The sequence below is a fragment of the Musa acuminata genome, chromosome BXJ1-3 (genome assembly GCF_036884655.1).
Source record: "Musa acuminata AAA Group cultivar baxijiao chromosome BXJ1-3, Cavendish_Baxijiao_AAA, whole genome shotgun sequence".
NCBI lineage: Eukaryota > Viridiplantae > Streptophyta > Magnoliopsida > Zingiberales > Musaceae > Musa > Musa acuminata.
In genome coordinates, this window is record NC_088329.1 from 26,655,306 (window position 1) to 26,727,394 (window position 72,089).

General features: G+C 39.2%; 1 protein-coding gene across 1 annotated transcript; it reads left to right on the forward strand.

Annotated features, from left to right (window-relative positions):
- Positions 1–31,978: 31,978 nt before the first annotated feature.
- On the forward strand, positions 31,979–49,029 carry LOC135624231 (uncharacterized). The gene is made up of 10 exons (XM_065127650.1): positions 31,979–32,263; positions 32,412–32,485; positions 34,468–34,641; positions 35,702–36,110; positions 36,244–36,527; positions 45,218–45,286; positions 45,379–45,435; positions 46,602–46,654; positions 46,737–46,812; positions 47,779–49,029. Exons 2-10 carry the CDS (start codon positions 32,442–32,444, stop codon positions 48,770–48,772), a joined length of 2,160 nt encoding a protein of 719 aa, XP_064983722.1. The 5' UTR covers positions 31,979–32,263; positions 32,412–32,441; the 3' UTR covers positions 48,773–49,029.
- The last annotated feature ends 23,060 nt before the right edge of the window (positions 49,030–72,089 follow it).

The following is a 72,089-nucleotide window of genomic DNA, read 5'->3' on the forward strand; positions in this document are numbered from 1 at the left end:
CGCTGCAACGTAACTAAAAAAAATAAAAAGGAACGGAAGAGAGAAAGCAGAGAGAGAAGAAGAAGAAGTCGCAGCCACGCATCCATGCTTCCTCTGCTTGCGGCCAGCCCACCGCCGCCCCTATTCTCCGGCAGGCCACGCCCTCCCTTGCTGCCTCCTTTCCACCGCCGGCGCTGCGTCCCAGCCGATCGACCAACGCCGCCATTGACCCCCAGCCGGCGACCTCTCCTCCTCGCTTTCCCGTCTCGCTCGAACAAGAAGGATCACTGGCGCCGTCTCCCTGCCAACGGACCACCCCTTCGTCGTTGAGACTCTCGGCAACGCTGCCCTAACTTCTCTGCCACCGTGCCCCCCCCGGGTCGCAGCCACAGCCGTCGGTTGCCCCCCCCCCCTCCCCCCTCTTCACGGTGACCGAAATATGGCAACTCACCGCTGCTGCCCTTGTTTCTGCTAGTCATAGGTGCCCAGCAAGCCGATCACGTGAGTGATGGCACGTGTGACTTGATACAGAATCTTTTTGCTTATTATATTTTGGCGTATATCACTTTATAACTATTGCATATGTGCATATATATATTGTGATGTCCTTGAATTTGTGCAATGGGAATTGGATCGTGATGAGATCATGATAATGAGATCGATTCACCTTTAAACACATATCCTAAATAATCCCAGTCATAGGTTACTCGAGAGGGACATCGTGATAACCAGATAGACTGGTGTGCTTTATACCCGTCCATATGATGGATGCAGCTGGTCTCATAGCTGCTCGTGTAGGGACACTAGGGATACAGTACAGGTGCTCATTGGAGAATGAGTTCACTGAATGATCCGCTTACGGAATGCTGGATGGTTGATGATGCCTTATTATCAGACAGCGATTCCGTAGTCCTAGTGGTGTATCTGGTCCTTAGAATTGAGACACCAAGGATGTCCTGTATGAGTGCTCCACTCTTTGATACCAGACTTATAGGTTTAGCTGTCCCAAATCTAGTACAACTGATCATTGGGAGTGGTAGTCGACCTTACGACGGGTATTGAGTATCGATAGAGGATCATCCACTCTCGGCGTTATGAGAGGAATATCCCATCTGTTCTTGCTTAGACAAATCCCTGGCCAAGGTCATTCGGGTTGAGAGAGAAAGAGTTCTCCGGGAGAATCCGATTAGAGCGAGACTCGAGTAGAAACCGTATGGGTCTGACAACACCATGCTCGATATACGGTCTCTGGGATATTAGATGGATGAGGACAATAGGTACACGGTAACTGAGGACAGACAGGTCCAATGGATTGGATTCCCTTGTATCGTCTAGGGACTACGGCGTAGTGGCCTAGTACTTCCGTAGTCAATGAGTCAAGTGAATTATTACAAAGATAATAATTCACTGAGTTAGAAGGTGTTCTCACAGGTATGACTCACGGCCAGCTCGATATTGGGCCTAGAGGGTCACACACATATGGTAGGCATTGCGATGAGTAGAGGTTTAGATATGAGATATCCGACGGAGCCCTTGTCTTATTGGATGCAGATCCAATACCCACTAGGGGAGGACCCATTAGGGTTTGACAGGGGACCTCTATAAATAGGAGGGATTCAAAGCCTCATAGGCTAGAGTTTTTGCTTGCCTTTCCTATTCTCCTCTCCCTCTACACCTCAGAGCAGGCCTGGAGTTTTGCGGAGCGTCTTCGCAACCCTACTGTGTGGATCACCGCTAGAGAGGAGGATGCTTGACCTTCTTAACCCTCTCCTAAGGATCTGCAAGGAAACAGGGATATACGATCTCCCTAGGTAACACAATCTACTCTATACGTAGTTTTAAGTTTCATGGATTTTACGAACCAATCTTCGCACGACGACGAACATCTCTTTGGGAATCGGGGATTTTGTTTTCTTGTTCTTTCGATGCGCATGTGATGTCGCCCCCATGGTTTCCCAACAGTGGTATCAGAGCCAGGTTGTTCGTGCGAATGATTGGTTTTGAACTGCGTGCGTTGTGTTTAGGAAGAATTTTGGTGTCAAAATCGTTGACGCAAAAACAAGGGCAACAACATTTGCTGCCCTCGATCTGCGTGCGTGTAGCGCAGTCGCTCGGCGGCCTGCTTGCAGCAAGCTTGCGTCCGGCGGGGCTAGCAGCCCGCGGGCAAAGGTGCCTGCGGCCGCTTCTCCCGCGGGGTGAGACACCGCAGGGCAGCGACGCTTGCCGCCGCTGCTCCCACGGACAAAAACCCCCCACAGGGGCGGCCGCCCAGCGGGACAGCACCGCCTGCGGGCGATGCCCCGCCGGCAGAACCGCCCGCGGGGGCGCCCACCTGCAGTGGTAGCGCCGCCAGCGGGCGTGCCGCCCGCAGGCGAGGGCAGCGCCCCGCCCCCCGCCGCACAAGCCGCCGCCAGCAGTGTGGTGGCGGCGGCAGCAAAGGGGAGTAGGGCATTAGGGTTTTCTAGGCAAAAGATAGTTTTGCCCCTCGAAATTTGAGAAATTCTATTTTTTGTCTTTTGTCCAAATTATGAAAATACCCCTATAAATTCATAAATTCCCTATATGTCCCTGATTTCCGAAAATATTAATTAATTAAAAGGTTTAGTTGATTATTATTTTTATTTTTATCTAGTAGTCCTACATGATGATGATTATTTATACATGTGATGTATGATGTGTGGACGGATGATCATGGACCCTGTGATGTGTATACTTGTGATTATTATTATTGAGGTCTGCGAGCCTCCATTATATTTCTCGTTTATTGTCGGGCCTACGTGCCTATAATTAAGTTGTAATCACATGAGGAGGCACAGCGGGAGCATGGATGCGATAGCGGGACCCACGAGACGGACGATCGTGATGCATGAAGATGCATCAAGATGTCGACGGAACCGACAAAGACGAGATAGACGATCACAGGGCATGGAGATGCACCGTTGCACACATAGATCTTGATGTGAGTTATTAGGCTTACTAGCTCGGGCCTAATCATATTAGGTTGTGGTCCATGAATATCTGGTGTGATTGCTTATACACATACTAGATATGTATATATATTTGCATGCGATGTAGATATATATTAAATATGTATATGTGTGACGTGTCATATTAGGAGACCAAATCATAGAAACATTTCTCGATAATATTAAGTCGGTAAACGTGAGGCAATTATATTAACCCACGTGGCCTTCCATCGTTATAAGTAGGAACCGATTCCCGGTGTAGGTTGAGTTGGTCGAGTCCCTCAAGACTCACCTATATCGCGATTCGCTATCTTGCTTACGACATAGAGATGTCACCGGTGACCTGAGGTCATGGTATACTTGGTCGAGTCCCTCGAGGGTATATCATCAAATCAGACTCATCTTGTAACGAAGGTGTTGACTTAACCGAGCATCATGGTTGGTCGAGTCCCTCGAGGCCATGGTGATTCGGAGGCCGAACAGGACGGGAATCACAAGGAGTTGTGATTGGTAAGAGTTGCCTACCTTTTAGCTTAGTGTGATTGGTCGAGTCCCTCGAGGTTACACTAAGACGCTGATTGGATCCTGATCCCCACTAGAAGTCTGTCGGAGACTTCCGTTTCACATGCTGAGGGTGTCGCGTGACTCGTTAGTAAAATAGTGTGAGCATATTAAGATAGAAGTCCATATCTTGATAGTTTATTTCTTGCAAAATCTGTATGTTATTTATTTCTACTGCATCTTTATTTTCAGAAAATGTCGCTTTCAAATCCCTAACGTGGCATACTTGATGTCAACCGCCTCACTGGTCCAAATTATACGGATTGGCTCTGTAACTTGAGAATTGTTCTCACAGCGGAGAAAATCGTGTACGTCCTTGATACAGTGATGCCTACGCCTGAAGAAGGGGCAAACGAGGATGAGATCGCTCGTTACGTGAAGTACATTTATGACTCCACTCTTGCTCAGTGCTATATGTTGGGCTCTATGACTCCTGTGTTATAGAGACAACATGAAAAGATGGATGCCAGATCCATTCTCCTACATGTCCGCAAATTGTTTGAGGAACAGGGAATGACTCAGCGATATGAGATATCCAAGAGCCTCTTCCGCGCTAGGATGACTGAGGGTTCACCAGTTCAGAACCATGTCCTAAAGATGATTAGGGGATAGAGAAACTCACAAGTCTCGGAATGGTCTTAGAGGATAACTTGTGTGTGGACATTGTGCTTCAGTCCCTACTAGATTACTTTTCACAGTTCATAATAAATTTTAATATGAACAAGCTTGAGGTGACTCTCCTAGAGCTCCTCAATATGTTGAGGGAGGCAGAGAGTACTATTAAGAAAGAGAAGCCAGTTCTCTACACTGGTGAGACCAAAAAGAAAAGGAAAGCAGAAAGGTCCCTTAAGAAGGGAAAGGGTAAGGGCAAACCAGGTAAAGCAAAGGTTGCTAAGAAAGACCCAGCAAAGGACAAAGGCCAGTGCTTCCACTGTGGTAAAGATGGGCACTGGAAGAGAAACTACAAAGAGTACCTTGCAAAAAGGGCGAAATAGAAGCTTAGAGAAGCTTCAGGTACATTCATGATCAATCTCCAATTGTCAGATTTTTATGATATAGCATTGGTATTATATACCAATATTGCTTATCATATCTACGATTTATTGTAAATTCTAGCAAAGCCGAGGGGAGATTGACGAGAGGAATATTGCATAAAGGTTTGTTTATGCAAGACACTACTCCACATATCATGAATGTAAGTGTCTAAGAGGAAACGAGATGAGATGAACAATGCATACCTGTGGCATTGTAAGCTAGGTCACATCTATGAAAGAAGGATTCAAAAGTTGCAAAATGATGGATATCTAGATCCATTCGACTATGTGTCATATGCAACTTGTGAGCCTTGCATTCGTGGAAAACTGACCAACCCTCCATTTAGTGGAACTGGAGAGAGAGCCACTGAGCTGTTGGAACTCATACATAGTGATGTATGTGGACCCATGTCAACTCATGCCATTAGTGGTTACTCCTACTTCATTACCTTTACTGATGATTTCTCAAGGTATGGATATGTGTACTTAATGAAGTACAAGTCCGAGGCATTTGAGAAATTCAGAGAGTATAAGAATGAGGTGGAGAATCAGACTAGAAAGAGTATCAAAACTCTTCGATCAGATCGAGGAGGTGAGTACTTAAGTACAAAATTTACTCAGTTCCTCAAGGACCATGGGATATTATCCCAATGGACACATCCTTATACACCTTAGCTCAATGGTGTCTCTGAAAGGAGAAATCGTACATTATTAGATACGGTACGGTCCATGATGAGTTTCGCTGACCTACCCATCTCATTCTGGGGATATGCCCTAGAAACCACAGCTTACCTTCTAAACAGAGTTCCAACTAAATCGGTAGTGTCTACACCATATGAGATATGGAAAGGGAAAAAGCCTGATCTTAAGGTTGTTAAGATTTGGGGCTGCCCTACCCATGTTAAAAGACACAACCCCGATAAGTTAGAATCAAGGACAAAGCGATGCAAATTTGTGGGATACCCCAAGGAAACTTGTGGGTATTATTTCTATCATCTCGAGGACCAAAAAGTCTTTGTAGCTAAAAGAGCAGTGTTCCTTGAGAAGGAACACATTCTTGGCGGAGATAGTGGGAGAATGATAGAGTTGAGCGAGGTTGGAGAACCAAGCTCAAGCACCACTCTACAGCCCGAGTCTGTTCAGGTACCTAATACACAAGTTTCAACTTTACGCAGGTCTGATAGAGTATCTCATCCTCCTAAGAGATATGCGGGACATATTAGAGGAGAGGATGTTGAGGATATTGATCATCAGACCTACGAGGAGGCTATTATGAGTATAGACTCCGGGAAGTGGCAAGAAGCTATGAATTCTGAGATTGATTCTATGTACTCCAATAAGGTTTGGAACCTAGTTGATGCGCCCGAAGGTATTGTACCCATCGATTGCAAGTGGATCTTTCAGAAAAAGATCGGAGTAAATGGAAAGGTAGAGACCTATAAAGCAAGGCTAGTGGCTAAGGGGTATCGTCAAAGGCAAGGTGTTAACTACGATGAAACCTTCTCACCCGTAGCAATGCTAAAATCTATCAGAATTCTATTGGTTATTGCAGCACACTATGATTATGAGATCTGGTAGATGGATGTGAAAACTGCATTCCTCAATGGGAACCTCGAGGAGGAGGTGTATATGATGCAACTTGAGGGATTCGTGTCCAAGAACTGCCCAGATAATGTGTGTAGGTTGCTTAGATCCATTTATGGACGAAAGCAAGCTTCCCGAAGTAGGAACATAAGATTTGATGAGGCAATCAGATCTTATGACTTCGTTAAGAACGAAGATGAGCCTTGTGTGTACAGGAAGGCAAGTGGAAGCGCTATCACCTTTTTGGTGTTATATGTGGATGACATCCTGATCATTGGGAATTACGTAGGAATGCTATTCACAGTAAAGGCTTGGTTATCTAGACACTTCTCCATGAAGGACTTAGGGGAAGCATCCTATACCTTGGGGATTAGAATCTATAGAGATAGATCCAAGAGGATGCTTGGCTTGTCCCAGTCTAGGTACATAGAAACTATTGTCAAATGGTTTGGCAAGGAAAATTCCAAGAGAGGTCTCATACTGATGAGACATGGGATATCGTTTTCTATGAGTATATCCCCAAAGACTCAAGAAGAAAGGGCGAACATGGATATGATACCTTATACCTCAGCAATAGGGTCTATCATGTATGCCATGCTATGTACTAGGCCTGATATAGCGCATGCTCTGAGTGTCACGAGCAGGTATTAGGCGGATCCAGGCTTGGAGCACTGGAAAGCAGTAAAGTGTATCCTTAAGTACTTGAGAAGGACTAAGGATCTTTTACTTGTATATGGAGGTAATAGCCTTAAGGTTGAAGGCTACACTGACTCAAGTTTTCAGTCTGATGTCGATGATAGCAAGTCGAATTCAGGGTATGTGTACACCTTAAATGGACGAGCAGTGTGCTGGAAGAGTTTCAAGTAAGATACTACTACTGACTCGACCATAGAGGCAGAGTACATTGCTGCATTAGATGTAGCAAAGGAGGGAGTCTGGTTGAAGATGTTCATCACAGATTTGGGAGTTTTTCCGGATAGCGAGAAGTCGACTTCCTTATATTGCGACAACTATGGGGCGATTACTCAAATAAGGGAACACGGGTCTCATCAGAAGTGTTCTGAGGAGGTTCTAGCTTATTAGAGAGATCGTAACCCGAGGAGATGTAGAAGTGGAAAGAGTTCCAATCGAAGATAACATTGCAGATCCATTGACAAAGCCGTTGTCTCAGATTGTCTTTTAGCGTCACAGGGGTCTGATGGGGATCAGACACATAGGTGATTGGTTTTAGGTCAAGTGGGAGTTTGCTAGTCATAGGTGCCCAACAAGCCAATAACATGAGTGATGGCACGTGTGACTTGATACAGAATCTTTTTGCTTATTATATTTTGGCGTATATCACTTTCTAACTATTGCATATGTGCATATATATATTGTGATATCCTTGGATTTGTGCAATGGGAATCGGATCGTGATGAGATCACGATAATGAGATCGATTCACCTTTAAACACATATCCTAAATAATCCCGGTCATAGGTTACTCGAGAGGGACATCGTGATAACCGGATAGACTGGTGTGCTGTATACCCGTCCATATGATGGATCAGCTGGTCTCATAGCTGCTCGTGTAGGGACACTAGGGATACAGTACAGGTGCTCATTGGAGAATGAGTTCACTGATTGATCCGCTTACGGAATGCTGGATGGTTGATGATGCCTTATTGTCAGACAACGATTCCGTAGTCCTAGTGGTGTATCTGGTTCTTAGACTTGAGACACCAAGGATGTCCTGTATGAGTGCTCCACTCTTTGATACCAGACTTATAGGTTTGGCTGTCCCAGATATAGTACAGCTGGTCAATGGGAATGGTAGTCGACCTTACGAGGGCTATTGAGTGTCGATAGAGGATCATCCACTCTCGGCGTCATGAGAGGAATATCCCATCTGTTCTTATTCAGACAAATCCTTGGCCAGGGTCATTCGGGTTGAGAGAGAAAGAGTTCTCCGGGAGAATCCGATTAGAGCGAGACTCGAGTAGAAACCATTTGGGTCTGACAACACCATGCTCGATATACGGTCTCTGGGATATTACATGGATGAGGGACTATAGGTAAACGGTAACTGAGGACAAACAGGTCCAATGGATTGGATTCCCCTGTATCGTCTGGGAACTACGGCGTAGTGGCCTAGTACTTCCGTAGTCAATGAGTTAAGTGAATTATTACAGAGATAATAATTCACGGAGTTAGAAGGAGTTCTGACAGGTATGACTCACGGCCAGCTCGATATTGGGCCTAGAGGGTCACACACATATGGTAGGCATTGCGATGAGTAGAGGTTCAGATATGAGATATCCGATGGAGCCCTTGTCTTATTGGATGCAGATCCAATACCCACTAGGGGGGGACCCATTAGGGTTTGACAGGGGACCTCTATAAATAGGAGGGATTCAGAGCCTCATAGGCTAGAGTCTTTGCTTGCCTTTCCTATTCTCCTCTCCCTCTCCACCTCAGAGCAGGCCTGGAGTTTTGAGGAGAGTCGTCGCATCCCTGCTGTGTGGATCACCGCTAGAGAGGAGGACGCTTGACCTTCTTCACCCTCTCCTAAGGATTTGCTAGGAAACAGGGATATACGATCTCCCTAGGTAACACAATCTACTCTATACGCAGTTTTAAGTTTCGCGGATTTTGCGCACCAATCTTCGCACGACGACGACATCTCTTTGGGAATCGGGGATTTTGTTTTCTTGTTCTTCCGCTGTGCATATGATGTCGCCCCCATGATTTCCCAACAGTTTCCAGCCGCGCCTCCACCAGTCGCGCCTCCTCCAGCACTTCTCTTTCCCTCGAGTGTCGTTGCCGCCCAGCCGACCCATCACCGCTGTGGGCCACCGTGTGACGACCGCCGCTCGTCTCCCAGCTGCCGTCGCTTCCCCTTGCTGCGCATCTAACCGAAACAGAGCACACTTGCTCTACCCTTGTTTCAGTCGCGCCACACCTTGCTCTGCATCTAACCGAAACAGAGCACACTTGCTCTGCCCTTATTTCAGCCGCGCCACAATCGCATGGGTTCCCTTGCTGCTGCCGGCTGTCGCCACTCTCGCTGCTACTTCCCAGCTACTGTGCAGATGCCCTTGACTAGACATCAGAAACAAGAACTGGGGATTACTGACTTGCAATCGTACGCAATGGCTATCGATAACTCAGTGAAAGCACAAATGGAAGCATTGGAAATTAGAATTGAGAACTGGTTATAAGAAGTACTTAATGATTTCAAAAAGGACTTATTGGGGAGCCTTAGTAAATTTCAACAAGGTGGGAGCTCAAGTTCTACATTGCACAAATATGGAAATACTAGAAAAGGGCTCCAAGATTGTGACACAATCTACTCGTACATGAAGGTGGATGAATAGCTCGCCAAAATTTGTCAGACTTCTACAGTGTTGGAATATCAGAGTAGGTTTGAAAGATTGTCAAATCAAGTTAGAGATTGGTCGGAACGATAACTTCTGAATACTTTTATTGAAGGACTTATTCCAGAGGTTCGATGTGAAGTTAAGGCTCTTCAACCCCGCACTATGATAGCTGCGATCTCATTCGTACATCTACATGAGAAAAAAATCAACAGGGAAAATCATGAAAACAGAAGTGACAACAACCAGATGATTAGTAAGCCACTGGCCCCATCTATTCCCAACCAAAGCCTTGACACCCGAAGACTAACCCAAGAAGAACTCAATGAAAGATTAGCAAAAAGTTTGCACTATGATGAAAAGTGGAGTATGGAGCACCAATGTAAACAAGGGCAATATATGATGATTGAGCCAATTGGAGAGGAACCGAAAGCAGAAGAGTTGGACTTCGATTATGAAGGTGTAAAAACCGATGAAGATATTGAAGCCATCACACATACAGTGCATGCATTGGCAAGCTATGCTAACCCACAAACTATGAAAATCAAAGGAACTTTGAAGCATCAGCCTGTCACTATGTTGATTGATACGTGCAGCACTAATAATTTTATGGACAGGAAAGTTGTAGCCTGATTAGCTTACCGCATTGAAGGCTGTGACAGATTCGAAGTAAAGATTAATGATGAACATATTTTAACTTGTGATAGCAAAGGCCAGGAGTTTCTTGCAATGATTACTACACTAAAAGATCGACCTGTTGCTTACACTGCCAAAACATGGAGACCATACTTACTTGATCAACGGGTTATGATGCGTTGCAGATAGCCTATGATTAAAGTGCTGAAAGAGAAGCTCCCCGAGATTGATGCTGCTCAGCCTTGAGGACAAGGCTGATTTGAAGAGGGAGGAACTGTTAGGACCCTTTTTCTAAGCTTTTGAATAATGTTTATTTAGTTTGTTTAGTCCAGTTGTTTATTGAGTCGGTTTGGTTCAGTTAGAGTCAAGTAGAGGTTTATTTAATATTTATTTATTATTAGAGTTCAAGTCCTGATGGACTTTGGGTGGAACTCTATAAATAGGGATGTAACTACTTCTTTTCAGTAATCTATGAAAAATACTATTCTGTCTTTTGACAAACCCTAGGAGGTCAATCCCCTCGAAGTGATCAAGGAGGACCGATCCCCTCGAAGCGATCAAGGAGGCCGATCCCCTTGAAGTGATCATTATCATCCTCATTTCTCCCCTTTCTTCCACGATAAGATTTTAGGGTCTTATCATTTGGTATCAGAGCTACGATAAGACTTTAGGGTCTTATCATTTGATATCAGAGCGACGATAAGACCTTTAGGGTCTTATCACTAGGCCAAATGACCATTTAGTTATTGGTACTAAATGAGTTTTTAGAAACAAGCAAGATGAATATGGTATCGTGGTTAGAAACAAGGTTAGATTAGTGGCCAAAGGTTTCAACCAAGAAGAAGGTATCGATTATGAAGAAACCTTCGCTCCAGTGGCTCGATTAGAAGCCATAAGGATACTCCTTGCCTACGCTAGTAGTAATAATTTTAAGTTGTTTCAAATGGATGTTAAAAGCGCTTTTCTTAATGGCTTTATTTCCGAAGAAGTCTATGCTGAACAACCTCCTGGATTTGAAAATAATAGCCTCCCTAATCATGTGTTTAGATTAACTAAAGCTCTCTATGGTTTAAAACAAGCTCCGAGGGCTTAGTATGAGAGACTTAGTTCTTTTCTTATCGAAAATAATTTCACAAAAGGCAAGGTTGATACTACATTGTTCATCAAGAATTTTGAAAATGATTTTCTCATTGTTCAGATTTATGTTGATGATATTATCTTTGGTTTTACGAATGAATCTCTTTGAGAATCTTTTGCTAAACCTATGAGTCTTGAATTCGAAATGAGTTTAATGGGAGAATTAACATTCTTCTTAGGCTTACAAATCAAACAACTAAGCAATGGCATCTTTATTAGTCAAACTAAATATACTATGAATTTGCTAAAAAAGTTTAATATGAATAACTCAAAAGCTATTAACACTCCCATGAGCACCTCCACTAAGTTAGAAATCAATGAAAGTGGAGAAAGCTTCGATCAAAAAACTTATAGGGGCATGATAGGAAGTTTACTTTACCTCACTATAACTAGACCAGATATCATGTTCAGTGTAGGACTTTGTGCTAGATTTCAATCAAACCCTAAGATATCTCATCTCAAAGCAGTTAAAAGAATACTTAGATATCTTAATGATACAACAAATCTAGGATTATGGTACCCAAAATCAAAGAATCTTGAGTTAATTGCTTATGCTGATGCGGACTTTGCTGGCTGTAAACTAGATAGAAAAAGCACATCAGGAACATGTCAATTTTTAGGACATGCCCTTGTTTCCTGGTCATCTAAGAAACAAAACTCGGTTGCACTATCAACAACCGAAGCTAAATATATTACAGCAAGTGCATGCTGTGCACAAGTTGTATGGATGAAAAACACCTTAGAAGATTATAAAATTCATCTTAAAAATATTCCCATTAAATGTGATAACACAAGTGCAATATACTTAACGAAGAATCCTATACAACACTCAAGAACAAAACATATTGATATTAGACATCACTTTATACGAGATCATGTTACTTATCATAATGTAATCATAGAATTCTTTGATACTAAACATCAACTAGCTGATATTTTTACAAAACCTCTAAATGAAGAACAATTTGATTTCATAAGAAGAGAATTAGGAATGTTGATGTGTCCGAATACATAAACTAGTTAAAATTATTTTTTGGACTTTATTGAATGATCAAATCACTTGACTGTCATTACATGCCTAAATAACATGTTGGAAATTATGTGTTGAATACAAAAATTTTCATAACAATAAGCATGTTTTGTCTTCATGATTGAATAACATAGTCTTGTCCGAATTCATGAAAGTGTTAATTTCATTTTCGGATTTGCTTAACAATTAGTATCCTAAAAATCATATTTTCTCATACGCTTATTATATGAAAAATATTTTTCTAAAATGGATTTGATGAAATGATTCCTGCTTATAAATTCCATCTTGAAATATGAATGATAGTGTTTTTACTTGCAAAGATTTGTTTCACATACATATCTTGATCCTTGTAAAAATGAAGCATGATTTAATCTCTCATCGATTATAACTTCACTCAAAGTAAAATCACAAATAGCCTTCCTCCTTTATGCAAAAAGATTACAACAAATAAAAAGGAAGAAGTATTCAAAGCAATCTATTTATCATGATTTCCTTTATATGCTTGGAAAACAACATGTAAAGGCATGAACAACTATCACACTTATGCTCAAAATTCGCTTATTGTTCTCCTACTATCACAATTACCATGCTTTTTGTTGATGACAAAGGGGGAGAAATATATGAGTATTAATACCATGCTTGTATCACCAAGAGATATATGAATTGATGCTATGATTGCTATAATTTGCATTATGCCTTGTTTGTATCATGTAATGATATCAAAATCTTACTTCGCAATTTTACATGTTGATATCTTACAATATGATGAATTGCTACAATTACCATCATTCAAACCTGTTATGTAAAATTTGAAAATGAATGTCAAGCCTTGACATCATCTTCAGAGAGAAACATTATGATGGGAATCTTGATAGGAGTAATGATAAGTTTAAATGATTTTAACTTATCAATATGTCTCTTGAATTCAAAGGTTTTGAATTCAAGAATGACTTATCTCAAGTATTGCATATAGACAGAGGGAGTTAAGGTTAACTTCATTATCAATTGATTGTCATCATCAAAAAGGGGGAGATTGTTGAATCTCGGATTTTGATGATGAAGTCAATTGTCATTTGTTATCTAATCTATATGTTGAGATAAGTGTGCAGGATTAACTACGATGAAAATAAGATATGCAACAGGAGTTGCGCCGGAGTCAAGACAATGATCACGTTGGGAGTTCGAGAGTTCGACGGAAGTTCGAACAGTCGTCAGAGGTTCTGCGGGAACAAATCCGAGAAGTCCATGAGCTTGCCAAAGAAGCTCGTCGGAACTCGCCAAGTGGATCGTCGCAAGTCCAGGAGTTTTTCGGAAGTCCGCAGGAGCATCACCGAGGGTTCATCGAATGATCGACGGAAGTTCGCCGGAAGAAGCGATTGACGCACCGGAGAAAATTGCAGTAAATGTCTTGGGAAAAATCGTAGTTAGCACAATGATTAAGTTGGAAATGGGAGGTGATCCCATTAACTTAATCTTAGGGCAATTGGGCCCCTGAAAAACCCAAATTGGGTCGAATGGATCAACCCATTCGGACCCTGATTTCTGCCAAGCGGTTGAACCGCCCAAGCCAGGAGGTGGCACCGCTTGGGCTAAGTCTCCGAGCGAGACTTGGCAGTGCAACCGCCCCAGCCAGGAGGTGGCACCGCCTAGGCTCAATCTCCGAGCGAGACTGGGCGGTGCAACCTCCCCTGACAGGAGGTGGCACCGCCTGGGCTCGGTCTCCGAGCTCTGGCTGAGCGGTGCAACCGCCTCAGTCAGGAGGTGGCACCGCCTGAGCTCAGTCTTCGAGCTCTAGCAGAAGGTGCAACCGCCCCTGACAGGAGGTGGCATCGCCCAGAGGCTCAGTCTTCGAGCTCTGGCAGGCGGTGAAACCGCTCCAGTCAGGAGGTGCAACTGCCAGATCTCGAAATTCCAGGAATTGACAGTTTTGAGCTCCAAATTCAAACTGGGTTGGGGCCTATAAATACCCCACCCATTCAGCACTGAAAGGGCACAAAATATACACCGAAATGCTGATCTTGTTCTGTGATTTTTAGAGTTCAAAATTGTTGTAAAGGCCAAAAGTTCTTCTCCCTCTTTTCTTCCAAGTTCTGAGCTTTAAAGAGAGGAGAGAAAATTTTGTAAGGGTTGTCTCCTAAGCCCATCAAAAGGAGTGAAACTATAAAAGGGTGGTTGGCCTTCACCTATTGAAGGAAGGCCTCTAGTTGACGTCGGTGACCTCGTCGGTGGAGGAAGCCAAAAGTGGAGTAGGTCAAGATTGACCGAACCACTCTAAATCTCGGTTTGCATTTACTTTGAGCATACTATCTTTACTGCAAACCTCCTCTAAAGCTGACTACTTTCTGCACATTTACGATCGGGTTACAAGCTTTGCACTTTCCGAATCGGCATTTAGACGTAAAACAGTTTCATCGTACGATCATCATATTTTTGTTTGCATTTACGTTTTGATTTCTATCATAACTGCAAACTGCCTTTATATCCTTGCTTAAATTGCATCTCGCTTAATCAAGTGATTTATGAATCAGCATTTAGATGTAAATCATTTTTTTGTATGAATATCATATTTCAGTTTGCGCCTACTATCTGATTAGAATCATAACTGCAAACTGCATTTATATCTTTGCTGCATCTCGCTTAAACAAAAGTGAAAGTGATTTACGAATCGGCTTTCTTACCAACATCACTTTTAACAAACGAACGCAGTTTTTATTTTTCGTAGAAGGTTTTCCGCTGCACTAATTCACCCCCCCCCCCTCTTAGTGCTCTTGATCCTAACAATCTATGCAGTTCTTGGACACGAATCCCTTAGGTTGCATCATATACACCTCCTCCTCGAGGTTCCCATTGAGGAATGTGGTTTTCACATCCATCTGCCAGATCTCATAATCATAGTGTGCTGCAATAGCCAATAGAATTCTGATGGATTTTAGCATTGCTACGGGTGAGAAGGTTTCATCGTAGTCAACACCTTGCCTTTGACGATACCCCTTAGCCACTAGCCTTGCTTTATAGGTCTCTACCTTTTCATCTACTCCGATCTTTTTCTTAAAGATCCACTTGCAACCGATGGGTACAATACCTTCGGGCATATCAACTAGGTTCCAAACTTTGTTGGAGTACATAGAATCCATCTCAGAATTCATGGCTTCTTGCCACTTCCCGGAGTCTATTCTCATAATAGCCTCCTCGTAGGTCTGAGGATCAATATCCTCAACATCCTCTCCTCTAATATGTCCCACATATCTCTCAGGAGGATGGGATACTCTATCAGACCTATGTAAAGTTAAAACTTGTGTATTAGGTACTTGAACAGACTCGGGCTATAGAGTGGTGCTTGAGCTTGGTTCTCCAACCTCGCTCAACTCTATCATTCTCCCACTATCTCTGCCAAGAATATGTTCCTTCTGAAGGAACACTACTCTCTTAGCTACAAAGACCTTTTGGCCCTCGAGATGATAGAAATAATACCCACAAGTTTCCTTAGGGTATCCCACGAATTTACATTGCTCTGTCCTTGATTCTAACTTATCGGGGTTATGTCTTTTAACGTGGGCAGAGCAGCCCCAAATCTTAACAATATTAAGATCAAGCTTCTTCCCTTTTCATATCTCATATGGTGTAGACACTACCGATTTAGTTGGAACTCTGTTTAGAAGGTAAGCTACGATTTCTAGGGCATAACCCTAGAATGAGATGGGTAGGTCAGCGAAACTCATCATGGACCATACCATGTCTAATAGCGTACGATTTCTCCTTTTAGAGACACCATTGAGCTGAGGTGTATAAGGGGGTGTCCATTGGGATAATATCCCATGGTCCTTGAGGAACTGAGTAAACTCTATACTTAAGTACTCACCTCCTCGATCTGATCGAAGAGTTTTGATACTCTTTCTAGTCTGGTTCTCCACCTCATTCTTATACTCTCTGAATTTCTCAAAGGCCTCGGACTTGTACTTCATTAAGTACACATATCCATACCTTGAGAAATCATTAGTAAAGGTAATGAAGTAGGAGTAACCACCAATGGCATCAGTTGATATGGGTCCACATACATCACTATGTATGAGTTCCAACAGCTCAGTGGCTCTCTCTCCAGTTCCACTAAATGGAGAGTTGGTCAATTTTCCACGAAGGCAAGGCTCGCAAGTTACATATGACACATAGTTGAATTGATCTAGATATCCATCATTTAGCAACTTTTAAATCATTCTTTCATGGATGTGACCTAGCCTACAATACCACAGGTATGCACTGTTCATCTCATCTCGTTTCCTCTTAGACATATTTACATTCATGATATGTGTAGTGTCTAACATAAATAAACCATTATGCAATGTTCCTTTCATGATGATCTTATCATCTAATTATATCGAACAACCATTGTTCTTAAAAACTAATTTATATCCACTAACTATCAAACATGAAATGGAGATAATGTTTTTGATAATAGAAGGAACAAAATAACATGCATCTAATGCAATAAAAGCTCCACCAGACAGATGTAGGGGGACCTCGCCAACAGCTACTACAGCAACTTTTGCTCCATTACCTATCTTGAGGTCCATTTCGTCTCTCTCTAGTCTCATAGGCCTTGCTAGAACCTGCAACGAATTGCATATATGATAAGCACTATCGGTATCCAATACCCATGTGTTATCATAAGAGTCTGACAAATAGAGATTGATCATGAATGTACCTGAAGCTTCATCAAGCTTTTGTTTCGCCCTTTCTACAAGGTACTCTTTGTAGTTCCTCTTCCAATGCCCATCTTTGCCATAGTGGAAGCACTGGCCTTTGTCCTTTATTGGGTCTTTCTTAGCAACCTTTGCTTTACCTAGTTTGCCCTTGCTCATTCCCTTCTAAAGGGACATTTTTGCTTTCCTTTTCATTTTGGTCTCACCAGTGTAGAGAACTGGCTTCTCTTTCTTAATAGTACTCTCTACCTCCCTCAACATATTGAGGAGCTCTAGGAGAGTCACCTCAAGCTTGTTTATATTAAAATTCATTATGAACTGTGAAAAGGAATCTGGTAGGGACTGAAGAGTCACCTCAAGCTTTTTCTTAAAGATCCACTTGCAACCGATGGGTACAATACCTTCGGGCGCATCAACTAGGTTCCAAACCTTATTGGAGTACATAGAATCCATCTCAGAATTCATGGCTTCTTGCCACTTCCCGGAGTCTATTCTCATAATAGCCTCCTCGTAGGTCTGAGGATCAATATCCTCAACATCCTCTCCTCTAATATGTCCCACATATCTCTCAGGAGGATGGGATACTCTATCAGACCTATGTAAAGTTAAAACTTGTGTATTAGGTACTTGAACAGACTCGGGCTATAGAGTGGTGCTTGAGCTTGGTTCTCCAACCTCGCTCAACTCTATCATTCTCCCACTATCTCTGCCAAGAATATGTTCCTTCTGAAGGAACACTACTCTCTTAGCTACAAAGACCTTTTGGCCCTCGAGATGATAGAAATAATACCCACAAGTTTCCTTAGGGTATCCCACGAATTTACATTGCTCTGTCCTTGATTCTAACTTATCGGGGTTGTGTCTTTTAACATGGGTAGGGCAGCCCCAAATCTTAACAACCTTAAGATCAGGCTTTTTCCCTTTCCATATCTCATATGGTGTAGACACTACCGATTTAGTTGGAACTCTGTTTAGAAGGTAAGCTGTGGTTTCTAGGGCATATCCCCAGAATGAGATGGGTAGGTCAGCGAAACTCATCATGGACCGTACCGTATCTAATAATGTACGATTTCTCCTTTCAGAGACACCATTGAGCTAAGGTGTATAAGGATGTGTCCATTGGGATAATATCCCATGGTCCTTGAGGAACTGAGTAAACTCTATACTTAAGTACTCACCTCCTCGATCTGATCGAAGAGTTTTGATACTCTTTCTAGTCTGGTTCTCCACCTCATTCTTATACTCTCTGAATTTCTCAAAGGCCTCGGACTTGTACTTCATTAAGTACACATATCCATACCTTGAGAAATCATCAGTAAAGGTAATGAAGGAGTATCCACCAATGACAAGAGTTGACATGGGTCCACATACATCACTTTGTATGAGTTCTAATAGCTCAGTGGCTCTCTCTCCAGTTCCACTAAATAGAGAGTTGGTTAGTTTTCCACGAATGCAAGGCTCGCAAGTTGCATATGACACATAGTCGAATGGATCTAGATATCCATTAGCAACTTTTAAATCCTTCTTTTATGGATGTGACCTAGCCTACAATGTCACAGGTATGCACTGTTCATCTCATCTCGTTTCCTCTTGGACACATTTACATTCATAATATGTAGAGTAGTGTCTAACATAAATAAACCATCATGCAATGTTCCTTTCGTGATGATGATCTTATCATCTAATAATATCGAACAACCATTGTTCTCAAAAACTAATTTATATCCACTAACTATCAAACATGAAATGGAGATAATGTTTTTGATAATAGAAGGAACAAAATAACATGCATCTAATGCAATAAAAGCTCCACCAAGCAGATGTAGGGCAACCTCGCCAACAGCTACTACAGCAACTTTTGCTCCATTACCTATCTTGAGGTCCATTTCGTCTCTCTCTAGTCTCATAGGCCTTGCTAGAACCTGCAACGAATTGCATATATGATAAGCACTATCGGTATCCAATACCCATGTGTTATCATAAGAGTCTGACAAATAGAGACTGATCATGAATGTACCTGAAGCTTCATCAAGCTTTTGTTTCGCCCTTTCTACAAGGTACTCTTTGTAGTTCCTCTTCCAATGCCCATCTTTGCCATAGTGGAAGCACTGGCCTTTGTCCTTTATTGGGTCTTTCTTAGCAACCTTTGCTTTACCTAGTTTGCCCTTGCTCATTCCCTTCTAAAGGGACATTTTTGCTTTCCTTTTCATTTTGGTCTCACCAGTGTAGAGAACTGGCTTCTCTTTCTTAATAGTACTCTCTACCTCCCTCAACATATTGAGGAGCTCTAGGAGAGTCACCTCAAGCTTGTTTATATTAAAATTCATTATGAACTGTGAAAAGGAATCTGGTAGGGACTGAAGCACAATGTCCACACACAAGTTATCCTCTAGGACCATTCCTAGACCTATGAGTTTCTCTATCCACTCAATCATCTTTAGGATATGGTTCTGAACCGGTGTCCCCTCGGTCATCCTAGCGCGGAAGAGGCTCTTGGATATCTTATATCACTGAGTCCTTCCCTGTTCCTTAAACAATTTGCAGACATGTAAGAGAATGGATCTGGCATCCATCTTTTCATGTTGTCTCTGTAACTCAAGAGTCATAGAGCCCAACATATAGCACTGAGCAAGAGTGGAGTAATCAATGCACTTCATGTAGCGAGCGATCTCATCCTCGCTTGCCCCTTCTTCGGGCGTAGGCATCATTGTATCAAGGACGTACATGATTTTCTCCGCCATGAGAACAATTCTCAAGTTACGGAGCCAATCCGTATAATTTGGACCAGTGAGGCGGTTGACATCAAGTATGCCACGTAAAGGATTTGAAAGCGATATTTTCTGAAAATAAAGTTGCAGCAGAAATGAATAACATGCAGATTTTACAAGAAATAAACTATCAAGATATGAACTTCTATCTTAATATGCTCCCACTATTTTACTAACGAGTCACGCGACACCCCTCAGCACGTGAAACGGAAGTCTCCGGCAAACTTCTAGTGGGGATTAGGATCCAATCAGCGTCTTAGTGTAACCTCGAGGGACTCGACCAATCACACTAAGCCTAAAAGGTAGGCAACTCTTGCCGATCACAACTCCTTGTGATTCCCGTCTTGTTCGGCCTCCGAATCACCATGGTCTCGAGGGACTCGACCAACCATGATGCTCGATTAAGTCAACACCTTCGTTACAAGATGAGTCTGATTTGATGATATGCCCTCGAGGGACTCGACCAAGCATACCATGTCCTCAGGTCACCGGTGACATCTCTATGTCGCAAGCAAGATAGCGAATCGTGATATAGGTGAGTCTCGAGAGACTCGACCAACTCAACCTACATCGGGAATCGGTTCCTACTTATAACGATAGAAGGCCACGTGGGTCAATCTAATTGCCTCACATTTACCGACTTAATATTATCGAGGGAGATGTTTCTATGATTTGGTCTCCTAATATGACATGTCACACATATACATATTTAATATATATACATATCTAGTATGTGTATAAGCAATCACACCAGATGATCATGGACCACAACCTAATGTGATTAGGCCTGAGCCAATAGGCCTAATCACTCATATCAAGATCTATGTGTGTAATGGTGCATCTCCATGCCCTGTGATTGTCCATCTCATCCTCGTCAGTTCCGTCGACATCTCGATGCATCTTCATGCATTGCGATCGTCCGTCTTGTGGGTCCCGCTATCGCATCCACACTCCCGCTACGCCTCCTCATGTGATTACAACTTAATCATAGGCACGTAGGCCCGATAATAAACGAGAAATATAATGGAGGCTCGCTGACTCTAATAATAATAATCACAAGTACACACATTACATAGTCCATGATCATCCGTCCACACATCATACATCACATGTATAAAAAATCATCATAATGTAGGACTACTAGATAATGATAAAAATAATAAACAACTAAACTTTTTAATTAATTAGTATTTTATGAAATCAGGGACATATAGGGAATTTTTAAATTTATAGGGGTATTTTCATAATTTAGACAAAAGACAAAAACTAGAATTTCTCAAATTCATAAGGGCAAAACTATCTTTTTGCCCAAAAATCTTAAGCCCCTCTCCCTTTTCGCTACTGTTGTTGCCGCCGCCACCTTGCCGGCGGCGATAGGTGCAACGGGGCTGGGGCATCGCCCCTGCAGGTGGGCCCCCCCGTGGGTAGCGCTGCCCCTACGGGCGAGCGCCCCTATGGGCGCCGCCCCTTCCGCGGGCGGTTCTGCCTCGCCGGGGTTTTTGCCCGCGGGAGCAGCGGCCACAGGCGCCGCAGCCCTGCGGTGCGTCACCCCGCGTGAGCATCGGTCGCAAGCGCCGCTACCCTGCGGTACCTCTGCCCGTTGGCTGCTAGCCCCGCCGGTCGCAAGCCTGCTGTAGGCACAACGCTTGCGCATGTGCTGATGCTGTGCTGCTTGGCTACGGTTGCCGCAACAGGTGGCTGCAAGCATGCAAATCGAGGGTAGCAACTGTTGCTGCCCTTCCTTGTTTTTGCGTCAATGATTTTGATGTCAAAATTCTTCCTAAACACAACACACACAGTTCAAAACCAATCATTCGCACGAACAACCTGGATTTGATACCACTGTTGGGAAATCTTAGGGGCGACATCAGATGCGCAGCGGAAGAACAAGAAAACAAAATCTCCGATTCCCAAAGAAATGTCCGTCGTCGTGCAAAGATTGGTGCGCAAAATCCACGAAACTGAAAAACTACGTATAGAGTAGAATGTGTTACCTAGGGAGATCGTATATCCCTGTTTCCGTATAGATCTTTAGGAGAGGGTGAAGGAGGTCAAGTGTCCTCCTCTCTAGCGGTGATTCACATAGTAGGGCTACGACGATGCTCCTCAAAACTCAAAGCTTGTTCTGAGGTGGAGAGGGGAAGGAGAATAGGAGAGGCAAGCAAAGGCTCTAGCCTATGAGGCTCTGAATTCCTCCTATTTATAGAGGTCTCCTGTCAAACCCTAATGGATCCTCCCCTAGTGGGTATTGGATCTGCATCCAATAACCCAAGCCTTTTAGATTAGTGGATCTCTATCTAATAATCTCTCATGGGCTCTTATTGGATCTCATCCATGGGATCCAATAATTCATGGGCTTATTGGATATCCAATAAGACAAGGCCTCCGTTGGATATCTCATATCCAAACCTCTACTCATCGTAATGCCTACCATATGTGTGTGACCCTCTAGGCCCAATATCGAGCTAGCCGTAAGTCATACATGTCAGAACTCCTTCTAACTCAGTGAATTATTATCTATGTAATAATTCACTTGACTCATCGACTATGGACGTACTAGGCCACTACGCCGTAATCCCTAGACGATACAGGGGAATCCAATCCATTGGACCTATCTGTCCTCAGTTACCGTGTACCTATAGTCCCTCATTCATCTAATATCCCAAAGACCGTATATCGAGCATGGTGTTGTCAGACCCATATGGTTTCTACTCGAGTCTCGCTTTAATCGGATTCTCCCGGAGAACTCTTTTTCTCTCAACCCGAATGACCCTGGCCAGGGATTTGTTTGAGCAAGAACACATGGGATATTCCTCTCATGACACCAAGAGTGGATGATCCTCTATTGACACTCAATAGCCCTCGTAAGGTCGACTACCACTCCCAATGACCAACTGTACTAGATTTGGGACAGCCAAACCTATAAGTCTGGTGTCAAAGAGTGGAGCACTTATAAAAGATATCCTTGGTGTCTCAAGTCTAAGGATCAGATATACCACTAGGACTACGGAATCGCTGTCTGACAATAAGGCATTATCAACCATCCAGCATTCCGTAAGCGGATCAATCAATGAACTCATTCTCCAATGAGCACCTATACTGTATCCCTAGTGTCCCTACACGAGCAGCTATGAGACCAGCTGCATCCATCATATGGACAGGTATACAGCACACTAGTCTGTCCGGTTATCACGATGTCCCTCTCGAGTAACCTATGACCGGGATTATTTAGGATATGTGTTTAAAGGTGAATCGATCTCATTTTCGTGATCTCATCACGATCCGATTCCCATTGCATAAATCCAAGGACATCACAATATATATGTGCATATATGCAATAGTTATAAAGTAATATATGCCAAAATATAATAACAAAAAAGATTTTGTATCAAGTCATACGTGCCATCACTCACGTGATTGGCTTGTTGGGCACCTATGATTAGCAAGCATAACCTTTCATAAATGTATTCAAATTTGAAAGGAAATAAAAGCAAGAGCATACAAGGATTCCAAGCAATCATATATAGCTTAATTCAAATAAAAAGGTTAGATGAGTTTAATGTGCAAAGGAAGAAAACTGGAATAGGCACATATCGAAAGCAAATGCGGAACAATGAGATATACATGTGCCTATATAAATCAATATGATATAGCATAAACGTTACACAATAGTTTTCAAGAATGTAAATAATTTTAAGGACAAGAGCATACAAGGATTCAAAGGAGTAATATAAAGCTCAATTGAATAAGAAAGCTAAATTAAATTAATTTCCAAAGGAATGAAACCAGAATATGCGAAATCGACCAAAGCTCGATTTATGGCAGAATTCGAGAGGCACATTGAATAAATGATTCAAACTATCAATTTTACTCCAATATGCTCAAGAAATCTATTGTAAAAATATATTTCAATCTATTTTCAGATAAAATAAGTCTCATATGAATCGAAGTTTTCAACAAAGAGTTACAATTGATTTAGTAACCAAAGGTCAGAAAACAAAATTATTGTTTTACAGAATTCATAAGATCGTTCAATAGATAACTGGGTAGGCATTTGGACTCTAAATATTTCAATCTAGGAATCAAATGAAAGATCTAAGAGTCTAGTTTCAATGAAATAAGCTTTGAATAAATCAAAGCTTCCAACAGGGACTTATAGGCAGTTCAGTATCGAAAGGTCAGAAATTTTGATCCCTATTTTGCAGAATTCGTAAGCTCATTTGAAACAGAAGTTTGGAAAGGCAAACTTACTCCAAATTCTTAAAATACCTATCAAAAGAAAGGTTTATGAGTCTATATTCAGGTCAAACAAGTTTTGTCCAAATCAGGGGTCAGTGCATAAAGTTATAACCATTATAAGGTAGAAAGGTCAGAATCTTGAAAGTTTCATAGATTCGAATCGTTACGTCTAAACAAGAGATATATCAAATGCAAAGCTAGAACAATTCAAAGTTCCTCATATTTAAAGCAAATGTAAAGATAAAATTACAGTAAGGAAAGATCAGGACACTTGCAATAGGAAAGATTAGAAAGCTTGCAATAAGAAGGATCGGAACACTTGCAATAGAAATGATCGAAACACTTGCAATAGGAAAGATCGGAACACTTGTAATAGGAAAAATTGAAACACTTGCAATAGGAAGAATCAGAACAATTGCAATAGAAAGGATTGAAACACTTGAAAAGAAAATGTTCAGGACACTTACAATAAGAAAGATCAGGACACTTGCCTTTCGAAGGTTTTGGTCCAAAGATCTGAAGGTGTATGCCTGAATCCTTCTATTATTCCTTTGTCTACTCTCCTTGTTTCATTTTCTGCACCTATCTTCTTTTTTCCCAGCCATAGCCATAGCCACGATCACAACCGCAGCCCCTTCCACTACACTACTTCCTTTCTTCCTTCTCTCATTCCTTCTTTTTTTTCCCAAACACAACTGTCGCAGCCACCACCACCACCACCACAGCTGCAACCCATTTTTTTCCCTTTCCTTTCTTTCTCTTTTCCAAAAGCAACTGATGCAGCCACTGTCGCTGTTGCTGCTGCAGTCACACCGCTGCCGCAGCCACAATCGTACCACTACCGCTGCCGCTGCTGCAACCGTAGCCACCTTCCCCTCTTCCTCTTCTTCCATCTTTTCTCCCTCTTCTTCTTCCTTTCCTTCTCTTCTTTCTCAGGTGCAACTGCTGCAGTCGCAACCGCAACCACAGCCACGACCGTAGCCAAACCACAACCGCAGCCTCTTCTTACGCTTCTGCTCTTCTTCCTCTCCTTCTCTTCCTGCTGCAGTTGCCACCGCCGCAGCCGCAGCTGCAGCCCCTCCTTTCCCTTCTCTTCTTCTCCTCTTCTTCCTTGCTTCTCTTTTTCTTCCCTTCTCCTCCCCGATGCATAGCGCCTCCTCTCCTTTGTTTCCTCCTGTAGGAAACAGAGGTGCTGCAGCCCTAGCTGCTGCAGCTACCTCTCTCTCATCTCCCTCTTCTCCTTTTTCTTCTTCTTCTTCTTCTTCTTCTTCTTCTTCTTCTTCTTCTTCTTCTTCTTCTTCTTCTCTTTTCTTCTCTTCTCCCTCTTCTTCTTCTTCTCTTCTTATCCTTTTCTTTCCTTCTCCTCCCCGACACCTCACACCTCCTCGCTGCAGCCCTTGTCGCAGCCACCTTCCTCTTTTATTCTTCTTCCCTTTCTTCTCCCTCTTCTTCTTCTTCTTCTTCTTCTTCTTCTTCTTCCCTTCTTCTCTACTTTTCCTCTTTCTCCCCAATGCCCCATAGCTTCTCTCTCTATTTCCTATGCGTGGGAGGTGGTGGGATAAAACCGTCACCCTTTCCGTATTTTTTTTTTAACTTAATAGTTTAGTCCTTAAAATTTCTATATTTACATATAGGTCCTCTGATTAACAAATAAATCCTTATTAATAAATTTCAGAAGTGAGGGATATTACAGATATGCTCCAAAATATTTCGTTTGCCATTGATATGCTCCGAAATGCTCCATATTACATTGATATGTTCATGAACATTTCATACGCTATTGATATGCTCCAATTACTCTATAGTTCATTTGTTATGAATCAAATATATTTTGATTGAAATGACATTTATGATTTTATATCTAATGAGATGGTATTCTTGAATCTCTTGTATTCTGCCTTGCATTATGATACATTGTTTGTTTGAAACTATCCTTTTTCATTCTGGATATGTTTTGTCATTTGCTGAGCTGTTTTTACCTCACTCTATTTTTATATAATTTTTTCAGGATAGCTTGTCACTCTTTGAAATATTTGAATTAGGCTAAGGTAGTGGAGAGTTATTTAGAATTGTGGGCAAATCTTATTGGTTGATATATTATGGTTATTGTTGTATAAACATATTTTATATATAATGAAATGTTATCGATGAACCCGAATGGATATATCGTGTAAAAGTTTTAAATGACCTCTTACATTTGAAATTTTGGAATGTTTAGTTTACGATAATAAGAAATTATGGTAATTGATTGGAGTTCTGATTGTATAAATTGTTTACCTTGTGGATTTGTAAGTGTTGTTAATGTTTTGTTAAGTTGGCTTGGGTTTTCATAAATATGAATTATCGAGTGATGTGATATATGATTATAAACTATACAGGTTTTATGGATATGAATTTAACTGAATATTTCTCAGTGTCCTCAAATATTAGTTTGGATCCTAGATTGATTGTGATTGAAAATTTTAATATTATCGATTTAAGGGGGTGTGATAGTTGGGTACCTCGGTCAATAGGTCAAGTCTTTGCCCGAGTTATGTATGTTGGCCAATTGTCGCTCGAGCCACGTCTCGATGAACTAGTCCAAGCTGTGCCCGAGTTGGGTACCTCGGTCAACAAATCCAGTCTTTGCCCGAGTCATGTAACTCGGCCAATTGTTGCTCGAGCCAAGTTTCGACGGACTAGTCCAACCTATTCCATTGTTAGGTACCTCGGTCAATAGGCCTAATATATACCTGAGTCGTGTGTTGAATCTCGGATTTTGATGATGAAACCAATTGATAGGTGTTTATGATTTAATCTACGTTTTGAGCGACGTAGGATGCTTTGATCGGGATGAGACAATTAAAGCAAGAAGAATCATGTTGGGCCGGTGGAATATGTCAGAAGATTGGACGTCGAGCCGGAGGATCGGTCGATGTATCGACATAAGGCTTCGGGCCATGGATTCGAGCATCGGGCCAAGAAGAGCAGATATTGCGCCAAGGATATCGGAGTTACGGAGTCAACTAGCCGATTGGACAATAGGCCGCAAGAGAGGACGATGCGCCGAAGAATCGGATGAAGCATTGATGGACCAATGACATACCGGATAACATGATTCAAGCTTAGTAATAATTGTCTTGATCAAAGTATGTTTTACATATGTAGGATTAACTATGATAGCAAGGCATAAAGCAAAATGAAGTCTCGATGTCAAGAACGCGATTTCGTTAGGAGTTCGAGAGTTCGTTGGAAGTCCAGACGTTCGTCGGAAGTTCCGTAGGAACTAATCGAGAAATTGTTGAGAGATTGTCAGAAGTTCGTCGAAAGATCACCGGAAGCTCGCCGGAAGAAACTAGACTTACGAACTTGTTTAGCTTAGGAAATGTCTTAGAATTCGTAGTTAGCATATAATTGGGATTGGATTTGGGCCAACCTAATTAGGGGCTAGTTGGGCCCATGTAAGGACTATGTTGGGCCCAATAAAAGGCCCAAATAGTGACCCAAGAAGTGGCACCGTCGTGGCATAGTCTTCAAGACTATGTTAGGCGATGGTACTGCCCAGTGGCCTAGTGCCAAGCAGTGGTACCGTCAGACTGGGCTATGGTACCACCCACTTCAGTGTCAGTGTCAGACTGACATTAGCGGTGGTACTGCCCGGACCGAAGAAACCGGGATAAGATGTTTTTAAGCTCCAAGTTTGAATCAACTTGAAGCCTCTAAATACCCCTCTCATCCCTGATTAAAAGACACAAGCACAGAGAATTTAAAGAAGGAAAAACGCTGTTATAATCTCTTGTGAGAATCCTCCTCTTCTAGTCTAAGTGTAATAATAGTTTAAGAGAGGAGTGAGTGCTTGTAAGGGTTGTCTCCTAAACCCAATAAAAAAAGAAGAGGGGTGTAAGAAGTGTTAGGATCGGAGTAGGACTAAGAGGGGGGGGGGGTGAATTAGTGCAGCGGATTAAAATGTTGGTTTCGACAAATCTTTCGTACGATAAAAAATCGAACTCGGAAGTGCTTATCTTGAAAGCGTGTTCGTAAAGGTGTGCAGCAAAAGTAATGAGGAAGTAAAGCACATATGAAGGTTTGCAATAAGGTAAATAGCAATAAGTAAATGCAAACCAGAGAACACACAAATTTAAAGTGGTTCGGTCAAAATGACCTACATCCACTTGCGAAGCCTTCTTCGAAGAGGCTCCCAACTTCCACTAGCAAATCACTTTAAAGGGGAAGGACAAATACCCCTCTTACAACCTTTTAAAAGTGGTTCACACTCTTACAAATTTTCGAAGAGAAAGAGGGAGGCGAACACTCAAGCTATTGAAAACAAAAACTTGCTAAAGGCTTTGCTAAGACTTTTATCTCAATATCTTGCTTCTCAAAGGTTATTTTCTCAGTTAAGAATTGAGGGGTATTTATAGGCCTCAAGAGGATTCAAATTTGGGCTCCAAAATTTGAATTCTCTTTGGTTCCCAATGCTAGCGGTGCCACCGCCTGTCAGTGTCTGACACTGACAGTGTACTGGCGGTGCCACCGCCCAGCCAAGCGATGCCACCGCCAGGCTCTCGGGTGCTAGGCGGTGCCACCGCCCAGCCAAGCGGTGCCACCGCCTGGCTCTCAGGTTCTAGGCGGTGCCACCGCCTACACTATTTTCAGCTCACAGGTTGGGCTCCAAACTTGGCCCAAACCAGTCCGAACTCGGGCCCAATTGGCCCCTACTTGGATTATAGGATTAACACCTAATCGTAACCCTAATTAACGTGCTAACTATGAATTTAAAGACATTTCCTAAGCTATTACAAAGTCCGCAAGTCAAGACTTTTTCCGGTGAGCTTCCGGCGAACTTCCGGCGGTCTTCCGACGAACTCTCGGAAACCATTCTGCAGACTCCCGGCAAGCTCCTAGACTTAACGATTTGATCTTGGCGAGTTCCAACGAGCTTCTTCGGCAAGCTCCAATCTTTCTCGGCGAGCTCTGCGAACTTCCAACGAACCTTTCGGCGAGCTTCCGAAAAACCCTTCGGCAATCTCCCTACTCATTCTCGGCTAGTTCCGGCAGCATTCCTGATGAACCTTCGGACTTTCGTCGAACTCTCGAACTCGCAACAAATCGTTCGCGCTTGACTCAGACACTTTGTTTCACTTTATGTCTTCATCGTTATCGTAGTTAATCCTGCACACACAAGCAAAAACTCTACTCTGATCTAGACAATTATTACAACGCGAATTGACATTCTGTTGCCCGGCACGTCATTGGTTGGCGCTTCGTCCGATTCTTCAGCGCATCGTCCTCTCTTGTGGCTTGTTGTCCAATCGACGATTGACCTCCGCAACCCCAATATCCTTGGCGCAATTCCGCTCTTGGCCTGATGCTCGACGTCCGAAGCCTTCTGCCATCTAATATCCTAACGTGATCTCCTTCGGCGCAACGTCAATTCCTCCTGTGTTAACTATCTAATCCTGATCGAGTAGACCTGCATCACTCAAAATGCAGTTAAACATCTAAACACAATCAATTAGTTTCATCATCAAAATCCGAGATTCAACAAGAAGGAGGTTGATCTTCGCTTATTAAAGGAAGATCGATAGTGGATACCGATGGCCTCGATGGAAGAGGAATCGGAGGAGTGGATGTAGGTCACGACAACCGAACCACTATCGGTTTTCATTTCTGTTTTGCTATTTATCTTAATTACAAACTACCTTCCTTGCTTTACATCAACTACACTTCCGTATGCTTTCAATTTAAAGATCTTTCCGAAATGGTTTTCATCGAAATCAGATTTTATCGTACAAAAGTTTCAAACCAACATAATTTTTACTGCTGCACTAATTCACCCCCCCTCTTAGTGCCGACCCCTTTCCTAACATCGTGTACCTCGGTCGGTCACCATCAGAGCCGTGCCTCGCAGCCAATCCGATGATTAGATCACATCTTGACTAGCTTTGCTTGGCCAGCCACTCCTCGAGTTATGTTGCTTGACTAATCTAGCCCTGAAATATAAGCTCCCGCTCAACGAATGACTAAACCACCAATCCCAGTACGACGGTCGACCCAACCAGCAAAAGGAACCAAGCCATGCCCCGAGCCCCTCCATGAGGAACCCAAAGCATGCCCTATTTTTTGGGAGGGGGGGGGGGGGGGGGGGGGGGTTGGGGTGGTGGGAGGATTATGATAAGGCATATTCTAGCATCGCCCCCATGACCATAGTCAACAAACACATCAGTGCGGATATGGAACCTCGAGACGGAGATGGTGCGTCGCATCAACATGGCACCTCAGACTCGGGTGGGTGACTGCCCCTTCTCGCATTGTCTGAAGTCGCACGAAACAATGTCGCACAGTACAGAGCCGCCCCGGAAAGCTCAGAACAACGCCGCGCGACGTGGATCCATACAAGTCGATCAGTGCTCACACTGAGGTACAAGCCAGCCGCCCGAGAAGTTGGCCGCCATCATTAGATCGCTACGACGAACCCTCACTCGTAGGTATAAAAGCCAACCCTCTTATCGACATCAGGGGGGAGGAAGATGAAATTCCTTGAACTCCACTCAATACTAACTTGACTTTTGGAGGGGTCGAGTCAGGAAAACCCCCTCCCGACTTTGACCTATGTGTAAGAACTTGGTGACGATGAAGCAGACCGCTCACTGATAGGAAGGACCGCGTTAGGAGACGAGTCTCAAACTCAACCCAACCCGATGGACATTTTTACCAATCGACCATCTGCACCGATGATTCTGTGAATCTGAGACTGGATCGAGCCGTGTTGACCTTAACCATGAAGTAAAGATTTGCTAACATGTAGAGTGAGAGATGGACGATATTATGCTGTGATTAGGATGATCAGTATCAGATAGACCTTCAAACTGAGTTGGAGTAATACTCACCGTTAAAATATACCGCCAAAAGACTATTATTTGTAGTCGTGAAACCAGAGATAATTTCTATCTAACGAAAAGGAAAGAGTGAGGAAGATAAACGTCTTTCTAAGTTGTATTGAATGTGACTCCCAAATAGAATTTATATTGTACCGATTCTATCTCTAGAATAAAATGAGTATACTCTCATCTCATCATATCCTTTAAAGAGACAGAGTAAATATTAAGATGCCTCTCGGGATAGATCGACCCAACCTATAAAAAAAAAAATTATAATCAAGGATGCGATGGTCAAATATTATTCCTTTAACAAAATATATTCTAAACATATAATGCGAAATAATATTAAAAAAATATAAAACTCATCTTATCTTTAGAGAGAGATAACTCAACGTGCTGATTAGCTATTTTTATTAGAAAAAAATAAAAGATTTGAAGGTCGAATTAGGTTGAGAATTGAAATTTGATATATTGGACATTTAGAATAATCTAATTTTTTTGTTTTTTTGACAAAAAAAAAATTTGCTTATTCCCATTATAGAGTTTCTAACTCAAGATGTATAAAATACAATTATGCTATCACTCAATCTGGAAATCGATCCAACATGAAAAGTTCAAAAGGAAATTAGTAACACACATGACCGGCTAAAATGATGCATCCTAAACTAGCAAGCGTCCGATCACATTCCAAACCTATCCCAAGACGCATGAGGCTGTCATATCGCGGCGGGCTTTGTTCGTCACACGGTGGAATACAAAGGAGAGAACCTGTGGTTGACATTTTTTCCGGTGAATGTCACATTAATGTTTCCTTGGTTACGGAAACAGTCTAAAAAAGGAAAAAGTATGGACCACTAGACGCGTCTATATATATATATATATATATATATATTTTTTTTTTTTTTTTTGGCAGCGCAAGCACCCAGAAACTTACCCGTTTAGACATGAACGGTGGGCCCATCATATATTCAGAACCTTGGGAGGGTCTGGATCTGTGTCACTAATCGGCGTCAGGAACTAATCGCAGATTAATCGCACTGCGGCGTGGCAGAGCCGGCGGGCCTTCTTTAACCGGCAAGTTACGCTATTTACCCCCAATAATTAGAGCCACGGGAGCCCCCAGCAATCTCATAAGGTAACCGTATGGGCCGACTCTGCTTGATTGTCTCACCGAGTCACGATGTGCGTTTCTTTAGCGGGTGGATGACAAAGGTGCAGCCCTCGACCGACCTAGCCCTGGCGTGGCTTAGACGGTCACTGGTTGCCCCGGGAGGCAAGGCATCAAAACATCCTACAATTAAACGCATAAGATTACTCGTAGGGTCAGCACGCAATTGCTATCGTCTTCTCCACGCGTCCTTCACGCTAGGCTTTGACAAAATTGTGCAGCGGATGCTCGATACCTCATACAAAATAGGTACGCACGCAGCGTGGCCTTCAATGAAATATAAATTCTGGTGCAGAGTACCAATTGTTCTCCTCACGATATATATGTATATATATTGTTGCCTCACCTTTTACTGTTTCTTTTGCTGGATGGATAAATTGGTTTATTCGGTCGCTAGTTTTTGATTTCTGAACGAATTGGAAGGATTATGTTGCAGCGATTCGTGGACAACCTTCTCGCCGTCACAAAAGAGTTCGTCCCTTTTCCTGCTTTTGCTCCCCTCTTCCTCTTCTTTTGTTTATTTCGTGCCATGCTTGCTCTTGTTTTTGTAAATTTCGTTTAATGGTACCTGGCTAGAAATGAAATAGGTTTCTTCGCAACCATACGTAATTGCTTTGTTCACTGAATGAAATTTTGTGATTCTAATGGGTGAGGTTGCGATGATGATTCCGTTTAACTTTTGGGTTTTGAGGATCAACGATAGTAACCTATTTGACGAAATACCTTTCCTGTGCGAAAGATGCGTAATTTGTCCATTGTTAAAGAGTGGCTCTCTTTGCTGGCCTTATGATTTGACTCCTGCAGGTGATTTGCTTATTGATGATTTATGATTGATAATCAACATTTTTTGTGCTCGTGGGAGATATCTTATTAGTGTATCTCATGGTACCTAGAGGTAGTTTGTTACCTACAGTTGTCATATGGATGGAATAGACGTAGACATTTGATGTAGGAGAAGAAATGGAGACTCTTAAGATAAAGGCTGGAGTGATAAGAAGCAAAAATATATGTTTCGGGAAGTATTGGGATATTCAAGACCCAGGAGCCAGGCTTCAAAGCATTTTCATGTTGTTTCTGTTATTATGTTCATTTGTATTCTTGTTGCATTTCAAAAATCAGAAATCCACTAGCCTTCTTAAGATTTGCATTGCAGCATATTCTACGGTATGGTGTGTGGACTTGTGGGAATAATTCTATTTCAATTCCAGAGTTTAGGTCAGTGGCATATTTTGTGCTCGTTTGAAAACTCTTTATATGGTCCAAGGATTCCTTTATATATTGATCTTGCACTTATCGGAGTGGTTATATAAATGTTGATTTCGTTGAGGTTTTTCCCTCTGTGCTGTTTTAAGGGAATAAGTCTTTATGCTTTGTTTAAAGGGCGTTCAAATAAGAATCAGATTGAGATCGATCAAGGCTTTTGTTGTGCAACTTAACACCACCAACATTGACTATGTTAGTAGATCCAGGATTCATCCTAGTGAACGCAGATTCCCTCTGACAAACTACAAATATGCGTCATGATGATAGCTCCATTCACATGTACATATATGGATTTGGATGGAGGAAAAAGAATTAAAATTATTTTTTGTTACATTTAATTATTGTGTTCTGTTCCATTTGTTTGTTCTTTTATTGCTGAAAATGATATGTTGAAAATAGAAGTTAGATTTTTTGTTGACTACTGTTGTATAATAATTTGTTGTGGACCAATTAGTTCATTTTTTTTTTGGGAATAGTGTCTTCTAGAGGTTCTTCCAGGGCCATCAATTTTACACCTGAGTTAGTATGTTCTCTTATTGTTGGTGTCTTTTCTGAAATGGCTTAAAGAAATAAAATCATCATTCCTTGGACTTGTTGACTTTTGTGTTACTATAAATCTACACTTGTGTGGAAATTTGTACTTACTATTTAAGGTTGTTGTCCATGTCCATTTAATGTCTTGAACTTTTTTCTCGTGACCAGTGCTATAGTTTATAGAATTGAATCCTAGGATTGTTATGCTGGGTGGCATGGTTTTGAAACATATTGCACTATGCCAACTTGTATTTTAGATGCTTATATATGGCTAGGCCAAATTTTGGAATGTGCTAATCAGCACAAGGATGGGGTAATCTATACGACGGGATTACAGTGTCAAGAAACTATCTACAAGTTCCCATGCTACTAGGGGTTGGCATAGACAGGTATATATTTGCCATTTATTGTGGAGAACTGAAGATCTAAATATTTACCCATTGTCTAATAAAATGTGGTCCATATTTTTGAATTTATTTTGTTATACAGAAAAAATATTAACCTTTAACTGCAAGTCTTTGGATCGTATACGTTTGTAGTGCCTAAGCTTTTACAGTTTTGAGTTAGTCTTAGATATATGGATATTTGATTTGTGTAGGGGTCTCTTTATCTCATGTTTTGGTATACTTGAATATTTTATGTGCCATGTCTTGCAGGTCGGTGAAGACATTCACTTATGAATCTTTAATCAATATTGCAAGGCTGATAAATGGGGTATCAGCCCTTGTGTTGACTATACTGCCAGGGAAGACAACCATTTTGGAAGGGATTCATGGCTGGGAACTCAGACCCACCTTACGTGGACCTCGTCTTCCTCGATGGATGGAAAAGTAAGTTTTGTCTCATTTCATTATTGGAGATATGTTCATTAATTCTCTTAATTTGTTTTATGAATATTAGTTAATGATCATTATAAACTTTATCTACACATTTTATGCATCTGAAGTGAATGATACTCTTTCAAGTTAAAATGACTACTATATGGTTGTAGGAAAAAAGAAATGGATGAGCTAAGGCTTTGTTGTTCTTGGGAAAGAAAATGAAGTTTTAGACTCTGGTTCATGGAATGCAATGTATCAAGCAGTGTTTATTGGTTCGATCGTGAACCGACACATACACTGTCCATTTCGAGCGGTCCACATATGGTACTGGGATTGGACCTGTTTTCCTTTTGCTTATTTCTCGATGCTAGAAGGCTACAACCTGCCCCCTCTTCTGTGCCTCTCACGACCTGCAATGCATGCAACCCTCCATGGCTGTCGGCCTCCCATTGCGTGCTGCAAACCTCTTCCTCCTCTGTCGCCACTTCCTCCTCCACCTCTTATAAGTTGCTTCGGAGAATGCTAAAAATCTGAGAAATTAATTGTAACTTGGTTAATTGTCTTCTGTTTACTTTTGTGGATTCTAATGTATTTATAAAGGAAATCTTAGTTTATTAGGGAGAGTGTCACTGGATTTGCTGATGTTTGGTTTCTGATTATTTATATCTCTTTTATTTTTCTTTCTGTGTGACCAAATGACAGTATGTTTGGCAACTTCTGCATAGAGATAAACACCTTGTGCATTGGGCATCTCATATATCTTGCTGTACTTTAGTTGTGATCAATTTAGGTTAAACATAAATATACTAATGGAATGCATACATTCTATCCTCAGAATCAGGGACATCTAAGTCCAACTTTATCTCTTCCCTTAGCATAGGTTGACATTAGTATGCATACTTACTGTTATGGTGATCTTTAAACTTTGTGTGTACAAATAGCATAGAATTATTCTGAGAAATGGATATTTGAGAATTGTTTGTTTGCTTTTTACATTAATGGTGCTGTTATCTCTGCATTTCTAACATATATAGGTCTAATTTTATCATTTTATTACTCATGATGACAGTGGTGTTTCTTCATTCAACAAGCTTGTTCATGAGCTTTCCATGGATACTGAAACTTCCTCAGATGCTGATTCTATAGCAGGCGAAGAGGATAATGAAGAGAACATATATCCTTCCTCTCCCTTGTCGCAGGCTTCACGGCTATCATATAGCAGCACTTTCACTAGATATGATCGACATTTCATACGCTCAATCAAATTCATGCTTTCCTGGATCCTTTGGCCTGCAGTATTTCTTCTAAGGCTGCCACATATTGTCTTCCAGTTGGCATGTTTTAGAAGAGGTGGGACGGTCCCCACAGGCAACTTAAGAGTACGCCATATTTCAAGCCCTCACCAGACAAGAAGGTCAGTTCATACAAAGGATCATGTTGTTCAGCGCACAACTGATAGGAGACGAGGCGTAATTGAGGTATTATCCAGGATCATGTTACCTGAAATTCTTAGTCTAGGTGGCACAAACAATTCAGATATTGAAACTTATGTTGATACACTAATTTCTCGTGTTAACTTTACAAGAATAACTTAGCAAAGCTCTTATCTAGGATCTGCATCTGGCAATCGAGATATTCATCGAGTCAGCTTTCGAGACTGCCCATAATGTTGCACACTTCCTTCTTTCCCCTTCGCAACTTCACAGAAGATTGTTCGGATGGTTCTATTCAAATGGAGGTACTAGAAAAGATAACTACGGTGTTGACATGAATATGGTGATTCCAACTAATACACTTGGCGATGATGAACCAACGCCAACTGAAAGGCAGCACACTTTACATTATTCTCTGAATACTGATGCTCGGACATGTCAAGATGTAATAACTGAGCTTGGGTAAGAACCATCTGCTTATTTTTTTCTCATATTTTCTTGGTTCTTATTTTTAACAAAAAATCATGAAGAATAAAACACAGCTGATATGACTAACCATCATTTGGAGAAGACTATTGCCAGTTTTTTATGCCTCATATGCATAACTTCTTTACATGCGAGGGCAAGGTTGTATATATTGATTCTCCCAAATACCACATCCATGAGACCCTTGTGTGCTAGACTACCTAATTTTTATTTACATACATATACCCCCATGTTTTGGTATATTTGTCGGATGTCAAAATCAAGGATTGAAACTTTGTACCGTATCGGTGTACTCGGTATGGTACGGTATGGCATACCGAACGGTATGCCTAAAAATATATAAATATATAATTAATATATAAAAATATAAAATATATTTTTTTTATAAAAAATAAAAACTAATATTTAAAAATATAAAAATGATATAAAAAAAGGCGTACGCAGTCTTGGCAACGTCGCCTCCTCCTCTTCTCCTTGTCGCCTCGTCTATAGTATTCGGCGAAGAAGGCGACGAAGACGTCGAAGGCCACAGACGTCTCCAGCCTTCGAATACGTCGAAGGCCACAGATGAAGAATACGATGAAGAAGAAGGTCATAGAGTCGCAAACGAGGCGATAAAGGAGATCGCCTCTTCTGCTGCTCTAGCCGCCACCTCCCCTGATCTCCGTGCCTCCAGATCCTCCTCTTTACAACTTTCCTCGCTGTTACCTCCTGGATTAGGATCGTCGAGGGACGACGGTGCCAGATCGGGATTGAGAAAGGGTGTGGAAACAAGTTTGCGTCAAGGTTTTCTCGATTCTCCCTCTTCTTCTCCCTCTTTTTTGAATGCCCTCTCCTTCTTCTTCCTTATTTGACACTTCTCCCTCAGCCTCACCGTAGCCAAGCCGTAGCCAAGCTGATACCGCCTGGTATCAGGCGGTAACGGTTGAAATTTTGATTGTTACTGCTTGAAATAGTCTCGTATCGTCCGATACAGGGCTATATCGAGTGGGCGGTCTGCGTACCAATTCACGGGCGGACCGGTACGAGCAATACGATTTGAAATTGCAAACCTTGGTTAAAATCGACAATTTAGTTGTCAAGGTATGACTTTTGGAGTCCTTCATCAAAGAATAATGTGTCAGGCTCCACAACCTAAAAAATCCATATTTTGATTGGGATTAGCTTGATTAGAGATTCATATATAAATATAAAAAAATCAAAATAAAAAAAAAGTAAAGTAAAGATATAGGCTAAAATGTTATAAATTTTATAAAATAAAAAAATTATAAAATGATAGGCAATAAAGTGAAAAATAAATTCTTAAAACAGGCCAGATGAGGAACTAACAAAGCAGTAATGACTTAAAGAGTGATATACATTTAATAAAACAATGTGAGAAAAAGAATGAAGAGAAGGGAAATGATAGAAAGAAAGAGTATGAATAAATTAAAAGTTTATAGTGAAAAATTGTAATGCACCAATTGATTGTAATGAATTACTTGATTAACGGTTAGAAGATAAATTATGTCAAAACAATGATATTATTTTAAATTTTTAATATGCCTAGTAATTCTTGAACTAAAGAGTTAATGACAATGTAACATTAACAATGTTAACCATATGGTCAAATTTTTTTTTTGCTTTTCTTTATTTTTCTATTTGATCATTTGTTATTTTTTTTCCTTTGCTAAATATATAAGACTCCTTTGAGAGTCCTCTTTTCAATGAGTCCATATAAGTATTTGCCTCGATCTTGCTAACCACTATTAGTCTATCTCAACATCATCCTTGACCTTCCCATTGTTGACAAATCGAAGCCCCATACACCTGGTCACATTTCCTAATGGTTGCCACCTTTAAGTGTGTTTGTACCCCATCTAAGGGCTGTTTAATGTGGTCTGCTGAACTCCCATTTAGGTTGGCCACTCTGTGAAGTCATGGCCATATTGACTCATCTTGTGCTGCATTCAACATTTGCTATTTTGATCATGACAGGTTGTGGCTTGATACTTTTTAAAGATTTTTTAAGGTCATCTAAGATGCCTATGTCAAAATTTAGGATAGGAAGATCCATCCTAAGGCAGGAGTACTGGAGATTCCTAATCCTATTCCCAACTTTTGTAGTTGGCTTCATGTTTCTTCCTTTAATTTTCTTTAAGACAATATTGTTAGTCAATGTAAAAGAAGTCCATAAATCGTTGATACGATCTGAAACATTCTTCACTTATCTTCTATTGAGTTACACCTAACTGTTTATGAATATAACCATTTTTTGTTCATTTATTTCTAGTGATCCCAATTCCCATATATTCATCTCAACTAGGATTGGAAATTTTATACCACACATATGATCAGGAGTGACCTTGGAGGCTTGACACTGGGTTGTGATAGGACATAATTTAACAAACCAATTGGGATTGAGATTGGGACAGCATCATTAATCCTTGCCACAAAGCCTACATCGCCTTGTCCATGCTTTGCCTCCAAGAATTTCATATAAGTAACTTTCTCTTCTATCTTGCAAATATAACTAGCAAATATGCATGAGGTGAGAAAAAATTAATACCATTCATGCTTTTGTAGACCAGGAATGATACTATAATTATTAACTTGGGTTGAGGGCAGAGCATGGATGGACAGGGTTTTTGAGTGGCTGGATAAGGGAGGTATTCGCTTCTGATTTCCTCTTCTTAGCAACACAAGTTTTCAGTAAGTGTTGTTTCCTAGCTATCCAACATTTTGGCCTGTATAGTATGGCTGGCCTTGCAATTGGCTTATGGAATTTTCCATATAAGAAGTGTGTAATAATCACATAAAAACGCTGGATGCCCTTCTCAATTTTAACAAGTTTGTTCCTGATTTATGAATAATATATTGATCAATCTCTTCTTTTGTTTGCTAAATAATAAGATATCCAAAACTTGTACTTTGTAGTATTTTTTATCCATTTGATTTTAAACCATACTCTTAGTTCTTCTAATAGCATTACTAAAAAATAAAAATGTCCCTGTTATATTAGGTTTTAGTTCTAATTAAACAACTATAATAGAGAATATAATGTAGAGAGTGAAAGATGTGGGAGGTGAAAGATTACAGCTAGAAGCCGGAAGAATAAGTAGATAAAGGGAACTATGACTATCAGGCCTCAAAGAGTGAAAGATGAGGGAGGTAGGAAGACAAATTAAAGAAGAGAAAGGAATAAACAAGCTAAATGACCTTCAGGAAAGTGAGTGTTTTCAAATATAAAACTTAATGTTCTTCTCAGACATGTTTCTATCTTGGAGATTGAGGACTATTTTTTAAACTAACAAGCTAACTACTAAGATTAGGTAAGGAATATATCTCATCTTCTCCCAATATAAATTATTTGATTTCTCAAAGGTAAGATTTTATGTTATCATCTTTTTAAAAGATGGTAAATAGAACTTGTCCCACAAAAACCCACCCAACATCTAAATAATACAATGGAAGTCCAAAAGTTCATGAAAATTCTAAATGAATCTGTTCTTGACTCAACAAACATCACTCCCAGAATTGGATGCATCAGTTGCTTCCAATGCATGTCATCACATTCTCATGATTGATAAGTTAATTCCACACTAGATGAATGGTTTCTATAGTAGTTTGATTGTACAATGCAAATTAATATTGCAAGGCTGACCATGATGGTTGGACATGGTGGCACCCTCCTCTGATACTGAACTGATGCGATTATGGGAAAACCATTATTCTAAAGAGAATGATAGAATGAGAGAGACAGGCATTGGTCAGTTTGGTGTGTACAGACAAACTTTGATACCAAACTAGTGCAAGCACAGTTGGTTAGCTTCGTATGTATGTGTGAAATCCTTGATTCTAAACTTATGTAAGCATAGTAACCCTAGTGCCAAACTGATTTAAGCACATACAAAATGTATAAGTAAAAGGAGTGAAAAGACAAGGGAGGTAAACTAGTGTGGTAGAAAGAGAGTGTAGAAGTAGAATGAACTGCTTAAGATTGAGAAAGGGATAAACCAGGCTAAATGACTTTAGAGAAAATCAATGTATTTATTGATAAAATTCATGCCCTCGTACATTTAGCCATCTGAGGCTTTATTTATAAGGTAACATTTTAACAGTTAAGATAACATAAGGATTTTATATCTTATCCTTGCTTAGTTAAATTTTGAAAATTTTATCTAACTTTCCAAAAATAAGATCTTATGTTATCATTCTTTAACAAAATGATGAGATAAAATTTATCCTAAAAAAACCTCTCCAATTTCTAATTTGTACAAGAAAATTAAAAAATCCATAAAATATTAAAAAAATCTAATTTAGTCTCAACAAACTTGACTCCTAGATTAGATGTATCAATCGCTTCCATTGTGTGTCTTCACACTCATGATTGATGAATATTCTCCAGATTGGATGGATGACCTAGATAGTATCTTGATTTGATGCAAATTAATATTGTAAGACCGACTAACATGGTCAAAATGGTGGTGCCCTCCTTTGGTACCAAACTGATAAAAGCATGGTAAAATTGTTATCATAAGAGGAATAAGACAATGAGGGAGAAAGAAGACAGGTAGAAAGACGGAGGTTAGAAGCCAGATGATATAACCAAGAAGGTTACCTCGGAGAGAATCTAAGCATACCAAACCATTATAAGCATTATAGCTCTTAAACCAAATGAATGTAAGCATGAGCAGAACATATATGATGAGGGACTGAGAGGACGATGGCGATAGAGAGTTTATCATATATGCATGGAGGTTTTGATACCAAATTTATGCAAGCATGATCGCTCTAATACCAAACAGATGCAAGAATGATACAACTTATCCGAACTAATGCAAACACAATGTGTCTAATACCAGCTGATGTGAGCATGGTAGCTTCTTTATCAAAGTGATGTGAGCATGGTAGCTTCAGTATCAAACTGATGTGAACACAATAGCTCCTGTACCAAACCTATGTAAGCATAAACACAGCATATTTGAAAAGGGTGTGGAAGCAAGAAAGAGGTAATGCGTGGTCGGAAGACAGAAGTTTATATGAAGATGAACTACTCAAGATTGAGAACGGGATAAATAAGGCCAAATAACCCTGAGGAAAAATCAATGTTTTCATTAATAGAAGTTCATGTCCTCCTACATATAACCATCTAAGATTTTCTTCTCTAATCTGAGAATTTAACTACTATGATCAGATAAAAGAAGATATTTATGTTTATTCTCTTAGTTCATAAAGATAAGAACATATCATCTTTTAAGAAATTATGACAAAATTTATCCTACAAAAATTCCTCAACATCTCATCAATATAAAAATAGTCTAAAAATCCAAAAATTAAACTAATCTGGACTTAACAATCTTGACCCCTAGATTAGGATGCATCAGCTAATTAGTTAATAACTCCTGGTCTCCATTGCTTAAATATAAAATTAATTATAACTAAGCTTTCATAAAGCTAAATAATATCATTAGTAAATAGCATACTTCATGTAATTTTATGCTGAATATCTATTAAATTCAAGTGATATTAGTGTTTATTTTCCCTTAGTCTGGTTCTCAGGTACTAGCTTGTTGGGAATTCTATATCTCTATTAGCAAGTACCTATTGTGACATAGTTGATTATGCCTTTGATATCTGAGTCCAAGAATTCTGGCTTTCTAAGATTCCAAGTACTCTCTTCAACTTGTTAGTTATCATTGGCATAGGAGATGCTTTAATTGAATTAGAATAAAAGTTTGCATTTTGCAGACTTCTAGTAGTACTTTTTTTTTTTTCCAAAAAAGAAATATACTAGCAGGTCAAAAAAAGCAGGAGATCAGAATGTTTATTATTGTACCTATAATAATTTGCTTTCTGTCTGACAAGTTTCCTAGTTAATTGCAATTCTGCAGAGGTATGCTACATATTCCTTGTTACAGATAACTTTTATAGTTAGGAAAGTAGGGTAGCAGAGACCATAAAAGAGTTTACAGCTACTTAGTTGACTCATTACTAGGCGTCAAAAGATGCCAAGGTTCAAAAATGTCCGAGGCGCTAGGCGCTCGCCCAAGCGCTCGCCCGAGCGAAGTGAGGCGCTAAAATATAAAAATATATAATATAATTAATAAATATAATTATTTAAATTTTTAAATAAAAATATGCTATTAAATTAATCTAAAAAATACAAATACTATTACTAGTATACAGTTAACAGTATACTATCGAAAGAGGAGAAGAGTGTAAGGGAAGAGTCGGAAGACTGAGGGTGTTGACTGAGAAGAGCGGGAGCGGTGGCTGCGAGCGACAATAGTGGCAGCAACAACAGCGAGCAACAGCAGCGACAGCGGGAGCGGCAAGCGACGACAGTGGCACCGGCAGTAGCGAGCAACGGGAGCAAGAGTGGAAGCGACGAGTGGAGACAGTGGCAACGGTAGCAGCGACATCGGGAGTGGGAGTGGGAGCGGGAGCGGCGAGCGACGACAGTGGGAGTGACAGCGGTAGTAGCGAGCAGCGACAGCGAGAGTGGCGAGCGGCGACAGTAGCAGCGGCGGCAGTCGCGTGAACGGTGAGCAGGGTTAGGGTTGGGGAAGTCACGCTGATATCGGTGCTTTAGTTGGTTCGATTGAACCAACTAAAGCATCGTAGACCGAACCAGACCTCAAACGCTGGTTCGGTCGCCTGGTTTAACCCAGGTGCTCGCCCGAAGCGCTCGGCGCCTAGCCTCGGGCGAGCACCCAGGCAACGCCTGTTTGAAGCACGCCTCCTGGAAATGAAGCGACCTCGGGGCTCGCCTCGCCTCGCCCGAGCGCCTAGGCAAGCGCCCGAGCACATTTTTAAATCACTACATCCTATGGAATAGAATATTACCTAAAGCAGACTACCCAGCCAAAACTTAACCTTACAAGTTACAAGGACATGATTATAGTCAGTCATTGTAATTGACTGACTTTAAGCCTTAACTTGACTCTCTAAGAGGAAAATTAAAATGAAAAAAACTATAGAATTGCTATTCTAATTCAGTTTATTTTGGCTAGGTTTGTTCATGTTTGGCGTAATTTAATCGAGTGGCATTTGCAGCTTCTTGTTGATTGCTTTGCTGCATAAGATATTTCCATACAGCAACAAACAATAACAAAGCCGTAGGTCCCAATTATTTGGGGTCGCCTACATGGATCTTTTGCAGCCATTGAAATATGTTAAAAACCATATGCTTAGTTAAGTTCAAAGTACTTAAATCTTTATTTATAGTTTCTATTAAAGTTTTTTTAGATCTTTTGCCTCTCCTCTTACCACTAACATTACTTATTTCACTGCTTCTGACTATTGCATAAGACACTTCCATGAACTCTCTAATGTGTATGTTGATGGTTAGAATGTTGGTGGGTAAATAAATTATGATGGCAAAGATTTTTTATTTTATTTATTTGGTTATCTATTTTACTGTGGAGGGGAATTATGATTGGTTTTTATGATTTAGTAGATTGAGCTAGTGAGCATTTAGAGCAACCAATGTGCTTGGAGAGGGGGCATTAAGAGTTAGGTTGATGTGTCCCGAGACTCTTTTGTTGGTCTTTCCCTTATTTTAGTAAGTTATTTTTAGGTTAAACAAAGTCAATTTTTAGTTTAGGAATGATTAGGTTTAATTATCCTCTCTACTGAAATGTTTTGGGTCAGTTATCAGCCAATTTGTCTTTGTCAATCAGTCAATTTGTGTTTGTCAAATTGTTGTTTTATTTCTTCTTGGGCTTGATTTGGATCAATTTGCATTAGGTCAGGACTAGTTCAATTGGGTTTAAGTTCTTTTTACATTTGTATTACAGTTTGTTGAAAACGCTAAATGTTAATGTTCACAAAACTGTAGCATGGTTTCGTCATGTTATTCTACTCTTCCAAGAGTAGGATTTTAATCATAGGCTCATAGCTAGATTTGTAATGAAGGCTGGCTGATCCTATCCAATAAAGTAGGAATTACCCAGGAGGTTATTGGTTACTGTTCTATGCTTCAAGAATTCTAAGGACTCGAATCTCATCGGATAGTAGCAACAAAATGTGATGACAGCTAGCATTTCAACAAGCAATATTCATCAAGATTTTTGGAGAAGTAACCTGTCACATTAGCCAACTAGCAATTCTCAACAAAATATTTGAACATGGTATCAGAGTTGCCGCGTTTTTCCAATCATATTTGATTACACAAGATGTGAAAGCTTTGCTGATTCTGAAGCAATTGGATGAGCTATTCTACTTAGACATGGAAAAATTTTGGAAGAAGAGTAATTTTTGCAGTTAATGTACAATTAAGCCAAAGAAATGAAAATTTTCACTCAAATTTGTACATAGTATGTATGTTTCAGGTTGTTATCATCCTCATTGGGTTTTTAATTGGTATAGAGTACGGTTCCCAGTGGCTGGCAGTGTTCTAAGCTGTTGGCTTGCATGCCTAACTCGAGCTCATATTAGACTTGGTTCGTCTGGTGACTTTACTTAATATGCTCCTATTTTGACCTATCTGAATCCTTAACTGAGTAATGTTACAAGCTGATGTCTAATAGCTTTGTGGTTTTCTGTTCTTGTGATAATTTTCATGTTTGTTGATTTACCTGTTTGATCTTTTAATTATATCTTGACAATGGTAAACAACATAAATCTAATTTTTTTATTATGCCATTTGTCTATTAATGTTTATTTGCATTTCTGAATTTCAGGTATCCTTATGAGGCTATTCGTGTGGTTACCTCTGATGGATATGTACTGCTTTTGGAGAGAATTCCAAGGTTGACATAGAAGATGTTCACTAGTGTTCTTCCCAGTTTAATTGTTCATGTCTTCACTTTTGTTTGTTTTCTACTTGAATTTTTCCCTACAGGCGTGATTCAGAAAAGGTTGTCTATTTGCAACATGGAATATTGGACTCCTCAATGGGGTGAGTTGCATTTGATAAAATTATATTGTTCACTAGTTATATTAATTTTATATGTGGAGTGATATTCTCTTTCGTTGTTTGCCATTTTATTTGTTAAACAAAGTTTTGGATGAACAGTGTAGGTCATAGTACTGCTTCTCCAACATTAAGTTACTTTCACATAACTATCATACATTGTGAAAATTGCTCCTTGAATCATTTGCAAAATCTGATCAGTTTATACTGAACACATTTTTTTTTTTCTGAAAAGAAGTTTCAGGTTTTTTTTTTCAAACATTGAAAACATTAACAGCTGCAAGTTCCTTAGTAACTATATTAATACTGGAAAAATTCCATTTGCATCTTGCTGTTCTCATCTTTAGGTTACAAATCATCTGATTTCTCATCTTTTGAACTTATGTTGAGTAATTGAATTTGTGTTTGTTTGAAATTTTGTAGAAGATTCAATTTCATGGTGTTATGTTTGTTTGACTCTATTCCCCTTGAAGTAGGAATCATTATACACAATTCCACTTATATAGCATATAAAGTCTTCCATGTAAAATTACATGGAGTACAGCAAATTAAAGATATAGGATTTGGTCTGGCTTTAAACTATGATCAGTGTGTTGGAATTTGATGCCGAGAACCTAAACTATGTTTCAAACTATCTAATGAAGATTCCAATAATTGCTCTATAGTTGCATGTGAAATTCTTTTATGTACATAAAATTTTCAGTTATTACATTTGGTTAATTTGTCAATTGCCATGATCATCTTGGATTTTTCTTGGATGGCTTCATTATGTATCTAAATGGTTCAGGGCATTGGATCATCTTGGATTTTTCTCAAATTTGGAGAATATATTAAGAGGATCTTAGATTGCTTAGGTGTTCTTGTAGTTTAGACTATCTGCATTTACGAATTAAAGGTTTAAAGACTTCTTACTGTTTTAAGACTTAATACAAGAAAGAAAAATAAGACAATTATATTTAGTCAAATCTATCTTAATTGAATCTGAGTGATATCTAGGGAAATCAACTCAGATCCATATTGGTTGATCAAGTTTGATTGATTAGATTTGTATTTTAGGGATATTCTCTTCATGTTTCAATCTGTTACATCACTATTCTATTTCTTTGACAAGCATTAGCTGCCATCTAATACTTCTGTTTTGCATTTGCTAGTTGGATCTCCAATGGGGTTGTTGGTTCTCCTGCTTTTGCAGCTTTTGATCAAGGTTTGCTTATTTTTTCTTCAAGTAAATTAACAAAACATTGGAAATTTATTAGACCATCCAATTTTGCATGTTTAATTTTCAGGTTATGATGTTTTTCTTGGAAACTTACGTGGGTTAGTTTCAAGGGAGCATGTGGACGTGAACATTTCCTCACGCAAGTAAGTTGTTGTTTTATCATAAATTCCTTGCTTTTTATTGCATTAGCACTTAACTAGGCATTTGTCTTAATTGTTGATCATCCAGAGTGCTGCTGTCTGGATCTCGTAGTTCGATGATTGTTTTAGGGTTGCAAAGAGCCTTATAGTTTGTTGTTTTTTATGAAGATTTTGATTGGGTGACCAAACACCTCAAAAAAAAAGGATCAAATATTTATTAGGATCTAATGCCCCTCTCATGTACAAGCCGGATTAGACTTGATGCATAAACCAAACTTAAGCACATGGCTCTGGCCAATTTAGGAAAAAGGGCATTGCACAAGTATTAGTCAAACACGAGACGAGTAAAGAGTGGCAGGAACATGATCAAACTCACAACTTTCTTTGATACCATGATAAAAACTTTCCAAAAGCCAAGCCGTTAGGGAAAACCCAATACATATTAGGTTCTAAAAGTTTTCCCACTTGATTTCTTCCTGTTTATTGTTGGTTTTCTTGGATTTTTTTAGTAGGATTTTTTACTAATAAGCCGGAGTTTAGACAAGTTGTATGGAAAAACATGCTCTCTGTTAAGTGGATTAGGCTTATAGAATATGGATATATGGGATATTTAGTTTTCCATCGAAATCATTGACAGCTTTGTTCTACAAAAACACCCACCTTCGATGTTTTCGAGCACAAAAAAATTCTTTAATTGTCTAAGTATTCTATTTATTAATAAAGTTAAAGAAATGGGTGCTATTGTAGTTTTTCATATGCTTGAGCAGACAACAGAACCTGGCATGTGTATTCTGAAGGGATGTCTATAACTTTTATCTGGTATTAGAAGCATGAAGAGGTTAAGAGAGGGCATTGCAGAGCTTAACTACAATGTGATTTGACATCCCTATCTGCCGAACAGTGATCAGGAGGTTTTAGTGTCATGTTTGTCACTTGTCAGAACATATATGCTGATCCTAAATGATGCAGGTACTGGAGATATTCTATCAATGAGCATGCGACAAAGGACATACCAGCAATGATAGAGAAGATACATGAGATAAAAACTTCTGAATTAAATAAACTTTCTAGACCTGATTTGGATGGAGAAGTACATGATCAGCCCTACAAACTGTGTGCAGTCTCCCACAGCCTAGGAGGAGCAGTTATGCTGATGTATGTCATAACATCTAGAATTGAGTTGAAACCTCACAGATTATCAAGGTTGATCTTGTTGTCTCCTGCGGGTTTTCATGATGACTCTACAATAGTGTTTACATTACTGGAGAAACTTCTGCTACTTCTCGGTCCTGTGCTTGCTCCCATCGTCCCTGGACTGTATATACCTACTAGGTTCTTCCGGATGCTCATTAACAAGTTAGCTAGAGATTTTCAGAACTACCCTGCTTTGGGAGGTCTTGTGCAGACTCTTATGAGCTACGTGGTGGGTGGTGATAGCTCAAATTGGATTGGAGTGCTTGGATTGCCTCATTACAACATGTATGACATGCCTGGGGTATCACTTCACGTGGCCCTTCACCTTGCACAGATGAAGCGAGCAAGAAAGTTTATAATGTATGATTATGGAAGTGCAGCTGCAAATATAGAGGCATACGGAATGCCAGAGCCTTTGGACTTGGGAAAAAATTATGAACTTATTGACATTCCTGTCGATTTGGTAGCAGGGCGAAAAGACAAGGTTATTCGACCATTAATGGTGAGAAAGCACTACAGGTTGATGAAGAAAGCAGACGTTCAGGTTTCTTACAAAGAGTTTGAATATGCTCATTTGGACTTCACATTCTCACACAGAGAGGAGCTTTTGGCCTATGTCATGTCCCGTCTTTTGCTGGTGGCTCCAACACAAAAGCACCACAGAGCCCAGGGTGCTGTAAGGCTGAAACCCAATGGAACCCAGTCAACATCCGAGTCCGATGACCTGGAGCATTCAGGAACAAGAAGTGAAATTGTTCCTTACAGTTGAGTGATATACTATGTTATTTGTAGGCTTCAGCCATATGTTACCCCATAGATGAAACTTTGTTTGATACGTGTTTCATAGGAGGAATGTAAATCAGTAGTCATTGCCACACTTCCTCTGTAACTGGTGAGAAGGGTCCGTTGAGAACCCTAAAGGAAACTGGTCTCTTGTTGGATCTCTTAAACGAGAAAAAAGTGACAGACTTTGTTTGTATCATTTTCTTTTGAAGTATTCTCAATCGTCAAATTCTTTCTGTGTTATTTCACATGTTCATTTACTTATGGTATGACATTCAGGAACGCTAAAGGGTCGTCAATGTTCTTTTTTTAGATGTTAAATAAAAAACAGGTAAATTATTCTCAGTAGCTGTGGTTGAGAATCAATGATGTCATCCAAATACTCGTGTGCAATATCAAATTCTAATTTTATTGATCGAGTATTTGTATCATTGTCGGCAACAAATAACTATTATTATTATTATTTTTCTGTTCCAAATAGAAAAAGCTATATTATATTACTATTCAGTCTCTAATCTCAAGTTCGTCTTGGAAGATTACAGAAAAGAAATACAAATCCGAAGACCATTTATTTTTACAGATATAAGCAATTTCAAATTCTTTAGCATATAAATATATAACTTAAGGATATCTCGAACACAATTAGTGGCTATCATAGCTGCGTCCATTTCAATCCCTACTCTTTTATCACTGTACCAGCATCTCATATACGTTTGCTAAATAGGATCAGCCAAGAACCGAAGTGATCCCTTCTCGCCGGACCATGCTACGGTGTCGACGATGAGCCGTATCCCTCTAATTGTTCCATCGGATTCTCTGTATTTCCACATATTGCTCCGGCACTCATTCAATATAAAGGTCATTTCATCAATCAAACCGAAAAAAGTGAATGATGTTATTACCTTTTCGTCTCAATTTAAGCTAGATTTGAAATTCGATTTGTCACATTACATTACATGCTTGATAGGTGGGTATTAGGAAATACAGTTTATTATCATTATATTATTCTCTAATCTCACCAGTTATGTAGTGTACTTCTGGTAGGATCTTTGAAGCCACTTTAAAAGGCTGAAATGTACATTTCCTTTGATCTTTTTGATAGGAGGCTCTTCAGTAGTAAATCAGATTGATTGGCAAAAGTATCCATTATTAATGGTGTAGGGAAACGATCATCATCGGATCAACAAAATAAACGACCGACCATTAATTAATACAGGAACCTTGTTAACCCAATAAGTTATCATCGCTGTCATTGTCGTTGTACAATTAATTGTACGTCATGTTTTGTTATTTTCAAGAAAATAAATAAAAATAAAAAACAGTAACAAGAAGACTTCTATTAACTAACTAACTAACTAACTAACCAGATGGGTACAACATGTCAGTGCTCAAAGAGACAATAAAAAGGATCACGTCAGTGATCCCATCACAAAAAAGAGGATTTGGTTGAGCTAACAATTTTTCCATAGTGCATCTCAGATTAGTTTTCTCCATGTAGAGCTCCTATCTTTATTTTTGGATAAAAGTATTATCCTTAATCACTCAGTTTGTCCTTTTCCTCATTTTTCTCACTTTTTTAATCTATTTAATTTAATCATTTCAGTCAACTCAAATATTTAACCGATTTAGAATAAAAACTTAAAAATTAGATAATATTAATATATCAGTTTATAGCAACAAAAATATAAAACTATATATATATATATATATATATATATATATATATATATATATATATATATATATATATATAAAGTAGCAATAAAATTATAAATAAATAGTAATTATCGAAATAAATTATAAAAACAAAATAAAATCATATTATTGAATATAAAATTATAATATTATCGATATATTTTAAAAATAATAAAAATTATAAATTTATAAAATTTAATGAAATATTAAAAATGACTTTAAAAACCAAAATAATTATTTTTATAATTTTGAGCAACTAAAATATGCATTTTTCTAATTTTAGTTTTTCAAAGGTTGAATTTAGCCTAAAATGAGTAAATAGGATATAATTAAAATTTATTCTTCAGAATTTTTAAATTTTCATAAAACCTTACAATTGACTAGAGAAGGCCAAAATGACTAATTTTTTATTTTTTGGACTGTTAAATAACGTATTTTTAATTTTTTGAACCTAAAGCACCTATTTTTTAAAAATAAAAAATAAGTTCTTTAATGATACAAAAAGTTATTTTCTGCTTCTCTAGTCAATTACATAACCTTTACAACAACACACACTAACTCATAGTTTTCGATAACATTATAGGCAAAGTGTTCTTTACAATAACTTCTTGTTAAACCACCAAAAATATGTCACAATCTTTTAGCATTTCACCATCGATAAGCTCAACAAGTGACTATCATATCTATGATATAGAGAAAGTCAATTATGTGACATAAATATTAAAGTGTAAAGCATATATTCAAGACTCATAGGAGCAATGAGTAATATATAAACAAATCAAGATCAAAAGGCATGAACTCGAGACATATTATATTTCATTTGATTTGTTATCAAAAAGAACATATAATAACATAGGAGTGAATTAAGATCATAATGTAAGACATGAGCTCAAGTCATATTTAATATGTCATTGATATCAAAGAAACATATACTAACATAGGAGTGAATCAAGATCATAATATAAGACATGAGCTCAATAATAGTCATATTTAACATACTATTTGATTTATTGATGATAGTAATGGAGCGAAGATCATATCATATGCGCATATCAAGAACGAATACAAGTCATGAGTTTAAGTGACATATTTGATACTTCATTCAATGCATTCATATCAAAAGAGCGTATATTAACATATAAACATGTTTCTTGGAAAACATATTAAAGAAACATAGGATATGAAGTGGGCTCATAATATAGTAAAATACCACTCGTTCCTAGATGTCCACTAGTCTCCTAATTCTAGATGAAGTCATTAGAGTCGACACGAATATCATAAACTTTACACATATATCCTTTTTAATTTCTAACAAAGGTTCATATTATCTCACAAATATCAAAATATAATAAGAACACTCATATAAGAAAGCCGGATATATTGGAAGCATATGTGAGACAACAATAATATACATATGCATGTATGTAATAATATCAAGCTAACATGAACATATCAATTATAACAAGAATCAATTACTAAGAGATAAAAGGGGTTTAAAAGCAATAACATGATACTCATTTGATGGAGGATGCTAGCTGATAATATATTTCAATCATATCAAAGGAACATAGACGATATAGTTGTTAGGAACGAGTCAGCACTAAGAGGGGAGGGGGGGGGGGAAGGAATTAGTGCAGCGGTAAAAAGTCAGTTTCGGAAAATCTCTTTTATATGATTAAAACCAATCTCGAAAGATGTTAAATTGAAAGTGTATGCGAAGGTAGGCGTAGTAAAAGCATAGTAAGGAGGAGAGGTAGTTTGCTATAAAAGTAAATTACTCAAAGTAAATGCAAACCAAGTTTATAGTGGTTCGGTCGTCGTGACCTACATCCACTCTCGATTCCTCCTCCATTGAGGCCACTGGTATCCACTATCGGTCTTCCTTCAATAGGTGAATACCAACCACCTTTTACAGCTCTTTCTCCTTTTACTGGGTTTAGGAGATAACCCTTACACCCCCACTTACTCCTCTCTCAAACTATTCTAACACTTGAAGAAAGAGAGGAGTTAGTTTAACCAGAGATAAGATGGGTATTTATAGACTTCAAGTTGATTTAAACTTGGAGCCTAAAAAGGTCTCATCCTGGGTTTCCCAGGTCTTGGCGGTACCACCGCATGCAGCATTGACACTGAGCGGTACCACCGCCCAATCTGATGATTCCATCGCCTGGAAGACTCTGTCTGGGTGGTACCACTATCTGACACAGTCTTAGAGAATGTGCCATGACGGTTCCACTTGTTGGGTCACTATTTGGGCCTTTCATTTGTCACGCCCCTCAAAATATCAATAATATTAAAAATTTCCATCACAAATCAATCCAGGATCCAAACTAACATTTGAACACACTAAAAAACTTTCAATCAAATTCACATCTATAAAACCTATGTAGTTTATAATCATGTATTACATTACTCGATAATTCATATTTATGGTAACCTAAGCCAACTTAACAAACATGAATAATATTTATAAATCCATAAGCTAAGTAATTTATACAATCAGAACTCCAACCATTTACCATAAGTTCATATCATCGTAAACTAGACTTAACATTCCGAAATTCCAAATAAGAGAGATCTTCTAACACTTTTACACGGTATATCCATTTCGATTCATCGACAACATTTCATTACATACAAAATATGCTTATACAACAATAACATAATAACCAACAAGACTTGCCTATAATTTTGAATAGCTCTCCACTTCCTTAGCCCAATTTAAAATATCTCAAAGAGTAACAAGCTGACCTGAAGGATTTATATAACAACAGAGTGAGCTAAAAACAACTCAGTAAGTGACAAAGAATATTCAGAACAAAAGGAACAGTTTCAAACAAGTAAGGTATCATAATGCAAGGCATAATACAAGAATTCTTAATAATACCATCTCATTAGATACAAAATCATATGTGTCATTTCAATCGAAACATATTTGGTTCCAATACAAATGGAGCATAGAGTAATTGGAGCATATCAATAGCGTAGGAAATATTCCAGAGCATATCAACGGCATATGAAACATTTCGGAGCATCCCAATAACAGATGAAACATTTCAAAGCATATAAATAATAAATGAAACATTTCGAAGCATATCAATAGTGTAGGAAATGTTCCGGAGGATATCAACGACATATGGAATATTTTGAAGCATAACAATAGCAGATGAAATATTTCGGAGCATATCAATAGCGTATGAAATGTTTCGGAGTATATCAATAACAAATGAAACATTTCGGAACATATTAATGGTATGTGAAATATTTCAAAGTATATCAATGGCATATGAACCATTTAAGAGCATATCAAATAACAAATACAGAACAAAAGTTCAAATGTCGAATTTGATGTTACATTTATATCATTCTCATCCAAAGCACATATAGAAACACATAACAAAAGCTCTAGATATCATATCAAACACATAGAAGGTGAAGTGGGACCATAACATAATATGGTACATCTATTTCTGAACGACCACCAAACATAAGTCTCTCACGTTTGGGAGCTCCATCCACCTACGTCTGAGTGAAGTCATAGGGGGCCGGTAGAGCATCGCGGGCTCTATGCATAACTCCCTTTACCATTTCTAGTAAAGGTCCACAATATCCCACAAACACCAAAGTACAAAAGGACAGTATGAACAATAAATAGCATATATCGAAAGCACACGCGGAACAATAAAACGTACATGTGCCTTTACGAGTCAATACGATGCAAGCATAATCTTTCACAAATGTATTCATATTTGAAAGGAAATGAAAGCAAGAGCATACAAGGATTCCAAGCAATCACATATAGCTCAATTCAAATAAGGTTAGATGAATTCAATGTCCAAAGGAATGAAACTGGAATAGGCATATATCGAAAGCAAATGCAGAACAATGGGATATACATGTGCCTGTATGAGTCAATACAATATAGCATAAACGTTACACAATAATTTTCAAGAATGCAAATAATTTTAAGGACAAGAGCATACAATAATTCAAAGCAGTAATATAAAGCTCAATTGAACAAGAAAGCTAAATGAAATAAATTTCCAAAGGAATGAACCCAGAATATACGAAATCGACCAAAGCTCAATTTCTGGCAAAATTCGAGAGGCACATTGAACAAATGATTCAAACTATCAATTGTGCTCCAATATACTCGAGAAAGCTATTGTGGAAAGATATTTCAATCTATTTTCAGATAAAATAAGTCTAGTATGAATCGAAGTTTCTAACAAAGAGTTACAATTGATTTAGTAACCAAAGGTCAGAAAACAAAATCATTGTTTTGCAGAATCCATAGGGTCAGATTCAATAGATAACTAAGCAGACATTTAGACTCTAAATATTTCAATCTAGGTATCAAAAGAGAGATATACGAGTCTAGTTTCCAATGAAATAAGTTTTGAATAAATTAAAGTTTCCAACAGGGACTTATAGGCAGTTCAGTATCGAAAGGTCAGAAATTACGATCCCTATTTTTCAGAATTCGTAGGCTCATTTGAAACAGAAGTTTGAATAGGCAAACTTACTCCGAATTCTTAAAATAACCTATTGAAAGAAAGGTTTATGAGTCTATATTCAGATCAAATAAGTTTTGTCCAAATTAGAGGTCAGTACATAAAGTTATAACAATAACAAGGTAGAAAGGTCAGAATCTCAAAAATTTTATAGATTCAAATCGTTATGTCTAAACAGGTGATATATCAAATGCAAGGCTAGAACAATTCAAAGTTTCTTATATTCAAAGCAAATGTAGAGATAAAATTACAGTAATAAAAGATCAGGATACTTGCAATAAGAAAGATTAGAAAGTTTGCAATAGGAAGAATCGAAACACTTGTCTTTCGAAGATTTTGATCCGAAGATCTGAAGAAGATGGACGCCTGAATCCTTCTTCTAATTTTCCTCTATCTCCTCTCCCTATTTTCATTTTATGCACCAATCTTCTTTCTTCCTTTACAATCGTAGCTCGTGCAGAATATAGGGGCACATTCACCTGCTCTTCCTTACTCTTGTTCCTTTTTCTTTCTTTCTCCAACGTAGCTGCCGCAGTCACCGCCACTGCCGCTGCCACAATCGCAGGCCCTTCCACCGCACTGCCTTCTTCCTCCTCTTCTTTCGTAGACACAGCTGCTACAAACGCAGCTGCCACAGCTGCAGCCCCTTTTTTTCCATTTCCTTTCTTTCTCTTTTCCAAAAGCAGCTGCTGTAGTTGTCAACCGCCGCAGCTACCACAGCTGTCAACCGCCGCAGCTACTGATAGAAGATAAGATTTCCCCAACTATATGAGAAAATTTTATCTATTCTGTTGAGGAAAATCCTTTATTATATTGCGAAAAATCCTTCCTCCTAATCCCTATAAATAGGAGAGGGACATGCTAATGCATTCAAGCTACTTCACTTCTTTAATAAAGCTTCTTCAATTATTGTTCTTATCTTCTATTATTTCTATCATGGTATCAGAGCTGCTTGCCTAGAGCAAGCTTCCTTCTCTCTTCTCACTACCAACTTATCACTGTTGCTTCTCCATCTCTGATGGCAAAAGAAAAAACTTTCTACCATTGCTTTTCCATCGTCAGCCCATCGGTGCGACAAATCTTTCCTCTTCGGCGAATGGCAATTGTCTTCTCCACTGCCACTCTGTGCCAATGTCTGTTCCCTTCATCTGCGGCGTCTCTAGTGCTGTGCTCACCAGCATTGCCCCACCTTTCTTCCTCGCTGTAGCTACCTCCTACCTCTTTTGCTGCAGCTTCCTCCTCTGCTGCACCTTCCTCCTATGTTGCAGCTTCCTCCTTTGTTGTAGTAGCAACACTGCAACATTACTGTAGATTTCTCCTCTGCCATCATCGCAGCCGTCGCAGCCACAATCGTCATCATCGCAGCCACAATTGTCGCCGTTGCAGCCGCAATCGTCGCCGTCGCAGCCGCAACTGCCGCCGTCGTCGCAATCGTAGCCGCTGCCATCATAACCGCAGTCATCGTCGTCGAAACTGTAGCAACAACAATAGCAGTAGCAATATGCTCTTGCCCTACTCATGAAACCTCTCGCCTGTAAACCATATTTTGCATCGATCCAAGATTTGTATCCTTGTTAGGAGCACCATCTTGCGGGGGTATGATAGAAGATAAGATTTCCCCAACTATATGAGGAAATCTTATCTATTCTATTGAGGAAAATCCTCTATTCTATTGAGAAAAATCCTCCCTCCTAATCCCTATAAATAGGAGAGGGACATGCTAATGCATTCAAGCTACTTCACTTCTTTAATAAAGCTTCTTCAATTATTGTTCTTATCTTCTATTATTTCTATTAGCTACCTCTTCCTCTTCTTCCCTCTCATTCTTCTCTTCCAGCTGCAGCTGTCAACCGCCGCAGCCACAGCCTCTTCTTCCTCCCCTGCTCTTCTTCCTCTCCTTCTCTTCTAGCTGCAGCTGCCACCACCGTAGCCGCAACCCCTTCTTTCCCTTCTCTTCTTCCCTTCTGCTCCTCGGCGCCACACACACCCTCTCCTCTGTTTCCTCCTACAGAAAACAGAGGTGTCACAACCTCTTCTCCCGCTTCTCCTTCTCTTCCTCTTCTTCTTCTTCTCCTTCTCTTCTTCTCCTCTTCTTCCCTTCTCCTCCCCGATGCCCCACACCTCATCGCTGCAGCCCTTGCCGCAGCCACCCTCCTCTTTTCTTCTTCTTCTTCTTCTTCTTCCCTTCTCCTCCCCGACGCCCCACACATGAACTCCTCTGTTTCCTCCTACATGAAACAGAGGTGCTGCAGCCCTAGCTGCTGCAGCTACCTCTCTCTCCTCTCCCTCTTCCCTCTCTTCTTCTTCTTCTTTTCTTCTCTTCTCCCTCTTCTTCCTCCTCTCTTCTTTTCCCTCTTCTTCTTTTCTTCTCTTCTGCCTCTACTTCTCTTCTTCTTCTCCCCATGCCCCATAGCTCTCCCTCTGTTTCACATGGGGGGCGGTCGGATAAAACCAAAATTTTTAGTTTTTTTTTTTTGTAACTTAACAGTTTAGTCATTGAAATTTCTATATTTACATATGGGTCCTCCGATTTACAAATAAATCCTTATTAATAAATTTCAAAAGTGAGGGATATTACATCATTAGGCCTAACACAGTCCACACATGGGCCCAACTAACCCCTAATTGGGTTGGCATAATTCTAATCCCAATTATGTGCTAACTATGAAATTTAAGACATTTACTAAACTAAATAAGTCCGTAAGTGTAGGTTTCTTCCAGCGACCTTCTGACGATCTTCCAGCGAACTTCTGACGATCTCTCAGCAATGTTCCAACGGACTCTTGGTAAGCTCCTGGACTTCACGACGATCTTCTTAGCGAGTTCCGATGAGCATTTTTGGCAAGCTCCTAGACTTCTCGGTCAATTTCGACAGAACTTCCGACGAATGTCCGGACTTCCGACGAACTCTCAAACTCCCAACGAAATCGCGTCCTTAACTCCGAGACTTTATTTTGCTTTATGTCTTGCTATCATAGTTAATCCTGCATATATAAAACCTACTTCGATTTAGACAATTATTATAAAGCTTTGAATTATGTTGTCCGGCATGTCATTGGGTTATCAACGCTTCATCCGATTCTTCGACGCATCGTCCTCTCTTACGGCCTATTGCCCAATCGACCAATTGACCTTCGCAACTCTGATATCCTTGGCGTAATTTCCACTCTTCTTGGCCTGATGCCCGAAACCATAGCCCGAAGCCTTATATCGATACGTTGAGCGATCCTTCAGTGTGACGTCCAATCTTCTGACATTTTTCTCCGACCCAACATGTTTCTTCCTACATCAATTGTCTCTTCTTGATTGAAATTTCCCTCGTCGCCCAAAATGTAGATTAAATCATAAATACTATCAATTGGTTTCATCATCAAAATCTGAGATTCAACAATCTCCCCCTTTTTTATGATGACAACCAATTGATGACGGAGTTAACTTTCACTCCTAGAGTTTAAACAAACTCCTATCAATATGCCATATTGATAGAACTCTTGGATTCAAAAATCCAAGCAATATATTATCATAAACTTATGCATAATATCATACTTCTCCCCTTTTGTCATCAACAAAAAGGAGAAGTGCAACTATCAAGTTGTTAGACATACAAGTTCAAATCGTTGCATAATAAACATAATCTTCAGTTTTATCATCATGCAAGCTAGCAAAAATTTTGAGTTTTGCAAGTTTGTAAATTTTGCTATATGTGCAAGTTTAGCATATTTTACATCTTGAGATAGCACTATTGCTTCTCTTGAGATTGCAAGCTAGCAAGTCTTGGTGAAATTCAAGATAGCAAGTTCTACATCATGCAAGCTAGCAAATTTTTACATCATTTAAAAAAAAAAATATAAGCTAGCAATATTTGAGATGTTCAAGAAAGCAACTCTTGCTTCTTGAAATAGCAAGTTAGCAATCTTTGCTTCTCCTTTGAGATGTGCACACTATCAATTCTTTCTCCCCCTTTGTCATAGGTAAAAAGAAGGGAAGAATACAATTTTGTATCTTTTTTTCTTTTATAATAATTTTTAAAGTATGACAAAGATAAATGATCATTCTAGAGTATCATTTCAAAAAATGATAATGGTTGACTTTCACAATATTTCATAAAAAAAAATTATACTATTGCATGCATCATTCCAAATCATAAATATTTCAAATCGTGATGGTATCAAAACGTCAAATTATATCCTATTATGCATGATTATAACTTCTCATTTATATGCATCAAAATAATATTATGAGTATTTCATACATTCATATCGTCACATGAAGAATATCAAGAAGAATTAATTAGGTGGCGAGATAAACACTTCATGAAAATAAGAAATTAAATATAAAAATTATATCATGAAAGATAAAACTCATTCAAATTCAAATCGTCAAATCAAAATCATTTTCATTCACAAAAACATAATATATATGGATTTATTAATATTTTATCGAAAAATCAATAAGATAGAGATGAAAAATGTATTCATTTTTTATGTGTTTCATTTGAAGTTGTTTGATTTCATATAAGTATGCTCAAGTTTTTTTCATATGAAAACCATACATCGTAGTTTAGAATCGAAAGAGAAAATCTCATCATAGAAATCATCAAGATCAATAAATCATAAATTACCCAAAAATCATCATTACTTCAAATCATTATGCATAATTAAATATAAAATCATTAAGCATGATACTTACATTATTTCATATAAGCATGTCTTTTTCATTTATGCTAAATCAAAATATGCATCATTTTTAAATCCGAAAAAACAACTTTTATTACAGTAAAAACTGATAAGCCATAAATTACAAGAATCATTATGCATAATTTCGAAAGATAAACTCATTAAGCATAATCATCAAACATGGTTTCATAAGGTATCTTTTAATCGAAAAACTATATGGAATCATCAAAATACACATTCTTGCTTCTTAAACACATACATAAGATTAATCTTACTAGGTGTACAATCATTAGATTTATATCTAATATTTTATTTCATTATCATAAAACATGCAATTGTCATGATCTTTTTCAAAATTACTAGAAAGATAAGCAAGATCCTAAAACTTTCAACATTTTCATTATATCTTTAACCATGTAATTCAAAAAAAAATTATATAATTTTCTTAAACTAAATTAAAAATAACTCATGAAAAATATCAAGTAATTTCAAAGTAAACTAAGAGGATTTTAATTATCTCATCATTGAAAGCCGTTAAGGCGTAGTTTGCCACCTCGCCTTTGTTGATTTTCTCCTCGTCTTCGGATGAACTCGATTCTTCCCAAAGTACTTCATTCTTCTTGCGTTCATAGTAAGTAGTTGCATTCTTTTTAAGTTTATTTTTATTCTTTAATTCTTGTTTCATGAACTTTTTAAATTTCCTAGTGAGGAGTTCAAGTTCATCAACACTTGACCATTTGCTCGAGTGGTCTTCAATTGTTCTAAGTGTCAAATTCTTTCTGTTCTTTGGAAGGTTGTTCTCAAGTTTATCATGTTCAACATGTGCCATAAAACTCATTTCATAAGTCATTAAAGACCCAATAAGTTCTTCAAGTGAAAAATGGTTCAAGTTTTTTGATTCTTGTATTGCCGTTATTTTTGAATCCCAATTTTTAGAAAGTGATCGTAAAACTTTATTAACAAGTTCAAAATTCGAAAAATATTTGCCAAGTGCTTTTAAACCAATGACAACATCTGTAAAATGGGTGTACATATCAACAACGGTTTCACACGGCTTCATTCGAAATAGTTTAAAATCTTACATTAAAAGATTGACTTTAGACTCTTTAACTCTATTCGTGCCTTCGTGTGTGATTTCAAGAGTGTGCCAAATATCGAAAGCCGTTTTACACATAAAAATTCGATTGAATTCATTTTTGTCTAAGCCGCAAAATAAGACATTCATAGCCTTTGCATTTAAAGAGAAAGTCTTCTTCTCCAAATCATTCCAATAGTTCATTGGAAGAGAAGACATTTGAAAACCAAATTCGACTATATTCCATAAATCAAGATTCAATGAAAGTAAGAAAACTCTCATTAGAGTTTTCTAATTTGTGTAGTTTGTCTTATTGAATAAGGGAGGACGAATGAGAGAGTAACTCTCTTGAAAGCCAAAAAGAGCCATTTCTATTTAGGTGTTAAACCAAATGAGAAAAACGTGGCTCTGATACCAACTGTTAGGAATGAATCGGCACTAAGAGGCGGGGGTGAATTAGTATGATGGTAAAAACATCAGTTTCAAAAAATCTCTTTCGTACGATTAAAACTGATCTCGAAAGATGTTAACTTGAAAGCGTATGCGAGCGTAGGCATAGTAAAAACACAATAAGGAGGAAGACAGTTTACTATAAAAGTAAATTACTCAAAGTAAATACAAACCGAGATTATATTGGTTCGATCGTTGTGACCTACATCCACTCCCGATTCCTCCTCTGTTGAGGCCACCGGTATCCACTATCGGTCTTCCCAATAGGTAAGACTAACCACCTTTTACAGCTCTTTCTCCTTTTACCGAGTTTAGGAGATAATCCTTACACCCCCACTTACTCCTCTCTCAAACTATTCTAACACTTGAAGATGGAGAGGAGTTCACATAAGATTATAGTAGCGTTTCTTTCTTTTTCACTCTCAATTCTTGTGTAGTTTAACTAGAGATGAGAGGGGTATTTATAGGCTTCAAGTTGATTCAAACTTGAGCCTAAAAAGGTCTCATCCTGGGTTTCCTGAGTCCTGGCGGTGCCATCGCCTGCAGCACTAACATTGGGCGGTACCACCGCTTGGAAGACTATGTCTGGGCAGTACCACCACCCAGACTAGCGGTACCACCACCTGACATAGTCTCAAAGACTGTGCCACGACGATGCCACATGTTGGGTCATTGTTTGGGCCTTTCATTGGGCCCAACACAGTCCATACATGGGCCCAACTGGCCCCTAATTGGGTTGGCCCAATTCTAATCCTAATTATAACTATAAAATTTAAGACATTTACTAAGCTAAACAAGTCCGTAAGTCTTGGTTTCTTCCGACGAGTTTTCGACGATCTTCCGACGATCTCTCGACAATGTTCTAGCAGACTCAGTAAGCTCTTGGACTTCACAATAATCCTCTTGGCAAGTTTTGATGAGCTTCTTTAGCAAGCTCCTAGACTTCTCGGTCAATTCTGGTAGAACTTTCGATGAATGTCCGAACTTTCGATGAACTCTCAAACTCCCAACGAAATCGCGTCCTTGACTCTGAGACTTTATTTTGCTTTATGCTTTGCTATCATAGTTAATCCTGCACACATAAAACCTACTTCGATTTAGATAATTATTACAAAGCTTTGAATTATGTTGTCCGGCATATCATTGTCCGATTCTTCGACGCATCATCCTCTCTTGCGGCCTATTGCCTGTTGAATCTCGTATTTTGATGATGAAACTACTTGACATATGTTTATGATTTAATCTGCGTTTTGAGTGACGCAGGATGCTTCGATCAGGATGAGACAATTAAAGCAGGAACATTATGTTGTGCCGGAGGAACATGTTAGAAGATTGGACGTCGGGCCGGTGGATCGGTCGACGTATCGACAGAAGGCTTCGGGCCGTGGACTCGGGCATCGGGCCAAGAAGAGTGGGTATTGTGCCAAGGATATCGGAGTTGCGGAGTCAACTGGCCGATTGGGCAATAGGCTGCAGGAAAGGACGATGCGCCGAAGAATCGGACGAAGCGTCGAGGGACCAATGACATGCCGGACAACTTGGTTAATTGCTTAGGATTAACTGTCTCGATCGAAGTTTGTTTACATGTGTAGGATTAACTACGATGAAAGTTAGACAAGCAGTAGGAGTTGCGCCGGAGTCAAGTTCATGGTCACGTTGGGAGTTCGAGAGTTCGATGGAAGTTCGGACGGTCGTCGAAGGTTCTGCGAGAACAGATCCGAGAAGTCCAGAAGCTTGCCAAGCGAAGCTCGTCGGAACTCGCCAAGTGGATCGTCGCAAAGTCCAGGAGTTTGCTGGAAGTCCGCAGGAGCATCACCGAGGGTTCATCGGATGATCGACGGAAGTTCGCCGGAAACTCGTCGGAAGAAGCGATTGACGCACCGAAGCAAAGCTGCAGAAATTGTCTTAGATTTAATCGTAGTTAGCACGTTGATTAAGTTGGAAAATGGGAGGTGATCCCATTGGCTTAATCTTGGGGCAATTGGGCCCCTGAAAGACCGAAATTGGGCCGAACGGAACTAACCATTCGAACCCTGATTGCACTAGGAGGTGCAACCGCCTAGGCCAGGAGGTGGCACCGCCTGGGCTAAGCCTCCCAGCGAGACTGGGCGGTGCAACCTCCCCAGCCGGGAGGTCGCACCGCCTGAGCTCAGTCTTCGAGTTAGACTGGGCGGTGCAACCTCCCTGACAAAGAGGTGGCACCGCCTGAGCTCAGTCTTCAAGCAAGACTGGGCGGTGCAACCTCCCTGACAGAGAGGTGGCACCGCCTGAGCTCAGTCTTCGAGCAAGACCGGGCGGTGCAACCTCCCTGACAGAGAGGTGGCACCGCCTGAGATCGGTCTTCGAGCTCTGCCAGGCGGTGCAACCTCTCCAGTCAGGAGGTACAACCGCCTGATCCCGGAATTCCGGGATTTGATCGTTTTGAGCTCCAAATTTGAATTTGGTTGGGGCCTATAAATACCCCACCCATTCAGCACTGAAAAGATACAGACCTACACCGAAATCTTGATCTTTTCTGTGATTCTAAGAGCTCAAAAGTGTTGTAAAGCCTTTAAGTCTCCTCCTTCTGTTCTTCAAGTTTTGAGTTGTAAAGTGAGGAGAGAAAGGTCTGTAAAGGTTGTCTTCTGAGCCTGTCAAAAGGAGAGAAACTGTAAAAGGGCAGTTGGCCGTCGCTTATTGAAGGAAGGCCTCTAGTTGACGTCGGTAACCTCATCGGTGGAGGAAGCCAAAAGTGGAGTAGGTCAAGACTGACCGAACCACTCTAAATCTCTGGTTTGCGTTTATTTTGAGCACTTTATCATTACTGCAAACCTCCTACATAGCTACTGCTCTCTGTGCTTTTACGAATGAGTTCTGTGCAGTTTACGTTCACATCTTAATTCCATTTACAAACTGCAAACTACTCTCTACGCTTTTACGAACGAATTCTGTGCAGTTTACGTTTACGTCTTGATTTCACTTACAACTGCAAACTGTCTTCTGCGCTTTTTTACGAACAAGGTTCTGTGCAGTTTACGTTTACGTCTTGATTTCATTTAGAACTGCAAATTGTCATCTGCGTTTAGACGCAAACTGCGTTTAGACGTAAACTGCGTTTAGACGTAAACTACGCTTAGACGCAAACTGCGTTTAGAGGCAAATTGCGTTTAGACGTAAACTGCGTTTAGACGTAAACTGCGCTTAGACGCAAACTGTGTATAGACGCAAACTGCGCTTAGACGCAAACTGTGTTTAGACGCAAACTGCGCTTAGACGCAATCTGCGCTTAGACGCAAACTGCACTTAGATACAAACTGTGAATCAACTTTTGCATCATAATAGTTTCTATCAAACGAACGCAGCTTTCGGTTTTAATCACTGTAAAATTTCCGCTGCACTAATTCACTCCTCCCCTCTTAGTGCTCTCGATCCTAACAATTGGTATCAGAGCGAGGTATTTCTTATTTCGGATTTACACCCGAGAGAAATGGCTCTTCAAGAGGGCTTTTCGGTCTTTCGTCCACCGTTCTTTAACGGATTGGACTACACTTATTGGAAAACTCGAATGAGAGTTTTCTTGATTTCTCTAAATATGGATTTATGGAATATCGTTGAAAACGGTTTTCAACTTCCCTCTAAACCGATGAACGAATGGTCGGATTTAGAGAAGAAGTATTTTTCTTTAAACGCAAAGGCTATGAATGCCTTATTTTGCGCTTTGGACAAAAATGAGTTCAATCGGGTTTCTTTGTGCGAAACGGCTTTCGATATTTGGCGCACTCTTGAAATCACGCACGAGGGAACTAGTAGAGTCAAAGACTCGAAAGTTAATATTTTACTGCATGATTTCGAGCTTTTTCATATGAAACCAAGCGAAACCGTTGTTGACATGTACACCCGTTTTACGGATGTCGTCAATGGTTTAAAATCACTTGGTAAAAGCTTTTCGGATTTTGAACTCGTTAACAAAGTTTTGCGCTCACTTTCTAAAACTTGGGATTCAAAAGTAACTGCTATTCAAGAAGCTAAAAACCTAAACAACTTACCACTTGAAGAACTAATTGGTTCATTGATGACATATGAAATGGTGCACAATGCACATGATGAACATGTTGAACACAATCACCTTCCAAAGAACAGGAAGGATTTGGAACTCTGGACAAATGAATGCCACTTGAGCGATGACTCAAGTGATGAGGACAATGATGAACAAAACAACCTTCCAAAGAACAGGAAGAATTTGGGACATAGAACATTTGAAGACCACTCGAGCATAAGCTCAAGTGACGGTGAACTTGAACTACAAATGAAACAAAAATTAAAAAGCAAAAAGAATCGAACTACTTGCTTTAAACGCAAGAAGAAGAACAAAAATTGGGATGAATCGAGCTCCTCCGAAGAAGAGAAAGTCAACAAAAGCAAGGCGGCAAACTACGCCTTAACAGCCTACAATGATGAGGTAATCGAAATCCCCCTAATTTATTTTGAAATTACTTGATGCTTTCATGATGTATTTTTCTCTTTTAGTTTAGAATTAATTTTCTTAAAAATTACATGTTAAAAAAAAAAATTATTATGATCATACTAAGTAATTTCGAAAATGATAATATTGCATATTTTATGATAAACAAATAAAATGATCTTGATTGAAAATATGAAATCATGGTTAAAAAGTAATAATGTGTATTACGTTGATTTCCATTGTTATTTCTCGATTTTGATTAAAGATCATGTTTGATTTGAAGAAATGCATAATGATGAAATTAAATATTTTGATTAACAATTTTATGCATGAGATTTTAAGCCGATGATAAGCATGTGTTATTCTCATGAGTATATTTGAAAAACTATGGCAAAAATGTGCTCGAATGCATGAACGTGTTAAGATTATTTTTCGGACATTCTTGATTCAATGTTCAAAACACTTAATTGCCATGATGATTTTACACTATAACATATTGGAAATTATATGTTTTGGATACATAAATTTTTATGATCATGAGCATGTTTTATCTTCATAATTGAACTTGAAAATCTATAGCAAAATCTTATCCGAATGCATGAAAGTACTAATTTCATTTTCGGATTCACTTAACAATTGGTATCCTAACAATCGGATTTTCTCATACACTTATGAAAAATATTTTTCTAAAATGGATTTGATGAAATGATTCCTGCTTATAAATTCCATCTTGAAATATGAATGATAGTGTCTTTGCTTGCAAAGATTTGTGTCACATACATATCTCCTATGATTCATGTGCAGAAAAAGAATTTATAAATCATAATACAATGAGATTTCTTATGCAAAAATAAAGTGCTTTTATGATTCTTTGCTAAAGAGAATAATTATTAAAATCATGATCTTGATAATTATAACATGAAACTCTTTATAAATCAAGATCGTTCATTATGCTCCCTACATTTATCAAAAAGGAGTTCTTCAAATGAAATGCAACTTGTCTTTTGATTTCATGACATTTTATGAATTTCGAAATTAATTTTAATGACTTGATTATGAGTTTCAAGTTGACGATTTGATTTGAATAAGTTATGTCTAAATCATAATCAGGATCTTGCAAAATTGAAATCACAAATAATATCTTTTGGTATTCATGAATTGATACTCACAATATGAAAGTATTGGTATTCATGACTTGATTTTGATTGAAACATTACATGCTTAAATTAATCACTCTTCTATGTTTCAAAAATTCTTTAAATGCCTTATGTGATGACTGAAAATTAATTTGCTTTATGATGAATCACGAATCATGACTTGATCTATGATATTAAAATATTTTAATCATGATTCTTGGTTATATAATTCCTTTGCCCTATTAAAATGATTTGTTGAATGGATCATGTCCTTCTTGAACTTTCTTGATATCATGACAAGATTTTATAATATGGCCTGTATAATAATTAAAAAATTTTGGCCATTGATTTCTCCCTTCTTTTCGACAAAAACAAAGGGGAGAAAGCTTTTGCTAGTTAGAACATGCAAAGAAAAGCAAGTGCAATCTTGCACATAAAGCAAGTGTTGAATTGCCATGATTGAACCTAAGAATCTTGCTATGCTTTTGTGCTTATATGGTGTGATGAAAATATAGCTTCATGTTATAAAAACTTGCATATATTTTAAAATAGCTAGAGCTACCTCTCCTTTTGTTGATGATAAAGGGGGAGAAATATATGAATTGATACTATAAGTATTTTTCATCATGTTAAGATATCAAGAACTTGCATCGTAATTCTACTTGATGATATCTTGCCATGTGATGAAATGCTACGATTTGTTGCTAAAATGATGCATGCAATACTTATGCTTTCTACGTAATGTATTGCATATGATATGAACCTTGATTAAAATTACCTTGATTTGAATTCAAGGTTTATCTCAATTATGGAATTTTGAAATAAAAATGATTACTCACCTTTGTCATGATTTATAAATTGACAGAAAGGGTTTTCCCTTCTTTTTGACAATGAGGAGATAACTTGCATGCACAATTCAAGAAGAAAGCAAATTTTCACTTCTCAAAAGAGAAGAAATTGCTATCTTGAACATCTTAAGAAACAAAAAGAACAAAGGTGCTATCTTGCCTATCTCAAGAAGCAAAACATGCTAACTTGCGCATCTAGCAAAGTGGACAAAATTTTCATGTTTCAAGAAGCAAGAGTTGCCTTCTTGAACATCTCAAATTTTCTAGCTTGCATGTTATAAAAGTGCTATCTTGTATGCTGTAAAACTTGCATATCTAAAACTTGATAGCTTGAATGTTCTAAGCATGATGTAACATTTGCTAAATTTTCCGGCTTCAAAACTGCATGATGATAAAACTTGATATTATGTTTTTCATGCAATAAGTTGAACCAATATCACAAACACTTGATTGTGGTACTTCTCCTTTTTGTTGATGACAAAGGGGGAGAAGTATTTGATGACATGACATATGATGCATAAGTTTATGCATATGTTCATGTTGACGTGTTGCAAGTATTCATAATGAATATTGCAATGACTTGAATTCAGTTTGAATTCAAGGTTCTATCAGTATGGCATATTGATAGGGGGAGTTTGTTTAAACTCTGGGAGTTAAGGTTAACTCTGTTTATGATGACATGTTGCTTAGATTTTTGAATCTAAGAGTTTCTATCAATATGGCATATTGATAGGGGGAGTTTGTTTAAACTCCGGGAGTTAAGTTTAACTCCATCATCAAGTGGTTGTCATCATCAAAAAGGGGGAGATTGTTGAATCTCGTATTTTGATGATGAAACTACTTGACATGTGTTTATGATTTAATCTGCGTTTTGAGTGACGCAGGATGCTTCGATCAGGATGAGACAATTAAAGCAGGAACATCATGTTGTGCCGGAGGAACATGTTAGAAGATTGGACGTCGGGCTGGTGGATCGGTTGACGTATCGACAGAAGGCTTCGGGCCGTGGACTCGGGCATCGGGCCAAGAAGAGCGGGTATTGTGCCAAGGATATCGGAGTTGCGGAGTCAACTGGCCGATTGGGCAATAGGCTGCAGGAAAGGACGATGCGCCGACGAATCGGACGAAGCGTCGAGGGACCAATGACATGCCGGACAACTTGGTTAATTGCTTAGGATTAACTGTCTCGATCAAAGTTTGTTTACATGTGCAGGATTGACTACGATGAAAGTTAGACAAGCAGCAGGAGTTGCGCCAGAGTCAAGTTCATGATCACGTTGGGAGTTCGAGAGTTCGACGGAAGTTCGGACGGTCGTCGGAGGTTCTGCGAGAACAGATCCGAGAAGTCCAGAAGCTTGTCAAGCGAAGTTCGTCGGAACTCGCCAAGTGGATCGTCGCAAAGTCCAGGAGTTTGCCGGAAGTCCGCAGGAGCATCACCGAGGGTTCATCGGATGATCGACGGAAGTTCGCCGGAAACTCGCCGGAAGAAGCGATTGACGCACCGAAGCAAAGCTGCAGAAATTGTCTTAGATTTAATCGTAGTTAGCACGTTGATTAAGTTGGAAAATGGGAGGTGATCCCATTGGCTTAATCTTGGGGCAATTGGGCCCCTGAAAGACTGAAATTGGGCCGAATGGAACTAACCATTCGGACCTTGATTGCACTAGGAGGTGCAACCGCCTAGGCCAGGAGGTGGCACCGCCTGGGCTAAGCCTCCCAGCGAGACTGGGCGGTGCAACCTCCCCAGCCGAGAGGTGGCACCGCCTGAGCTCAGTCTTCGAGCTAGACTGGGCGGTGCAACCTCCCTGACAGAGAGGTGGCACCGCCTGAGCTCAGTCTTCAAGCAAGACTGGGCGGTGCAACCTCCCTGACAAAGAGGTGGCACCGCCTGAGCTCAGTCTTCGAGCAAGACTGGGCGGTGCAACCTCCCTGACAGAGAGGTGGCACCGCCTGAGCTCGGTCTTCGAGCTCTGCCAGGCGGTGCAACCTCTCCAGTCAGGAGGTACAACCGCCTGATCCCGGAATTCCGGGATTTGATCGTTTTGAGCTCCAAATTTGAATTGGGTTGGGGCCTATAAATACCCCACCCATTCAGCACTGAAAAGATACAGACCTACACCGAAATCTTGATCTTTTCTGTGATTCTAAGAGCTCAAAAGTGTTGTAAAGCCTTTAAGTCTCCTCCTTCTGTTCTTCAAGTTTTGAGTTGTAAAGTGAGGAGAGAAAGGTCTGTAAAGGTTGTCTCCTGAGCCTGTCAAAAGGAGAGAAACTGTAAAAGGGCAGTTGGCCTTCGCCTATTGAAGGAAGGCCTCTAGTTGACGTCGGTAACCTCATCGGTGGAGGAAGCCAAAAGTGGAGTAGGTCAAGACTAACCGAACCACTCTAAATCTCTGGTTTGCATTTATTTTGAGCACTTTATCATTACTGCAAACCTCCTACATAGCTACTGCTCTCTGCGCTTTTACGAACGAGTTCTGTGCAGTTTACGTTCACGTCTTAATTCCATTTACAAACTACAAACTGCTCTCTGTGCTTTTACGAACGAATTCTGTGCAGTTTACGTTTACGTCTTGATTTCACTTATAACTGCAAACTGTCTTCTGCGCTTTTTTACGAACAAGGTTCTGTGCAGTTTACGTTTACGTCTTGATTTCATTTAGAACTGCAAACTGTCATCTGTGTTTAGACGCAAACTGCGTTTAGACGCAAACTGCGTTTAGACGTAAACTGCGTTTAGACGCAAACTGCGTTTAGACGCAACCTGCGTTTAGACATAAACTGCGTTTAGACGTAAACTGCGCTTAGACGCAAACTGTGTTTAGACGCAAACTGTGTTTAGACGCAAACTGCGCTTAGACGCAATCTGCGCTTAGACGCAAACTGCACTTAGATACAAACTGTGAATCAGCTTTTGCATCATAATAGTTTCGCAGCTTTCGGTTTTAATCGCTGTAAAATTTCCGCTGCACTAATTCACCCCCCCTCTTAGTGCTCTCGATCCTAACATTGCCCAATCGGCCAATTGACCTCCGTAACTCCGATATTCTTGGCGCAATTCTGCTCTTCTTGGCCCGATGCCCGAAATTATGGCCTGAAGCCTTTTGTCGATATGTCGACCGATCCGTCGCTGTGACGTCCAATCTTTTGACATTTTTCTCCGGCCCATCATGATTCTTCTTGCTTCAATTATCTCTTTTTGATTGAAGTTTCCTACATCACTCAAAACATAGATTAAATCGTAAATACTATCAATTGGTTTCAACATCAAAATCTGAGACTCAACAATAGTAAAATCATAACATATATAGAGTAATATTAAAGCTAACTTGAATATATACACATCTCATTCAATTATGATAAGAATCAATGATTAAAAGATAAAAAAGTTTATATCATTAACATGAGTCTCATTTGAGTGAAGATTTTTGCTAAAATCAAGTTCCAAAAGTAGCAACAAGAATTAAAAATTTTTAGAAATAATATGTTCTAGCGATGTCAATAGGGTAAGTTTCACTAGATATTTGGATCAACAATTATGCTACAAATTATTCAAGTAAAATATTGTTAAAAAGATATATAAGTCTACTTTCAAATAAAATAGATTTTATATGAATTAGAGTTATGTACTGAAAGGTACAAGTAACTAAATATAAATAGGTTAGAATCATATTATCTCTATTTAGAATAATTCAGGAGATTAATTCTAATAAACAATTGGATAGACATTTGTACTGCAAATTATTCAGATAGAGTACTAAAAAAAGATACAAGAGTATAATTTCCAACAAAAGATATTTGGCTTGATTCAAAGTTTTGTATAGAAAACATAATTAAAATAAGGTAGAGAGGTTAGGTCATTTTATCTCTGTTTGACAGAATTTAAAGGATCAATTTAAATAAATGTTTGGATAGGTATTTAAATTCTAAATCATTCAAAAAAAGTATCAATAGCAACATATAAGAGTCTATTTTTCAACAAAAGAGGGTTTGCTCAATTTTTAGCCTATACAAAATATTATAGTTGAAATAATACAAATAGGTTAGACTATTTTGTCTATGTTTAATAGAATTAAGGGGTGATGTTTGAATAAGCATTTAGACTTCAAATCATTTAAATAGGATATGAAAAGAAAGATACAAGCATCTACATTCTGACAAAAGTAATTTTACTTAAATCATAATTTTGAACACAATGTTATAGTAAAAACAAAATGTAGATAGGTTAGGATTTATCATAAATTTTAGAATAGTAAGTTTACAACTCAAATGAGATTGATGCTAATGTAAAGAGGCAAAGCTTTATTAATCATTCATAAATAAGAAGGAATCAGAGATAAGAATAATGGGATACAATACTTGCCTTGAAAGTTAATCTCCAAAAATCTTGAATTAGCCCAAAATTCTCAAGTCAAACCAAGGATTCACTTCTTTTCCTCCTCCAATTCTCTAATGCAAGGTAGAAAGTAGC

Bases quoted from the DNA above. Each gene is read 5' to 3' on its own strand.
- LOC135624231 (XM_065127650.1), top strand. From the start codon at position 32,442: ATGTTGCAGCGATTCGTGGACAACCTTCTCGCCGTCACAAAAGA. The intron at 32,486-34,467 runs GTTCGTCCCTTT...CATGTCTTGCAG, and splicing joins CTTCTCGCCGTCACAAAAGA to GTCGGTGAAGACATTCACTT. The intron at 45,436-46,601 runs GTGAGTTGCATT...TGCATTTGCTAG, and splicing joins ATATTGGACTCCTCAATGGG to TTGGATCTCCAATGGGGTTG.